This window comes from Bufo gargarizans, unplaced genomic scaffold (genome assembly GCF_014858855.1).
Source record: "Bufo gargarizans isolate SCDJY-AF-19 unplaced genomic scaffold, ASM1485885v1 fragScaff_scaffold_697_pilon:::fragment_2:::debris, whole genome shotgun sequence".
In the NCBI taxonomy this organism is placed as follows: Eukaryota; Metazoa; Chordata; class Amphibia; order Anura; family Bufonidae; genus Bufo; species Bufo gargarizans.
This window is the reverse complement of record NW_025334169.1, coordinates 641,473-713,561: the sequence shown is the minus strand read 5'-3', so window position 1 is coordinate 713,561 and position 72,089 is coordinate 641,473.

Below are 72,089 nucleotides of genomic sequence, written 5' to 3'. Positions count from 1 at the left end.
TGAGCAGTAATTGCGGGTCTAGTTCCTTTGCGTATTTGGCATATACTTTCTTAGGAAACCCATCAGGCCCAGGTGACTTCCCACGTTCCGTGACACTATTTTTAGCTCAGCCATGGATTCCAAGGCAGAAATGTGTTGTCACACGTGGAGCACAGCGCAGTGGGTTTAATAGTGTGTAGCATTACTATATAAGCAACTGCATTTAACCTATAAAACATTATTTTCAAACCAAAGTGAACAATCTAGAACTTTAACCTTTGCTTTCTTTACAAGCAATTATATGTCAGAGTTATATCTAACCCCAAACTATTGGCCAGTAAGTCCGGGATGTCCTCGCCTATGACTATCGGCAGCCACAACAATGTTATAACCATTCTACTAGATGTAGGTGGATATTAATGCCCTATATCCTTGATTAGACCGCCACTAAGTATAACAGTGCAACGCAATTTAACTGTCTGATATTTAGCAGATAAACCAAATGAAGTTGTTGTCATCGATCGGCTGCCGAACCCTAGTTAGAACGAGAGTCTCAGCGTCTTGGGGATCTTCTTCGTAGGGCCAACCATTCCTTCTCTAAGGGAGAAAAAGAAGACTGCCCTGTCGCCCTTCACTACTCTGAGTCTTGCAGGTTATCCCATGGAGTATGGAATACTTGCTTCTCTCAGGATTCTTTTAATATCCATGAAGGTAGCGCGTTGTTTTTGCAGTTCCATGGAAAATTCTGGAAATAAGAAGACCCTGGCGCCATCAAATTTAATTTCTTGCCGTCTTCTGGCTTCTGTCTTTGCAGTTGAGAAACCTGGCAAGCATAGGGCGAGGTGGAGCCCCTGGCGGCGGGGGTTTTGCTGGTACTCTATGTGCCCGTCCACTGCGTAAGCTGATAAGAACTCTGCATCAGGGAAAAGCTCTTTAATCCATTTTTCTATGAACTCATCTGGTGCACGACTGCAAAGGAAAAAGGGGGTCAGTCAGGCTATCATATAATTGAGCAAGTGTAGGTTCCACATGCATGCTGGGCCCGCTTTAATTTTTGTCATTTTTTAGTGCCAAAATGGCCTCCATTATATCCTAGGAAAGCAGGTACCAACATGCATGCTGGGCCCACTCCACACCACTCCCGGCGCCAAATGGCCACCAATGACTGCAATGAAAGTCCACACACTATCTCTCTCCTGGTGCCAGATGGCTTCAGTGAGTGAGGGAGAGCAGGCCAAGCTATATACTCACACTAGTTGAAATCAGCCTATTGGGCAGACAAGCTGATCAGAAGTGCACGGCTGGGGAGGCAGCCAAACCTCCAGTACAAACTGCAAAGGAAAAAGGGGGTCAGTCAGCACATCCCAAAGCGCAGGAGCACGTTGCTATGGCTGAGAACAAGACTGTTAAACAAGACATACAATGCAACAGCTCACTGCAAACCAAATAAAGTACAAAATTGCGTCACAATTGCAAATGCTATATTAATAAGTTAGAGATGCTTGGCAAATCATTTTGTACAAAATTATTTGAGCCCGTCTGCCGCACATCAAGGCGATCTCTAGTTAGACGGGTTCCTAACAATAAATTCTATCTGTTATGTGCCATAACGGCTATCATATAATTCAGCAAGTGTAGGTTCCACATGCATGCTGGGCCCGCTTTAATTTCTGTCATTTTTTGGTGCACGACCTTCCGCTATTTCAGGCAGACCGATAATTCTGATGTTGTTTCTATGAAGTCTGTTTTCCAGGTCGTCTGTTTTTTGTTTTCATAGTTCTGCTTTGGCGTTTAGATCAGAAATGGATCGTAGAACAGTGGCAGTAGCATCTTTGTGAGATATGCGCTCTTCGGTGTGCTGGACTCTTTCTAGCAGGTTGTGCAGGTCTTGACGTAGTAACCCCAAATCAATTTAGACTTTGTCTAGTTTTCCTGTGAGGGTGTCTTGCAAGCTGTTATAACTTCTAGAACATGGGTAGATACTTGTTTCAGTGTGATTTCCTCCCGATCCTCCCCGGGGGATGTCGGAGGCATTAGTGGGTCCAATGCTGTACTTGCTCTTGTATTGACATTCCGTTGCGGTATTGTCGACCGCGATCCCTCTTCTGGGTGTCTAGCGAATTCACACAATTTTTCCGCAGCACTCTGTGCTTTTTGTGGACCCATTGTAGTGTCAGGGTATCTATCCGTTTATTGTATAGGAATCAGGATCTGGACCTCTTTAGGACGTAGTATATTTCTGTATATGGCCCTTCCGCTGTCTTGCTGAGGGGTTGTTGTCTCCTGCGTGTATCTTGTAAGATAATAAGTAGGACAATAGCTAATGTCTGCGCTCTCCTTATCTGTATTTCCTTCTGATCATTTATATAGTGACCTGCTGCTGTTATATGAGGCCCAGCAGATCGCTATGCACTTTTGCTGCGCAGGAGCTAGTGTTCTTTCTCCCCCCTCCGTTACTGGGTAGTGGGGTGCGGGTAAAATGGCCGACTGGCGGGAAACCAAGGGAGGGACTGACACAGCTCCCCCACAGGTAATGTGCCTGCCGCCTCCCACTCTTTCTCCCTTCTCCTCACCATGTCTGGTGTGTCCGGGCATGCTGCTGGTTTCTGTGCAGGCTTTCCGCGTGGCGTGCTTCTCCGGCTCCTGGCACGACTTCACTGGTTCCAGACCCGGCTCCTCTGCGCACTGCCTCTGGTGCCTCTACACAGCTCAGGCTTCCGAGTATTGCAGGGTTTCGTTAGGGGTCTTTGTTTTAATGAATGGCTGTGGTGTTGGTCAGGATTTATCCTTTTGTGAAGCTCCAGCCACGGAGCTCCTCTCACCAGCGTCCGTTCATCTTGGCTGCTGGTCACGCTCCCTTTTTCTTTCTTTTAGTCTTTCCCCCAGCTTGGGTGGAACAGTTTGACAGAAAGATGGCTGAATTTGTGAAAGGCATGAAAGATTGTGTCGCAAGTAAGTGACTAAAGATCCTCATAAAAAGACAGTAGACATATTCTTGAGATAATGGAGTTGCTCAACCGAGGGTAGTGTGGTAGAGGTGCAGCTGCTAGTGGTACACCCAGTCCAGTAGATAAAATGTATATAAATGTTAGCAGGCACACTTTCAATTGGAGTATCACAGTATTTATTATATTATTATTGGTTAAAATAACTCACATAAGGAATGAAGATAAATTAGAAAGTAGATAAAAATCGAATGTATAAAAATCTAAGTATGCACAATGTAGGTAGCAATGTTAGCAGCATATAAATTTCAAATAGCAGCATATATTTTTCAGGTTCCTATATCAGAATATTCAGGTTAGCAGCGTATTATGTATAAATCTCAAGATCCAGATGGGTCAGTAATTCAATCAGCAACCAATTGGTTAAATCCTTGTAGTTTAGGATTCAGCAACAATTCTTTAGCAGCATATGGAATTCAAATAGCAGCATATATTCTTTATATTTCTTATATCAGAATATTCAGGTTAGCAGCATAATAGATAAAAGTCTTAAAGGGACTCTGTCACCACTTTCTAACCCCCACTTTTAAAACTATAGTTCTGTCCATGGAGCCCCTGTGATTTCAATGGTGTTGTTATATGCGAAATCCGCAGGCTCGTTTTGATAAAAAAACCTTTTATCTAACCTGTCAGTCATGAGGATAAGGTGCCCAGGGCGTTTCTCCTGGTCTGAACATGCCGCCAGCCGCCGTTGGTGCCCAGCTCCTCCTCTGCCTTGAATTTGCGCCGCCTGAATGTCAAGAAATACGCCTCCGGCTCTCCCTCAGTCCCCCCTCCTTTTCTAAAATTTCGCGCGGGCGCACAGGCCTGTGCCTTATGCGCCCGTGCGGACTTTTCGATTCAGCCTCATTGAGCGAAGTGCGCATGCGCACTTCGCTCAACCTCCCGCTAACGCGAACACTGCTGCACGCGCGGGATCTTAGAAAAGAAGGAGGGGGGACTGAGGGAGAGCCGGAGGCGTATTTCTTGACATTCAGGCGGCGCAAATTCAAGGCAGAGGAGGAGCTGGGCACCAACGGCGGCTGGCGGCATGTTCAGACCAGGAGAAACGCCCTGGGCACCTTATCCTCATGACTGACAGGTTAGATAAAAGGTTTTTTTATCAAAACGAGCCTGCGGATTTCGCATATAACAACACCATTGAAATCACAGGGGCTCCATGGACAGAACTATAGTTTTAAAAGTGGGGGTTAGAAAGTGGTGACAGAGTCCCTTTAAGACGCAAATAATTCAGTAATTCAATCCGCAGCTTAATAGTTTAATCTATAGTAGGGACTAATATAAATGTTGTTGTCTAGATCAGCAGTGTCTATAAACATCCATTTGATAGTAAGTAGTGTCCAAATTTTTATTATCTAATCCTATGGTAGTAATCCAACTCTTTAGCTCACTTAATATCGCAGATTATGATAATATGTAAGACTTACGTTCAGGGGGAAAAAAAACAAGGTTTGTTAGCCGATGTACCTATACGCGGAATCCCACTTGTTTTTCGGTACTTGACGGCTCTTACCTCTGGGTTAATTCACTTGCCCCCTTCGTAATCCCGTGTGCTTTGTCTGCGTCCGAGTCTTTGGTGTCCCACGTGAAATGTGCAGGAGCGCGTCGCTTCTAGTTTTTCAGTGAAAACGTCGGCGGTTGCCTCCTCACATGTGATGCGCACTGTAGCAGTTTGTATTGGAGCGATCCCGAGACACTTTGTTCGAATAGTTCTGCGATTATATTTGTGAGCTTGTATTTCGGGTTTTCTTCAATAATGTTAAATAAAGTCCATTAAAAGTTCATTAAAAGTTGTATCCTGCTTGCAAGCCGATAACATAGTCCCCCAATACTCTCATACGCGTTTTGGGGCGTATAGCCCCTTCATCAGTGATTGATATGGTGTACTGTGTAGTATTATGCTGTTATTCTTGTCTCTTAAATATATATATAGTTCTATAATCCATATTCTATATTCATAGTTGTATGTTCATAGTTATATATACTTCTTGGGTCTAGTGGTTGTGGTGTGGGGGCCCTTCACCAAGGGAGAACCCGACCGATACTAATAACGGCCGGGTTGTCTATCGGCGAGTGCCACCCACCCGACTAGTATCACAGAAAACCAAAAAGTTTGAATTCAGCATTGAGGCCCTTTGGTATAATTGAGTCAAATTCGAATATTCGTCTCGACTCCAGTCGGGACATTTTGTTCAAGTGATTGCCACCTCACCAATTTCTATTCACTTTCTCTATTGCTGCTAATTTTAGACCTCTTTGGTCTTGATTGTGAATTAATTTAAAATGATTTGATACTGTATGATTGATGAATCCCTTTCTAATATTTGCTATGTGTTCTGAGACAAGTTTTTCAATGTTCTCTTTGTCCTACTTATATTTTCTGACATGGGCATTCCAATACATATATTACATCAGTTGAGCTACAGGTTAATAATTCTTTAATTTTATGTTTGTGGGAGTTTGTTTTAGATAAAATTTCTAAAGTTTTCTTTTGGAAGGATGTAATCATGCAATTTTGGCATTTTCCACATCTAAAAAAGCCCTTTAGGTCGACCCATTTCTGAATAGTTGAATTTTTTGTCCTGGGCTCTTTTACTGTGGGTGCAATTTTTAGGCCCAAATTTTGGGCTTTCTTAAAAGTGATTTTTGGTTCTTTGGAAATGAATGGTCCTATTATTTTATCGTTTTGTACATGGTGCCAATGTTTGTTGATAATCTGTTGAATCTATCTATACTCTACATTATATGGTAGGATGATCCGTATTTGGTCTCCTTGTGTATTTTTATCTTCATTCCCTAGTTTCGTTGTGAAGAATGTTTTCCTATCCATCGCTCGTACTCTGTACATTTAAGAATTGTTGTTTCATACATGTAGCTTCTTGTTCGAATTGATTTTCTTCTGTGCAATTTCTCTTAATTCTGCGAAATTGTCCCTGTGGTATATTGGATAGCCATTTCAGGAGGTGACAGCTGGTATGTAATATATAACTGTTCTTAGCTGTAGGTTTTTGAAATGTGTTACATATAGGTTTCTCTCCTACGATTTTAAATTGTAGGTCTAGGAATTCAACTAGATGAATGTTAACATTAATTGTAAAATGTATATCGTATGGATTACTATTTCTTTCTTTCAGAAATAAATCCAATTGTTCTTGTTCTCCTTTCTATATAAACAATATATCGTCTATATAGCGTTGCCAGAGTACCAGGCTCGTCCCCAGTAATGGCGTGATGGTTTGGTCCTCCCATAGTAGACATACTCTATATATTTTTTCTCGTCTTCTTTCCCTCCACAACATCATCCATCCTCAACCATATTTGATTCCTTCCATTAGGTCATCCACCGATGGAATGCAGACATCCATGTGATGAGTAATGTCATTAAATAGGACAATTTGATGAGTGGCCTCCATTACATACATGGTGGGGTCATCATTTAACTCAGACATTAGACCCCCTCTCTTTTTTTCTACCTTGTGCTTCAAAATTTGTTGAGTGGCCTCCATTACATACATGGTGGGGGTCATCATTTACCTCAGACATTAGACCCCCTCTCTATTTCTCTACCTAGTGCTTCAAAAAGCTTCCCATACCTTTTTATGCAGCCGATGTGCTGAGGTGGACTGTCCCCGTCAGATCATTTCTACCATTAGTTTGTGAACCTCTTATTAATCTGTTAGTTCATTGCTGCATGTCATTGACCATGGTTTCACGTTCCAGTGTCACTTTACCAGACGTATTACAGACGGAGGCCTGTGAAGAAAGAATTTACTACACAGGTATCCTTCCATTGATTGTGGAAGAAGACATGAAGAGGACATCGAGGACATTGTAACTAAGTCATGGAATTTCTTGATTCTTATTCAGACAAAAGTAAATTGGAGTTTAAAGTCGTGAGTAGTCATACTAATGCACAATTATGGGCAAGTTTATATAGTCAATGTGAAGAGGAGAATGAAAGAAATTAATAAAAAGTTGTTTTGTATAGATAAATTACAGAAGAAACTCAGAAATGTATTACATATGGTTAAAATATTCAATACATGGGGGCGTGGCTAGCGGAGCATGGCGGCGACGGCTGTATGAGTGCATAGCCCCGGAGCATCTCAGCCCTAAACTCAGCACAAAGCGGCACTAGACTGCCTTATTTTCGGCTCAATTTACCCAGCCCAGCGCCTGTCGTCCTTCATGATGCCGAAGAAGAAGGGAAAGAAAAGTCCTGTGAAACTTACACAGTTTTTCCCGGCAGTGGATCATTCTCAAAATGGTGCCGCGGCATCTCCAACAGCAGCGCATGGTGAGCAGAAATCCCCTAATAGCTCCCCGATGTCATCAGCAGCTAGGAGCAGCAAATCAGGGGGGTTACTCCTGTCCCTTCACCAGGAGGAATTAACCCTGAAACTCCAGATAGGGTTTCCACAAACATCAAGGTTGCTAGGAGCCATAGTGATATAGCATGTAAGTCAGCAGGGAGACAGCAAATTACCCCTGCTGCCAGCCCATATTCCTCCACGCTCGGTCCTGCTGTTCCTGTTTCCGACGCACAAATGAAACATTTACTAGATGATTTAAAACTGGCCATACAACAAGATTTCAGATCAGCAATCTCTGAATTACAACATGAAATTACCTCCTTGGGTAGTCGCACTGCGCATATAGAGTCTAACATGGTGGAGTTCACAGTGGCTCACAATGAAATTGTAGATGTTGCCAATAACTTGGAGGAAGAAGTATCTGTACTTAAAAAAAAACATCGCAGACATGGAAGACAGGAATCGGCGCAATAATGTTCACTTCAGGGGAGTGTCAGAAGAGATAAAGCAAGAAAGCCTGAAAGATTTCCTCACAGATTTATTTGCTGCCCAGCACCCCTGATTTCCTGATAAATAGGGTTCACCGTTTGCCCAAGCCTAAAATGCCTTCAGCGGACGTTCCTAGGGATGTTATAGCCCGCATACACTTCTTTCATGTCAAAGAACAACTGCTGGAAGCTATGTCCAGAGGACCGAGTCTCCCAGAAAGATTCAAGAATATATCCCTTTATGCAGATCTCTCAGCTGCCATTCTTGCTAAAAGGCGGGAATACAATGGAGTCACAAAGTTACTCAGGGAGCACAAAATTCCATACAAGTGGGGCTTCCCTGTTAAACTAATCATCACCAAAGATGGAGGAAAGCATATTCTGTCTACACCAGGAACTGCTCTTCAAATGTGTACAGGATGGAAACTAGTGCCAGAAGATGACGCTGCGAACCTCGGTAAAAGACAAGCACTAGAACATATCCCTGAAGAATGGACCACAGTGACCTACAGGAAAAGCTGCACGGTCTAACCATAATACAAGCAGGACCTTGTTATGCATTTACTGTATCCTTTCCAATAGGCATGTCTATAAGTTACCTCATTTTTAAGATGACGGTGGGCTGTCCCTCGCTTACGATGTGAGCTAGGCGTTTACAGTTTATGTTTTGGACCTTTTTTTTTATTTCTATTTTTCTACTCGCAAGTTTTTATGTTTACTACATCTTATGCTCTATGCCTAGTGAGCACAGACGAATGCATATATCCATGTCACTTGTTTCCGAGAATGTTTTATGGTTACCCATAGCAAAAGCTGCATCAATAATATCGCTGAACGTTAATGGCTTTAACTCACCATTTAAAAGAGTGATGCTCTGTAAAGAGGTTAAAGCTCTAAATGGGGATGTGGTATGCATCCAAGAAACGCATCTGCAATCAGCAGATACCAAACGCCTTCAAAATAAAAATTTTCCTTATATATATTCGGCAGCGGCTCCTAATAAAAAAGGAGGGGTTACAATTGCTATAAAAAATTCTGTGGCCATTTGGATCATTGATAGTGATGGGGGACTTTAACAAAACCATATGGTCATCGATGGATAGCACATCTAAAATTCCCCATAAAGAACCAACTCCTTTATATTCTATAATACACAAAAATGGTGTATTTGATATGTGGCGCATACAACATCCCTCACTGGCCTACAAAATATCCAAGGTGCAAAGTGAATTACATGCTCTAAACTCTTATCAATATGACCTGGCACTAAGACGCTTTTGCTTGAAACATTATTGGCATAACAAATCAGGTGCCTTATTGGCTCGTCGCCTCAAGTCCCTAACGCTTAAGTCCAAAATACCATATCTACAAGGCCCAAATGGAACTAAAATTATGGATCCTGAGGTAATTACCAACTCATTTGCTAATTATTATAACACCCTTTATAACTTGAAAGAAGATAATGCTACACACCAACCGTCTCACTATGAAATAGTGTCATTTCTGAACCAAATTTCCCTTCCCAGGATCTCCACATCCCACGTACAACAACTGTCTACAGAAATTACTGAACAGGAAGTAGCGAAATCTATTGAGTCACTAGCCTCACACAAATCCCCTGGCCCAGATGGACTGACTAACTAAGTTTACAGAACGCACAAAGCCATTATTGCTCCTTATTTCACTTTGGCAGTGATGTCAAACCTTTTAGAGACCGAGTGCCCAAACTGCAACCCAAAACCCACTTGCAAAGTGCCAACATGGCAATTTAACCAGAATACTACAGTCCAATAGTATATCTTCCATGTACTTTATCACTAATCTATAATAGCCTGCCTACATTCAGTGCCCTGCCTGTGCTGTTCATAGTGCGCCCTGCGCTGATGAATGCCAGGAAAAGTCTAAGGCATATTGGTACACATAGATTTTTTCCAGGGTCGGGTGCCCTCAGAGTGCCGCCTCTGGCAATCGTGCCCTAGGTTCGCCACCACTGAACTAGGGTATACAATGTCATATTTCGAACAGGTATGTTCCCACCAGAAATGTTAGAAGCACTAATTGTTACCCTACCTAAACCAGGGAATCCGCCAGATTTACCAGCCAATTTTAGATCTCGCTCCTAAATGTCGACTTAAAAATATACACGAAGATCTGGGCTCATAGGTTGAATGACATCCTCCCCTTAATAATAAGCAACAATCAGGTGGGCTTTGTGAAGGGTCGTCAGGCATCAGATGGGACCCGTCTATTCCTGAAATCCTATAGGTGGTGGCTAAACGTCGGACACCTTCTCTGCTACTCTCTTTAGACGCGGATAAGGCATTTTATAGGATCCACTGGGGATATATTAGGGAGGTACTGGGGAAGTTTGGATTTCCCGCTAGTGTCATCACTCCTATTATGGCTCTATTTCTGACCAATTCTCCATAACCAATGGAGTTAGACAGGGGTGCCCGTTGTCGCCTCTGATTTTTGATATGGCTATGGAACAATTGGCCCAGCACATTAGAACTTCTCCAGATATCAAGGGCACAATAATAGGCCCAGAAGAACATAAAATTGCCCTTTTTGTGGATAATGTTCTTACTTGCCATCCCATTTTGCTAAAATTAGCTACTAAATCTTTAGCCATGGGGATGGGCATAAATTAGAAAACCCAAGCCAATCTTCAACAACGGTATCCCTTCCAATGGAAGACTGAGGGAGTTCTGTACTTAGGGATAACTTTAACATTTCCACCCACCTTAATTACCTGCTCTGTACTGATATCAAATCCCTCTCGACATACCCTATCTCGTGGCTAGGACGTATTGCAGCTGCTAGGATGTTCCTACTTCCCATTGGTCCCTTGACAAGTCATTAAAAAAATCCAAAATATTATACTTAATTTCATTTGGGCAAATGGCAGACCGAGAGTACCTGCTTCTACTTTATATATCCTGTATCCAGTGGAGGCCTGGGATGCCTTTCTATCCTGATGTATTATAGAGCAAATATCCTAGACCAACTCAAATATTTATGGAGAATCAATTCTAGTAAACAGTGGGTAACAATGAAAGAGTATTTAGTGGAGACATCCAATTTAAAGTTCTTCTTGTGGCGCTCTTCTTTGAGCAAAAAAACCCACTTATCCCCTTCACTTCCCTTTCAAGCAGGGATCAACTTGTGGACTAGGTCAAGACATTCATTCCCCTACGGCCTCCTGCACACGACCGTATGGCTTTTTCAATGTTTTGCGGTCCGTTTTTTACGGATCCGTTGTTCCGTTTTTTTTATTTCCGTTTCTGTTCCGTTTTTCCGTTCTGTTTTTCCGTATGGCATATACAGTATACAGTAATTACATAGCTAAAATTGGGCTGGGCAAAACATTTTCAATAGATGGTTCCGCAAAGAACGGAAGACATACGGATGCATTTCCCTATGTGTTCCGTTTTTTTGCCGACCCATTGACTTGAATGGAGCCACGGAACGTGATTTGCGGGCAATAATAGGACATGTTCTATCTTTAAACGGAACGGAAGTACGGAAACGGAATGCATACGGAGTACATTCCGTTTTTTTTTGCGGAACCATTGAAATGAATGGTTCCGTATACGGACCGTATATGGGACGCAAAAAACGGCCAGTAAACGGGGGAAAAAAATGTTAGTGTGCAGGAGGCCTAAGGCGGCCTGCTACACCATTACAGGTCTTACAAGCTCTAATTCTAGGCTTATCTATCAGGGTGGATTAATAAAGGCGTTGACACCATAGGAGTGATCCTTAAACCCTTAAGGACCCATGACGTACATGTACTTTATCAGGTCTGCGGGGCTCTGGGGGAAGATCGGGGTGGAATCGCAGCACCATGGCAGCTCTTACAGGCAGGCAGATCCACCCCCTGCAGCTCCAAGCGCTGTGCTTGGCCGATCAATGTGGACTCTGTCAGCAGCTGCGTGGAGGAGGTCAGGGGACGGTGGCCGGTGCTGAATTGGTCAGCATCGGTCACATAAGAGGTAAGGCAGGGGACACCAGTGTTTTGGGTCCACTGCCAGCGCTGAGATTGGCTGGAACAACGCTCCAGCCAATGGCAGCACTATAGCTGCACAGGAAGAGGCTGAACTTCCTTGCATGCAGCCATTCTAGCTGGTGACTGCTTGCAGAGAGATTCTGTGCTGCTGGGACTTGTGGTGTACCACCACTACGAATTGAACCCCTTTGCTGCTGAAAAGAACAACATCTGTAATAGCTGCAGAGATTTTTTTTTTATTTGCAGCTGTTCCAGATCCCTCTGTCCCTGTCCCTTTCCACCCCCTCCCCCCCGCCCCCATCCTTTATTTACAGACATAATTTAGTCTGTGCACTGTTTTTGGTATTATATTATTTCTTTTTTTACCATTTTCCAGCTCTGCATCACTTTTTCTGCATGGAATGCTGTGACCGCCAAGTGCTTTTCAGTGCGTACCTGCCTGATCAGCACCTGCGGATTATTTGTGCAGATTTTTTGGCCAATCTTAAATTTTTTTGGGGGGGGGGGGGGGGGTTAAAAAAGAACTGGTAGTTAGGGCTTTATATAAATATATATATAGAGTTCTATATATGGTCCCTTAACAAGTGGGAGGCACATATGCAAACTGTTGTAATTCCTACACCGTTCACCGGATTTGGATGTAAATACCCTCAAATTAAAGCTGACAGTCTGCAGGTAAGGCTCATCTTGTTTGTTTTATTTCAAATCCATTGTGGTGGTGTATAGAGCCAAAAATGTTAGAATTGTGTCGATGTGCCAATATTTATGGACCTGACTGTATATTTGCCTTTGTTTCCCACTAAAGATATAAGGGGAGATTTATGAACACTGGTGTAAAGGAAACGTTGCTTAGTTACCCCTAGCAACCAATCATCTTCCACCTTTCATTTTTCAGAGCTCCTTTGGAAAATAAAAGACAGAATTGTATTATTTGCTATGAGCAACTAAGCCAGGTTTCCTTTACAACAGATTTGATAAATCTCCTTCATAAACTTTATGTGATAAAACGCATCTGACTACACGCCATATAGTTAGATACATTTGTGCCATCAATTTCCTTCAAATAATCTGCTGGGTTGATTTCAGTCTCGGCTTGATTGACTTTGGACTCTCCCTTATTCCCTAAGATAGTTTTTCTAGCAGAGACTGTCACACACCACCACCCTCATTCACAGCCCAGCAGAGACTATTGTTACTCAATAAAATATTTTTAATATATTTTTTTTATTTTATTTTTGTAACAATCCTACAAGATGGTATAGCACAAGTAAGAGGTGATTTGATCGTATCCCCTTCATCGTGAACATCTTGACCAGTGATAAGGTACTTGTCCAGGCTTGAGGGCTTCTCACTGCTCACTGTGCCTCTGCAGGATTGTTTTTGTTTTGTTTTGTTTTTTTGGGAGGGAGTTAGGGGTGAAACAATACAGGTGAGGGGTATTTTTTTTTTTAAAGGGTAGTTTTGGGGTAATAGATTGGTGTTGGGTAAGGGATAGTATTTTTTTGGGGGGGATAAGTGAAAGGTTTGGGGTAAGGAAAGAGATGGTTTGCTGCAGGTGAGGGGTAGTTGGTTGATGATACCCCTTGGGAGTCTGTTGTTGTTGACTCCAGATGGCTGATTTGCTCTATGGCAGGTAATATTCTGGTGGGAAGCCGGTTCTTGGCCCTGTAGTTTTTTTGACCAGTCCAAGCTCAGGGCATAACGCCACTTTAACCCGAACAATAAGATAAAGATAAGAAAGCAGGTGGCAGCGTATATGGAATAGCTGATATGGCTCTGGAGAAATGTGAGGATAATGTCACACATCAAAATGTCCTATCTAATGACTTTACTCAATGCATGTACAGTCGTGGCCAAAAGTTTTGAGAATGAAACAAATATTAGTTTTCACAAAGTTTGCTGCTAAACTGCTTTTAGATCTTTGTTTCAGTTGTTTCTGTGATGTAGTGAAATATAATTACACGCACTTCATACGTTTCAAAGGCTTTTATCGACAATTACATGACATTTATGCAAAGAGTCAGTATTTGCATTGTTGGCCCTTCTTTTTCAGGACCTCTGCAATTCGACTGGGCATGCTCTCAATCAACTTCTGGGCCAATTCCTGACTGATAGCAACCCATTCTTTCATAATCACTTCTTGGAGTTTGTCAGAATTAGTGGGTTTTTGTTTGTCCACCCGCCTCTTGAGGATTGACCACAAGTTCTCAATGGGATCTGGGGAGATCTGGGGAGTTTCCAGGCCATGGACCCAAAATGTTAACGTTTTGGTCCCCGAGCCACTTAGTTATCACTTTTGCCTTTTGGCACGGTGCTCCATCGTGCTGGAAAATGCATTGTTGTTCACCAAACTGTTGGATTGTTGGAAGAAGTTGCTGTTGGAGGGTGTTTTGGTACCATTCTTTATTCATGGCTGTATTTTTGGGCAAAATTGTGAGTGAGCCCACTCCCTTGGATGAGAAGCAACCCCACACATGAATGGTCTCAGGATGCTTTACTGTTGTCATGACACAGGACTGATGGTAGCGCTCACCTTTTCTTTTCCAGACAAGGCTTTTTCCTGATGCCCCAAACAATCGGAAAGAGGCTTCATTGGAGAATATGACTTTGCCCCAGTCCTCAGCAGTCCATTCACCATATTTTCTGCAGAAGATCAATCTGTCCCTGATGTTTTTTTTGGAGAGAAGTGGCTTCTTTGCTGCCCTTCTTTACACCAGGCCATCTTCCTAAAGTCTTCGCCTCACTGTGCGTGCAGATGCGCTCACACCTGCCTGCTGCCATTCCTGAGCAAGCTCTGCACTGGTGGCACTCCGATCCCGCAGCCGAATCCTCTTTAGGAGACGATCCTGGCGCTTGCTTGACTTTCTTGGATGCCCTGAAGCCTTCTTAACAAGAATTGAACCTCTTTCCTTGAAGTTCTTGATGATCCTATAAATTGTTGATTGAGGTGCAATCTTAGTAGCCACAATATCCTTGCCTGTGAAGCCATTTTTTTTGCAACGCAATGATGGCTGCACGTTTTTCTTTGCAGGTCACCATGGTTAACAATGGAAGAACAATGATTTAAAGCATCACCCTCCGTTTAACAGGTCAAGTCTGCCATTTTAACCCAATCAGCCTGACATAATGATCTCCAGCCTTGTGCTCGTCAACATTCTCACCTGAGTTAACAAGATGATTACTGAAATGATCTCAGCAGGTTCTTTAATGACAGCAATTAAATGCAGTGGAAATGTTTTTTTGGGATTAAGTTAATTTTCATGGCAAAGAAGGACTATGCAATTCATCTGATTACTCTTCATACATTCTGGAGTATATGCAGATTGCTATTATAAAAACTTAAGCAGCAACTTTTCCAATTTCCAATATTTATGTAATTTTCAATACTTTTGGCCACGACTGTAGGTGTATGCTCAGCTGGCACAGAGCGGTTACATCCTCTGCACAGACAACAGACTAACCAGTTGGTACAAAAGCAGTAGGAGAGATGAAGGGCTGTGACGCATGTATTCCCGCCTCAGTGTTTATATATAAGGAGGATGACTGATGGGAAACCTGATCCATTACTGGAAGGGCAGCTTGCTAGAATCATGTGTAATAAGAAGAGAATCATCTCCTGATACAAATCAACAAATAGCAATTCCCTTCTCTGCAGTTCCCAGCTGAGGGGAGGACAAATATCTCATTATCTGCAGTTTTAGCGGTGAGGAGCAGAACTCCAAATAACAGGCAGCAATGCCAGCTGCAGAAGATGCTGAGCCGGGAGGAAGCCTCAGTACTGATCCAGACTAGGACGGAATTTAAGTTTTGCGCACAAAATGGTTGTTTTTCAAATAACTGAATAGAACCATAGTATTTAAAGGGTGTATCTCACACGTCCTGATCCCGACTAGGCCGCAATTAATGTTTTTTTTACCCAAAATAGCTGTTTTTCAAATATCTGAATATAACCACAGTATCTAAAGTGTGTATCTCACACGTCCTGGTCCAGACTAGGCCGCAATAAAAAAATTTGGCCCAAAATGTCTGTTTTTTAAATAACTGAATAGAACCACAGTATCTAAAGGGTGTATCTCACAATGACATATGCAGCAAAGGCTGCAAAATTAAGTTTTTAGCCCAAAATCGGTGTTTGTTTAATAACAGAATATGACAGCAGTATATAAACCTTGAATTTCACATATCCGGATGCAGCAAGGACTGTAAAATTGTGTATTTTGCCCAAAAAGGGTGTTTTATTAATAGAAGAATATAACCACAGTATCTAAAGGGTGTATCTCACACGTACTGATCCAGACTAGGCCGCAATTTAAGTTTTGTGCACAAAATGGCTGTTTTTCAAATTATTGAATAGAACCACAGTATCTAAAGGGTGTATCTCACACGTACTGATCCAGACTAAGCTGGAATTTAAGTTTTGTGCACAAAATGGCTTTTTTAAAAAAACTGAATATAACCACAGTATCTAAAGTGTGTATCTCACAATGACATATGCATCAAAGGCTGCAAACTTTTTTTGCCCAAAACGGGTGTTTGTTTAGTAACTGAATATGACAGCAGTATTATAACCCTTGAATTTCACACGTGCTGATGGTGCAAGGGCTGTAAAATTGTGTATTTTGCCAAAAAAGGGTGTTTTTACAAACTCAGAAAATTATGGCTGTATTTGTAGCTTAAATTGTACACTGAATAATCATGCAAGGGCACTAGATGTTGGATATTGCCAAAAATTTGTGTTTTTTCAAAGCCAGAAAATTATAGAATTTTTTTAAAACTTGTTTTTAACAATCACAGATGCAGCAAAGGCTGCAATATTAAGTATTTTGCAAAAAAAAGGTTGTTTTTTTTATAACAGAATATGAAAGCTGTATATAACAATTGAATTTCACACGTGCAGATGCAGCTAGAGCTGTAAAATAGTGTATTGTGCACAAAAAGGGTGTTTTTAAAAACCCTGAAAATTATGGCTGTATTTCTAGCTTAAATTGCACACTGACTACCGTATTTTTTTGGGGTAATCCTGATTTTGGATATTGCCAAAAAGTGTGTTTTTTTACTAAAAGAATATGAAAGCTGTATATAACGCTTGAATTTCACACGTGCAGATGCATCAAGGGCCGTAAAATAGTGTATTTTGCCAAAAAAGGGTGTTTGTAAAAACCCAGAAAATGATGGCTCTATTTCTAGCTTAAATTGCACACTGACTAATCCTGCAAAGGCACCAGATGTTGTATATTGCCAAAAAAGGGTGTGTTTTTAAAACCAGATTATTAGTGCAGTATTTCAAGCTTGGATTTCAATGTCACAAAAGCTCAGATGCAGTGCTGGTGTACTGAGCTTGCATAAAATGGCCGCCGCCGCCCACCTAACTGACAGACGGATAATAGTTATTTTTTTTCTGTTACTGGGCTCAGGGCAGGGTAAAAAGATTGTGCACTGTACCCACACAACTAAATGTATGTACATCGCTGAGTTAAATTCGAGTTCTGATCACAAATTCTGTCCTATTCTCTCCCTGAAAGCACCAGCAGCATCCTCTCCCTACACTAGTAACAGCTTATATAGAGGCTGGGTCACATGCTGCACTGGCCAATCACAGCCATGCCATTATTAGGCATGGCTGTGATGGCTTCTAAGGTTACACAGTTAAACGCTTGTTAATTGGCTGCTCTGCAGCCTTTCAAAAAGCGCCGAGAAAGCACCAAACCCCAACTTTTACTGAAATGTTCGGGTCCGGGGTCCAAAAATCCAAAAGTTTGGTACGAACCCGAACTTTACAGTTTCAGTTCGCTCAACCCTATATATGACAGGTCCCACAGACATAGTATCAGTGTTCTATGGTGGAAAAGGGGTCAAAATTGTAGTGAATTTATTAATTTACTTCTAGGAGAAATAACAAAGGGGTGGGGACAGTTTCAAAGGACGGGACAGTACATCATAATCCAAGGAAAATAAATAACATACTATTAGAAAATGTAAACAACTATACTTTGCCAAAACAAAGTCTACAGAGGGCAGAAAGATTTCAGGAACTTAACATAGTTTAGTCAATTTTTTGACATCCTTTTCAAAGCTCTTCAGATGCTTATTGATGTTGTGTATCTGAGAAAAAGCTGCAACGAGAAGACACATGAGAGTTATGACAGGTCCCACAGACATTGTATCAGTGCTCTATGGTGGAAAAGGGGTCAAAATTGTGGTGAATGTATTCATTTACTTCTAGGAGGAATCACAAAGGGGTGGGGGACAGTATCAAAGGATGGGACAGTACATCATGATCCAAGGAAAATAAATAACATACTATTAGAATATTATATATTAACAACTATACTCTGCCAAAACAGAGGGCGCCAAGATTTCAGGAACTTTAACATAGGTTGTCAACCTTTTTGATGTCGTTCTCAAAGCTTTTCAGATGCTTTTTGATGATGCGTATCTGGGAAAAATCTGCAATGAGAAGACACATGAGAGTTATGACACTTCCCACAGACATTGTATCAGTGCTCTATGGTGAAAAAGGGGTCAATATTGTGGTGAATAACAAAAGGGCGGGGGTATAACACAGAACTTTAATAAAAGATACAATCATTTAGACCTGTCAGGAGAGGTCTTAGGGTCTTTAGCAGGAAAATATCTTAATCCTAAAAATGACAAACGTAGGAGATGGAGGAGCAATAAGAAATAGAAGTAAATAATAGTTACCCTTCGAGGTATTAGCCAGGGGGTCAAAACCCCTATGGAGCCTCTGGAGATAGTCTTCAGCCTCCATCTTGTCCAGCGAGAAGGCATGATGGCACATGCTGGCTCTGTGCGCTGGGGTGTATCAGTGCTCTATGGTGGAAAAGGGGTCAAAATTGTGGTGAATGTATTAATTTACTTCTAGGAGGAATAACAAAGGGGTGGGGGACAGTATCAAAGGATGGGACAGTACATCATAATCCAAGGAAAATAAATAACATACTATTAGAAAATATAAACAACTATACTTTGCAGAAACAGATTCTACAGAGTGCGCAAAGATTTCAGGAACGTAACATAGTTTGTCAATTTTTATGACGTCCTTCTCAAAGCTCTTCAGATGCTTTTTGACGTTGCGTATCTGGGAAAAAGTTGCAACGAGAAGACATATGAGAGTTATGACACTTCCCACAGACATTGTATCAGTGCTCTATGGTGAAAAAGGGGTCAATATTGTGGTGAATAACAAAAGGGCGGGGGTATAACACAGAACTTTAATAAAAGATACAATCATTTAGACCTGTCAGGAGAGGTCGTAGGGTCTTTAGCAGGAAAATATCTTAATCCTAAAAATCACAAATGTAGGAGATGGAGGAGCAATAAGAAATAGAAGTAAATAATAGTTACCCTTCGAGGTATTAGCCAGGGGGTCAAAACCACTATGGAGCCTCTGGAGATAGTCTTTAGTCTCCATCTTGTCCAGCGAGAAGGCATGATGGCACATGCTGGTTCTGTGCGCTGGGGTGGTGAAGCACTTGAGGCAAGATGTTGCTACCTCTGCTCCACATAGAAGTAAGAAGATCTGCAGCAGCAGATAGTAGGATTTATAGAAGCGCATGACTTTACATCACCAAATTCCTTCAGCTTGCGAACCTGGGAAAAGAGAGAAATGGGAGTAGAAGAACATTGCTGGAGTCAAATAGGATCCATTGTCCCTGCCGGGTCCTTCTGTCTATTCATGACATATAGAAATGACGGGTCCTGGGAGCCCCCAGGGAGAGATTACACTCTGTTATATACCAGGGAAGAAATAGTCCTGCAGGTTATTACAGGATCATTTCTACCATTAGTTTGTGAACCTCTTATCAATCTGTTAGTTCATTGCTGCATGTCATTGAGCATTTTTTTCCCCTTTTCTTTAATTTCAGTTGAGGACATCAAGGTGGAAGATGTGGAAGAAACCATCATCCCCTGCATGGAGTCCTTTATCCTTCCATATTACCTAAAGGTTGTCTGGAAGTACACCAAAAACGTAATTCGCTTATACCATTCTATTACAGTGCAAAATAAAATTATACACCAAATGAGTAACCACGCATCAAAAGATAATGAAAAATATACACTCTTTATTACTTTCACAAGATATATAATAATGTTGATGCAATTAAAAAATTGATCCTAGCAGCAGCATATGGTAGTTCACCAAACAGCACAGCAGTACATCCAATATATTGGGAATGTTGTTCCACACATCCAACCAAACATACAAAAGTACAAGCAATGGAACTGAAATCTATGTGCAAGATAGAAAAAACAACAAGTAGGAATATAATAAAGACCGCAAGCTGATGTGACCTCCAATGACTCCCCGATGCGCGTTTCACCTGGTGGCTTCTTCCAGGGGGCGTACTGATGTAGTCCTGGGGGCACTTTATATAGGTCTATCTCATACAAATAAACCTATCGCACGTCATACTCCCGAGCCACCTCGCTCCGCCGCGCATGCCCGGTAGTCGCAATCAGAGCGTGAGATAACACACGCAAGATCGCGGCAAACCGCGCATGCGCAATTCAAACGGAAAGAGGGGAGGAGCCATTTTGGAAAAGGTAAACTAGCGTCTCGAGGTTCGTAACCACGATAGTTACCTAGCGGTGCGTGCCTTCAAATGCGATACACAGCTCCCTCATCCATAAACAACATGAGGAAGATATGGAGAAACATTAAGATGAAAGTCGTACATAATGAATAAGACTCATCCGTAAAGGCTACAATTAAAAAGAAAGAGAGCAATAGTAATGAGGATAAGAAGAACCACCAATAAGAACATATAGAATGTCTATGATATAAAATGATAAAATGCAAACAACGGTGAAGTGCTATATTCTGGAGAAAAATTACATATCAGGGACATCATGGGTGAATGAAATAAATTACATTATTTGAGTGCAATTAATAAATAAATAAATACCCTAAGTGCCCTAAATATGTGTTTAACAAAATTATTAGACATAAAAGTGCATAGTGCGCGATGAGAAAATGTATCCGAAATAAGTAAAGTGAAAAAATACATAGTGCTTAGTGAAGAAGTAAATAACTACGTAAATTCATTAAAAAGTGCATAGTGGATAATACAAAATTAATGTACATATAGACTGAGTGAAAAGCCACCATTCTTCCATAAACTTGATTCTCCACTTCATCAAACATAAAATGCCATATCTCCCAGTTGTCATTCTTCATAGTTTCGCATTATGGACACGCATCGCCTCCACCGTAATAAGGACCTCAGAAAAAACAAGAAAAAAGAGACAGAGATAAGGAATACAGTCAACTCATAGATTCACTAAGAGTGCCCCCAAGATACTAAAATAAAATTTTAAATACTGATAAGTTAAAATTAAAATCAATAAATGTACGGTGTCAAATATGGGGAAGAAATGAGAACAGACATACATGGTGCTCCATGCGTTTCTAACAGTATATAATGCCCTGTATCTAGCCAGAGGGATCATAGGAAGGGAACAAACAAATTGGTCTCGTTCAATCCTTTTGGTACCATCGTATCCAAGAGGTAGATCCATTTTTTCTCCCGTTGGGCAAGCAATCTTTTCCAATTGCCTCCCCGTGATGAGATCAAAATTCAATTAATACCTCTGAACTTTAGGAGTGACCCATCCGAGTTTTGTAGATCATGGAAATGTTTAGGAATAGGCATATCAGTATCACTCGCATCCTTGGCCGCTTCTATGCCCAAGATATGCTCCCGTATTCTCCTTTTAAAGGGCCTTGAGGTCATACCCACATAGATTTTCTGACATGGGCAGATTGCCCAATAGACCATCCCCACAGTAGTGCAGGTAATCGTGTGTGTAATACTGAATTGACGTGTCTCTGACTTATCCGAGCTCTGTCAACATTCCTGCATGCAATACAGCTGCCACATGGTTTACAACCCCATCTGGGGCCTCTGGAATCAATAATTCGACCCCTGACTGGTCCCCTATAGTGGCTTTTTACCAATATCTCACGCAAGTTTTTTCCCCTTTGGAATGCCACCAAAGGAGTTGGACCAATTGTTGCAGCTTGTTGGGCATCAAGGCCCAAAATGTCCCAATGTTTCATTAGGGCCTCTCTCACCTCCTTGGATCCCTCATTAAATTCAGTTATAAACCTCACCTTTTCATCCCTTTTCCATTTATCTAGTCTCCCTCGGGAATGTAAGAGTGCAGTACGTTCCATAGATCTCGCTCTTTCATACGCCCTCCGGATATCTCTTTCTTTATATCTCCGCTGTTGGAATCATCTCTAAAGTGCCTCTGCTTGTCTTTCAAAGGCCTCATCTGTTGAGCATATTCTCCTGATTCTCAAGAATTGACCCACTGGTTTATTTTTTATTAAATTCCTCGGATGTGCAGATGTTTCATGTAGGACAGAGTTCACTGAGGTCTCCTTTCTATATAGATCAGAGGATATCCTTCCATCCTCTTCAACTTTCAATTGGATATCCAGGAAATCAATTTCACTCCTGCTTGTCCTAGACGTAAATTTGATATTAAACTCATTGTTGTTCAAAACAGTGACAACATGTCTCATCCTCAGACCCCTGTCATATGATAAGGACATCGTCTATATATCTCCCCCAATAGAGGACTTGCTCAATCATAGGCAGGAGGTCCGTAAGGAAGAGGCGCCTCTCCCACAGCCCCAGGAACAAATTAGCGTAGGACGACGCGCAGGCTGTTCCCGCTGTCCCATCACCGTTCCCTGGAGCTGTAGGAAAAATGCCCCCTTAAACAAAAATAAATTGTGAGTGAGAACATATTCAAGGAGTGTCAGCAAGAACTCACATTGTTTCTCTTGAATGTCAGAAGATCTCAAAAAGAATTCCACAGCGGCCAGTCCCTCTGCATGGCGAATGGATGTGTATAACGCCTCCACATCACATGCGGCCAAAAGCATCCCTTCCATCTTTTTTATTACATGCATAAAATCCTTTAAATAGGATGGTAAAGTTTCCACCAAAGGGTGTAGAAATGATTCTATATATTTGCACACTGGGTCACATATTCTATTAATCCCCGACACAATCGGTCGACCAGGAGGACGAGAGGCATCCTTGTGGACTTTGGGGAGGAGATAGAGAGTAGGTATAGTTGGATCTTTTTTCATCAGATAATCAGCTTGTTTATCTGTGATACACCCCCTCAATACCCCCATTGTAGAATAGATCTCTCTCCCCACTAAATTTTATCAGGGAGTTAAAGGTTAATTTCTTGTAACATTCCTGCATCTTCATTTGCCTATATGCTTCCCTTTCGTACATCGTTATAGGCCAGATGACAACATTGCCCCCTTTATCAGCCGGCTTAAAGACCACAAAATAAAATTAGTAACAACCCCCTCCCCCGCCTGTTTCGTCTGCTAGTTATACTCCACATAGGACAAATGTCTCTTACGATGTCCTCAATGTTTTCACTTTCTGATCAGAAAAACGGATTTGAGTTACAAAGACCTCTACAGTGGGGATGACCATCTTAAGAATTTCTTGCAAAATTAAGAAATGCCGAACGATATTTAATAAGTGGCGAGCCAGTCTACAGATTTTTTGGATTAGTTTTGCATGCAAAGGGGGTAATTATTTTTACAAGCTTCCGGAAATCAACAAAGAAGAATCTAGTGAGCCACACATGTGTTGCACACTTTCCTGTGTCACTTCCCAGACGTATTACAGACAGAGGCCTGTGAACAAAGGATTTACTTTTATTTTAAAAGATATTTTATTAATGCAGCAAAAGTTGCAACACATTAGGCGTTATCAATACACCAGATATATGAGTATATTAGTACAATCAACATGTCAAGATGTACATTACAGTGGATTGATATGTCTAAAGTTAGACAGGTGAGCTAACAGAGTGTTGCATTTACTAATAAACGCTATAGTTTTATACAATTTTATGACTGGAAAACCTTCATCTGAACACAAAACCGAACGTTACATAAGCGTAGCCTGATTCAGTCTGGAGAAAAGAGAGAGGGGTCATGTAAGCACCTCCATTAAACAGGAAGTTACGTAAGTTTTTTCCAGGCACCCCATATACATTCAAACTGAGGTGTCGAATTTTGACTCCCAATGAGCAGTTTGCTCCATATGGTAAACCTGATCACATCTGGAAACAAATAACGATATAGTGAGGCTCCAATTGTACGTAACCAGTACTGGAGTTACTAGTTGGTGTCTCAACGTTAATTTTAAGTTCTCCTTTGGCGCTCTACCTTTCCTTTCTCCTCATTCCCTGCCCCATCTCCCTTTGCCATATATCAACTCCAATTTTTTCTTTTATCTTTTACACACATCTGGAAAGCCAGTGTGAAATGGCTGGGGAAGCTGTGTCTTTTTAGTGTGTTGCAATTGTTGTTCGCGCTGTCGCTTACAAATGTTGGCAAATGAGGTTAATGGGATAATCCCCAGAAGGCAGAACTGTGGTGATAGGGCCACCCTATTCCTGCAGAGTTTGGTCAGAGTCTCACAAGCACGTGTCCAATAGGGGACTATCAGAGAGCACTCCCACCAAATGTGCAGGAACGTACCCGTGGCTTGAAGGCATCTCCAACATGTCGGTGGAGTTGTTGGGAACAATTTATGTATTCTCTCTGGGGTATAATACCACCTAATCAGCATTTTATAAAAATTTTCTTTTAAGCGCACACATCTCGATATTCTAGGGGTTCTCGCTAATAAAGACCTACTATCCTCTGAGAAAGGCTGTTTCAAATCCTTTCCCGAGTAAGTAATAAAGGTGGGTTTCCCACACTTACTCTTGGAAAGAAGAGTCAAATATAGTTTAGAAATTTTCTTTGAAGGTTCTTTAGCGCTCATGACCATCTGTTCAAAACATGTAGGTTCAGAGTCAGTGGGTATCTGGAGCTTTCTAAGAGCGAGTAGGAGATGTGACTTGTGGATAGCAGTGAGATTTTCAGGTGGAAAGTCTGCTATGGCTGGGTCTGCGGTGCCAGGGTCTTGTTTTAGTATATCCCATACTATCCCAGCGTTCTACTTACAGGTCTTTGTCAGTGTGGTCCTAAACTCCGTAGAAGAGTCCCAAAATATGTCTCTAACTTGGAGTAAGGGAGATAGGGGGCTCGAAAGGAGATAGGGGGCTCGTTAACAGACACTTTCCCAAGCCCGTGTGCCACATCTTGGTTGTGTTGTGTGTTAGTGGGTTGTCAATAGTTTTGAGAATATCCTGTGTGTGTGTCTTGGCAAGAATTAGGGAGCGCAAGGGAATTTTTGACATGGCTTGTTCAAGGGATATATCTATTCTCCCTGGATCACTTTGCATCCACTCCAAAACCCCAAGGCCTTGATTAGCTCTGTAATACTGAAAAACGTTTTCTGGAGGATGATTGTTTTAAGTAGTGATCTACGTCCAAACCAGGAGGTGAATGGGACATCCCAAGATTTAATGATTGTTTCTACCTTCTGGGGAAGATTCTTATAGTTTTCCTGGTATAAGTCTTGGGGATTTGGGGTAAGGTTAATGCCAAGAAAGGGCATACTACGTGACGCCCACTTGAATGGGGAACTTCTTTCTAGTGTTTCTTGAGTTAACTGATCTAAAATTATATTTAGGACTTGCGATTTTGATAAGTTTACCTTAAAGTTGGAGTACGCTCCGTAATGTTCGATCATTGCATGGATTGCAGGGAACGCCTTTTTAGGGTTTGATACTATCAACAGAAGATCATCTGCGAACGCTGCTAGTTTGTGTACCTCCCCCTATATTCTTATCCCCTGAATCCTATTATCTAGTCTAAAGGCCTGAAGCTAGGTCACGAGGACGACATTCTGGAGGTTCGATAAGCAAAAAAATCATCTAAGTAGTGTATTATGTGATGCGCATCGAATCTGTTTTCCAAAATCCAGTGCAGAGATTTGGTGAATTGCTCGAACAGCCATGGGCTGGTTTTGGAGCCGAATGGTAATTTATTAGCAAAATAGTATGACCCGTCCTATTTAATGCCGTGCCATTGCCACAGTTGGGGATGTATGGGAAGCAATTTAAAGGCATCTGTTATATCTGCTTTTGAAAGCCAAGTATTCTTCCCTAATAACAGAATGACTTGTATTGCTTCGTCAATTGATGAATATTTCATGGAATATCCTTCCGAAGGGATCAGAGACTTAAGGCTAGGTGTATGCGAAGAATGTGGTGCAGACAAGTCGTATATCAAGCATTTTTTATTTGAAAATTTCCCAGACACAACACCAATTGGGTTAATCCTCCATTTTTCGAATGGGGTGGGTTTACTGGTCCGATCAAAAAGCCTTTCTCCAATTCTATGTCTATGGGCCTGGAAACTGATTCTGGGTCCCTCAAAGCTGACTGTAGGTTCCTGCATTCATGGGATATTTGGGGTAACATAATTAAACCAGTGTGGAAAGCCTCGGTAAATCCATTGATAATGAATTTGACCCATATTTTGGTCGGGGTGACCAACCAATAAGTGGCAAGGGTTTTGACATTTACCACGCCTAGTCACGCTGAGCTGTGACCTTTCTGGGGGCATGTTACCTTGGGGTGGGCTCTAAAACAGATTGCACAGAGATCCAACAGTCTGCATTGGCTCTAAAAACATCCTGCACCGTTTAAATTATTGCATATTTGCGTCTTGCCTAAATATTTTATCGGCCTGCCTAACTTATCCACCCCTGCCGTTTGTTTTGGAGAGGGACTCTCGGGAGGATTTTTAGAGGGAGTACAATGCGCTGATGGATTATTCGTAGAACACCAATCTGCGGAATGGGAGTATGAACCGCAGCTCGTAAATGCGGGTGCTTTTAAACTGGCAAAATGCCTACAGAACAATTCCGTATCAATCACAGACCAAACGACAGTGTGTTGAAATTGTGACAGTAACGCTGCAGCTTTTGCCGAAAATGAACGATGATAATCGTAAAATGCTGTTCCTCCGTACTAGAGTTGAGCGAACACCTGGATGTTCGGGTTCGAGAAGTTCGGCCGAACTTCCCGAAAATGTTCGGGTTCGGGATCCGAACCCGATCCGAACTTCGTCCCGAACCCGAACCCCATTGAAGTCAATGGGGACCCGAACTTTTCGGCACTAAAAAGGCTGTAAAACAGCCCAGGAAAGGGCTAGAGGGCTGCAAAAGGCAGCAACATGTAGGTAAATCCCCTGCAAATAAATGTGGATAGGGAAATGAATTAAAATAAAAATTAAATAAATAAAAATTAACCAAAATCAATTGGAGAGAGGTCCCATAGCAGAGAATCTGGCTTCCCGTCACCCACCACTGGAACAGTCCATTCTCAGATATTTAGGCCCCGGCACCCAGGCAGAGGAGAGAGGTCCCGTAACAGAGAATCTGGCTTCATGTCAGCAGAGAATCAGTCTTCATATCATAGCAGAGAATCAGGCTTCACGTCACCCACCACTGCAACAGTCCATTTTCATAAATTTAGGCCCAGCACCCAGGCAGAGGAGAGAGGTCCCGTAACAGAGGATCTGGCTTCATGTCAGCAGAGAATCAGTCTGCATGTCATAGCAGAGAATCAGGCTTCACGTCAGCCACCACTGCAACAGTCCATTGTCATAAATTTAGGCCCAGCACCCAGGCAGAGGAGAGAGGTCCCGTAACAGACAATCTGGCTTCATGTCAGCAGAGAATTAGTCTGCATGTCATAGCAGAGAATCAGGCTTCACGTCAGCCACCAATGCAACAGTCCATTGTCAGATATTTAGGCCCAGCACCCAGGCAGAGGAGAGAGGTCCCGTAACAGAGGATCTGGCTTCATGTCAGCAGAGAATCAGTCTTCATGTCATAGCAGAGAATCAGGCTTCACGTCACCCACCACTGTAAGAGTCCATTTTCATAAATTTAGGCCCAGCACCCAGGCAGAGGAGAGAGGTCCCGTAACAGACAATCTGGCTTCATGTCAGCAGAGAATCAGTCTTCATGTCATAGCAGAGAATCAGGCTTCACGTCACCCACCACTGTAAGAGTCCATTTTCATAAATTGAGGCCCAGCACCCAGGCAGAGGAGAGAGGTCCCGTAACAGACAATCTGGCTTCATGTCAGCAGAGAATCAGTCTTCATGTCATAGCAGAGAATCAGGCTTCACGTCACCCACCACTGCAACAGTCCATTTTCATAAATTTAGGCCCAGCACCCAGGCAGAGGAGAGAGGTCCCGTAACAAACAATCTGGCTTCATGTCAGCAGAGAATTAGTCTGCATGTCATAGCAGAGAATCAGGCTTCACGTCAGCCACCACTGCAACAGTCCATTGTCAGATATTTAGGCCCAGCACACAGGCAGAGGAGAGAGGTCCCGTAACAGAGGATCTGGCTTCATGTCAGCAGAGAATCAGTCTGCATGTCATAGCAGAGAATCAGGCTTCACGTCACCCACCACTGTAAGAGTCCATTTTCATAAATTTAGTCCCAGCACCCAGGCAGAGGAGAGAGGTCCCGTAACAGACAATCTGGCTTCATGTCAGCAGAGAATCGGTCTTCATATCATAGCAGAGAATCAGGCTTCACGTCACCCACCACTGTAAGAGTCCATTTTCATAAATTTAGGCCCAGCACCCAGGCAGAGGAGAGAGGTCCCGTAACAGACAATCTGGCTTCATGTCAGCAGAGAATCAGTCTTCATGTCATAGCAGAGAATCAGGCTTCACGTCACCCACCACTGTAAGAGTCCATTTTCTCAAATTTAGGCCCAGCACCCAGGCAGAGGAGAGAGGTCCCGTAACAGACAATCTGGCTTCATGTCAGCAGAGAATTAGTCTGCATGTCATAGCAGAGAATGAGGCTTCACGTCAGCCACCACTGCAACAGTCCATTGGCATATATTTAGGCCCAGCACACAGGCAGAGGAGAGAGGTCCCGTAACAGAGGATCTGGCTTCATGTCAGCAAAGAATCAGTCTGCATGTCATAGCAGAAAATCAGGCTTCACGTCAGCCACCACTGCAACAGTCCATTGTCAGATATTTAGGCCCAGCACCCAGGCAGAGGAGAGAGGTCCCGTAACAGAGGATCTGGCTTCATGTCAGCAGAGAATTAGTCTGCATGTCATAGCAGAGAATCAGGCTTCACGTCACCCAACATTGGAACAGTCCATTGGCATATATTTAGGCCCCGGCACCCAGACAGAGGAGAGGTTCATTCAACTTTGGGTAGCCTCGCAATATAATGGTAAAATGAAAATAAAAATAGGATTGAATGAGGAAGTGCCCTGGAGTCCAATAATATATGGTTAAGGGGAGGTAGTTAATGTCTAATCTGCACAAGGGATGGACAGGTCCTGTGGGATCCATGCCTGGTTCATTTTTATGAACGTCAGCTTGTCCACATTGGCTGTAGACATAGTCTGCATGTCATAGCAGAGAATCAGGCTTCACGTCACCCAACATTGGAACAGTCCATTGGCATATATTTAGGCCCCGGCACCCAGACAGAGGAGAGGTTCATTCAACTTTGGGTAGCCTCGCAATATAATGGTAAAATGAAAATAAAAATAGGATTGAATGAGGAAGTGCCCTGGAGTCCAATAATATATGGTTAAGGGGAGGTAGTTAATGTCTAATCTGCACAAGGGATGGACAGGTCCTGTGGGATCCATGCCTGGTTCATTTTTATGAACGTCAGCTTGTCCACATTGGCTGTAGACAGGCGGCTGCGTTTGTCTGTAATGACGCCCCCTGCCGTGCTGAATACACGTTCAGACAAAACGCTGGCCGCCGGGCAGGCCAGCACCTCCAAGGCATAAAAGGCTAGCTCTGGCCACGTGGACAATTTAGAGACCCAGAAGTTGAATGGGGCCGAACCATCAGTCAGTACGTGGAGGGGTGTGCACACGTACTGTTCCACCATGTTAGTGAAATGTTGCCTCCTGCTAACACGTTGCGTATCAGGTGGTGGTGCAGTTAGCTGTGGAGTGTTGACAAAAGTTTTCCACATCTCTGCCATGCTAACCCTGCCCTCAGAGTAGCTGGCCGTGACACAGCTGCCTTGGCGACCTCTTGCTCCTCCTCTGCCTTGGCCTTGGGCTTCCACTTGTTCCCCTGTGACATTTGGGAATGCTCTCAGTAGCGCGTCTACCAACGTGCGCTTGTACTCGCGCATCTTCCTATCACGCTCCAGTGCAGGAAGTAAGGTGGGCACATTGTCTTTGTAGCGTGGATCCAGCAGGGTGGCAACCCAGTAGTCTGCACAGGTTAAAATGTGGGCAACTCTGATGTCGTTGCGCAGGCACTGCAGCATGTAGTCGCTCATGTGTGCCAGGCTGCCCAGGGGTAAGGACAAGCTGTCCTCTGTGGGAGGCGTATCGTCATCGTCCTGCCTTTCCCCCCAGCCACGCACCAGTGATGGACCCGAGCTGCGTTGGGTGCCACCCCGCTGTGACCATGCTTCATCCTCATCCTCCTCCTCCTCATCCTCGTCCTCCTCGTCCTCCAGTAGTGGGCCCTGGCTGGCCACATTTGTACCTGGCCTCTGCTGTTGCCAAAAACCTCCCTCTGAGTCACTTCGAAGAGACTGGCCTGAAAGTGCTAAAAATGTTTTCTCAAGGAGACATAGAAGTGGTATTGTAACGCTGATAACGGCGTCATCGCCACTGGCCATGTTGGTGGAGTACTCGAAACAGCGCAACAGGGCACACAGGTCTCGCATGGAGGCCCAGTCATTGGTGGTGAAGTGGTGCTGTTTTGTAGTGCGACTGACCCGTGCGTGCTGTAGCTGAAACTCCACTATGGCCTGCTGCTGCTCGCACACTCTGTCCAGCATGTGCAAGGTGGAGTTCCACCTGGTGGGCACGTCGCATATGAGGCGGTGAGCGGGAAGGCCGAAGTTACGCTGTAGCGCAGACAGGCGAGCAGCAGCAGGATGTGAACGCCGGAAGCGCGAACAGACGGCCCGCACTTTATGCAGCAGCTCTGACATGTCGGGGTAGTTGTGAATGAACTTCTGCACCACCAAATTCAGCACATGCGCCAAGCAAGGGATGTGCGTCAAATTGGCTAGTCCCAGAGCTGCAACGAGATTTCGCCCATTATCACACACCACCAGGCCGGGCTTGAGGCTCACCGGCAGCAACCACTCGTCGGTCTGTTGTTCTATACCCCGCCACAACTCCTGTGCGGTGTGGGGCCTGTCCCCCAAACATATGAGTTTCAGAATGGCCTGCTGACGTTTACCCCGGGCTGTGCTGAAGTTGGTGGTGAAGGTGTGTGGCTGACTGGATGAGCAGGTGGAAGAAGAGGAGGAGGAAGCCGAGAAGGAGGAGGTGGCAACAGGAGGCAAAGAATGTTTCCCTGCGATCCTTGGCGGCGGAAGGACGTGCGCCAAACAACTCTCCGCCTGGGGCCCAGCTGCCACTACATTTACCCAGTGTGCAGTTAGGGAGATATAGCGTCCCTGGCCGTGCTTACTGGTCCACGTATCTGTGGTTAGGTGGACCTTGCTACAGATGGCGTTGCGCAGTGCACACTTGATTTTATCGGATACTTGGTTGTGCAGGGAAGGCACGGCTCTCTTGGAGAAGTAGTGGCGGCTGGGAACAACATACTGTGGGACAGCAAGCGACATGAGCTGTTTGAAGCTGTCTGTGTCCACCAGCCTAAATGACAGCATTTCATAGGCCAGTAGTTTAGAAATGCTGGCATTCAGGGCCAGGGATCGAGGGTGGCTAGGTGGGAATTTACGCTTTCTCTCAAACGTTTGTGAGATGGAGAGCTGAACGCTGCCGTGTGACATGGTTGAGACGCTTGGTGACGGAGGTGGTGGTGGTGTTGGTGGTACATCCCCTGTTTGCTGGGCGGCAGGTGCCAACGTTCCTCCAGAGGCGGAGGAAGAGGCCGAGGCGGCAGCAGCAGAAGAGGCCGAGGCGGCAGCAGCATAAGAGGTAGCAGGGGGAGCCTGAGTGACTTCCTTGGTTTTAAGGTGTTTACTCCACTGCAGTTCATGCTTTGCATGCAGGTGCCTGGTCATGCAGGTTGTGCTCAGGTTCAGAACGTTAATGCCTCGCTTCAGGCTCTGATGGCACAGCGTGCAAACCACTCGGGTCTTGTCGTCAGCACATTGTTTGAAGAAGTGCCATGCCAGGGAACTCCTTGAAGCTGCCTTTGGGGTGCTCAGTCCCAGATGGCGGCGGTCAGTAGCAGGCGGAGTCTCTTGGCGGCGGGTGTTCTGCTTTTGCCCACTGCTCCCTCTTTTGCTACGCTGTTGGCTCGGTCTCACCACTGCCTCTTCCTCCGAACTGTGAAAGTCAGTGGCACGACCTTCATTCCATGTGGGGTCTAGGACCTCATCGTCCCCTGCATCGTCTTCCACCCAGTCTTGATCCCTGACCTCCTGTTCAGTCTGCACACTGCAGAAAGACGCAGCAGTTGGCACCTGTGTTTCGTCATCATCAGAGACATGCTGAGGTGGTATTCCCATGTCCTCATCATCAGGAAACATAAGTGCTTGTGCGTCAGTGCATTCTATGTCTTCCACCGCTGGGGAAGGGCTGGGTGGATGCCCTTGGGAAACCCTGCCAGCGGAGTCTTCAAACAGCATAAGAGACTGCTGCATAACTTGAGGCTGAGACAGTTTCCCTGATATGCATGGGGGTGATGTGACAGACTGATGGGGTTGGTTTTCAGGCGCCATCTGTGCGCTTTCTGCAGAAGACTGGGTGGGAGATAATGTGAACGTGCTGGATCCACTGTCGGCCACCCAATTGACTAATGCCTGTACCTGCTCAGGCCTTACCATCCTTAGAACGGCATTGGGCCCCACCATATATCGCTGTAAATTCTGGCGGCTACTGGGACCTGAGGTAGTTGGTACACTAGGACGTGTGGATGTGGCAGAACGGCCACGTCCTCTCCCAGCACCAGAGGGTCCACTAACACCACCACGACTATGTCCACGTCTGCGTCCCTTACTAGATGTTTTCCTCATTGTTATCGTTCACCACAACAACAAAAATATTATTTGGCCCAATGTATTGTATTCAAATTCAGCTGAATATAAATTTGAGGCCTAGTATTTAGGCACTGGGTGACCGGTATGGATTTAGTGACAGAATTAGACTTGGAAATGCACAGTAGCGTGTGTGTGAAGTTATTCTGAATGACCCTATGTGCACCTTGAATATTATATACCCTTTTAGGGATAGATTTCAAATAGCTCTGATATAGCAGAAACCACTAAATTAGGAAATTGCTAAATTGGGAATTGTATTTCAACCCTGAACAAAAAATGTGCTTTGACGGACACTAAATAACTTTCCCAGCCACAACAGTACAGCGGTAACGACAGATTTAGCGGGATATAAATTTGAGGCCTAGTATTTAGGCGCTGGGTGACCGGTATGGATTTAGTGACAGAATTAGACTTGGAAATGCACAGTAGCGTGTGTGTGAAGTTATTCTGAATGACCCTATGTGCACCTTGAATATTATATACCCTTTTAGGGATAGATTTCAAATAGCTCTGATATAGCAGAAACCACAAAATTATGAAATTGCTAAATTGGGAATTGTATTTCAACCCAGAACAAAAAATGTGCTTTGACGGACACTAAATAACTTGCCCAGCCACAACAGTACAGCGGTAACGACAGATTTAGCGGGATATAAATTTGAGGCCTAGTATTTAGGCGCTGGGTGACTGGTATGGATTTAGTGACAGAATTAGACTGGGATATGGCCAAAAAATAACCACACTATTGCTGGTTAAATGCACTTGGTGTGACAGCTTGACCAACCACACTACTGAGGGTTAAATGCACTTGGTGACGGGCGCAGCTTGCCCCTGATGTAGTATATGGCCAAAAAATGAACAGACTATTGCTGGTTAAATGCACTTGGTGTGACAGCTTGACCAACCACACTACTGAGGGTTAAATGCACTTGGTGACGGGCGCAGCTTGCCCCTGATGTAGTATATGGCCAAAAAATTAACAGACTATTGCTGGTTAAATGCACTTGGTGTGACAGCTTCACCCTGATGTAGGCTTTAGCCAAAAAACAACCACACCATTGAGGGTTAAATGCACTTGGTGACAGGCGCATCTTGCCCCTGATGTAGTATATGGCCAAAAAATAAACAGACTATTGCTGGTTAAATGCACTTGGTGTGACAGCTTCACCCTGATGTAGGCTTTAGCCAAAAAACAACCACACCATTGAGGGTTAAATGCACTTGGTCGCAGCTTGTGCTGGCGCACCACAAGACACAAAATGGCCGCCGATCACCCCAGAAAAAAGTGACTGACAAACGGTCTGGGCAGCCTAAAAACAGTGAGCAATTGAATTTCAGCAGCTCAATGATGCACAGCTGCAGATCGATCAATTAATCAAGTCCTTTGGAGGAGTTAATCAGCCTAATCTCGCCCTACTGTCGCAGCCGCAACCTCTCCCTACGCTAATCAGAGGAGAGTGACGGGCGGCGCTATGTGACTCCAGCTTAAATAGAGGCTGGGTCACATGGTGCTCTGGCCAATCACAGCCATGCCAATAGTAGGCATGGCTGTGACGGCCTCTTGGGGCAAGTAGTATGACGCTTGTTGATTGGCTGCTTTGTAGCCTTTCAAAAAGCGCCAAGAAAGCATCACAAAAGCGCCAAGAAAGCGACGAACACCGAACCCGGACTTTTACGAAAATGTCCGGGTTCGGGTCCGTGTCACGGACACCCCAAAATTCGGTACGAACCCGAACTATACAGTTCGAGTTCGCTCATCCCTACTCCGTACTTATGCCCTATGAGTAGGTCAACCACTTTGTACAGATAGAGATCCAATTCTTCTCGGCGGCTAGGGGAAGCGGAACAAAAGACGTCTCTATATAAACTAAAGGCTTATACGAATTCTGTGATGTTAAGCTTACGATTTAACCTGACATCCCTGGACTTTAGTATTACTAAAACCTCGCCACAGGCAATAGTTTTATTATCTGGGACCTCATGAGAAGCTATAAGTAAAGACGCCAGATTCACATCCTTACCGTCTAAGATGTCTTGCCTAATGTTGGCAGGAATAAAATGTGATGGAGCAATGTCAGGGAAACTGGCCGGTAATGCTTTGGATGTGGATTCAGAAACCGATGGAGGATTCAGAAACCGATGGAATTACTGGTCTCTGCATAATAGCACTAGAAGTGGAAGTCCTATTTTCGATGGCCTCTAGTCGGTTCTGAAAGCCGGACATGGATGAGGCCATGTTATTAATAGTGGCATGCAGCTGTGACAGTGAGGTTTGGATTGTGGACATGGACACAACTTCTTGACTGGGACCAGGTTCTGACTGCAGAAGGCAGAATAATTCGGCCTTCCTGGCTGACGCAGAGAAAGGAATTCCTCTCCGAAGGAGTTCAGCAGTAATTTTTGGCACAGTCCAAGATCTCATGGATGGGGTACCATCCCTCTCTGATCGTAGATCCGTGCTCACGATAGATGATGCAGATCCCTGGTCATCCATATCCTGTGACATGTCCATCTGCAATGATACAATATGTTATGACTGCCACTGGTGACCTGCTCCTGGGTGACTGCACCGTGCACATGCCCTGGAATAGACCTTAACTGACTACATGTGACACACCAACCACCAATGACAGATTAGTGAGTCTACCTGAGTGACTTACCCCCCTGTGCCAACCGATGCTCACCTGTTGCCCGTAGGAACGATGTGTCCCGCCCCAGAATCTAAAGTTAAAAATACCAATTTATATATATTTTTTTATTATCAGGAGATGAAAAGACGTGACGAACTTAGAAACGGAGCCTGAGGTCGTGACAGGGCTTAGTAAGGTGCCTGAGGAACGTGACAGGACTTATAGTGAGTCTGAGGATGTGACAGACTTAGTAAGGTGCCTGAGGTCGTGACAGGACTTATAGCGAGTCTGAGGTCGTGACAGGACTTATAGCGAGTCTGAGGACGTGACAGAATTCGTATAGTGCCTGAGGTCGTGACAGGACTTGTAGCGAGTCTGAAAACGTGACAGACTTAGTAATGTGCCTGCGGTCGTGAGTGGACTTGTAACGAGTCTGAAGATGTGACAACTGTTAAGGCGCCTAAGATGATGGTAAAAACTTGTAACGAGTCTGAGACTTATGGCGTGCCTGGAAAAGACTGACCGTGAAGGAACTTAACTAGCCCACTAGCCTGTGGGTCGTAGCAGGACTAGGACAAGACTGAGGGGTTTTATTATTATTATTATTATTATTTTTTATTTAAAGCTTAGTCAAGGCGGCCACATGGTTCCTACTGCAAACAAATTAACTCCCTCTCTCTCTCTCTCTCTCTCTCTATATATATATATATATATATATTTTTTTTTAACACCTACCTAGTCTATTGTTGAAATAACAGTCACTGCTGAAAAATAAATGATAGCATTCAGATGTGTAACCGCTTAGAGAGTTTACGTATTGTAACCTAGGAATACCCATTACCTTGATGAGGTGAAGGTAAAACGTAGCCTATGAAATTAGTCCGACTTAACCGGAGACCGTACACTGAACCTGATTGTGACATAATGAAACTTGATTCAGAAGGTGCTGTATACCGAACTATGCAGGTAATATGTGGTATCACGTGACAAAACCTCTGTAGACCCTTAGCTTAGGGTCAGTTTCAAATAACTCTATTAAATAGTAGAGCCCCTATGTGTTCTGCTGCCTTGAAAAATGCAGCTCACAGAGACCATCGCGCAACAGTCACTGAACCACTTACTTCTCTGAGTGTAGAAGCTCCTGCAGTCTACCCATGAGAGGACTTAAGCTGTGCCGTGCACCGGACTTACCCCTGAACGAACCTACGTGCCGGCCGAATGTGGCTCAGCTGACCGTTGCTGAGGATGGAGAAGAGACGCCGAAGCTGCCGTGCAGTGCGCCGCCGGGATACCAGAAGTCAAAAATGCGCATGCGCAGGGTACAACACCGAACTAGCCGTCGTGGAGAGGGAGCGTTCCCCCCCTCAGGACTATAAGTAGGTTGATAGGGAGCCTAGCCTTATACAAATACTGCAACTGCGTTGCCTACACTTAAAAGAGCAAAGCTCTGTAAAGAGGTTAAAGCTCTAAATGGGGATGTGGTATTCATCCAAGAAACGCATCTGCAATCAGCAGATACCAAACACCTTCAAAATAAACATTTCCCTTATATATATTCGGCAGCGGTTCCTAATAAAAAAGGAGGGGTTACCATTGCTATAAAAAAAATATGTGGCCATTTGGATATTTGATGGTGATGGGGGACTTTAACAAAATTATATGGCCAGCTTAACCTGCAACTACAATTAACAAACCTACACAGACAGAATAAAGAGGTGTACTCAGCTGAACTTGCCTACAAAATATCCAAGGTGCAAATGGAATTACATGTTCTAAACTCTTATCATTATGACCTGGCACTAAGACGCCTTCGCTTGAAACATTATTGGCATGTTAACAAATCAGGTGCCCTATTGGCTCGTTGCATCAAGTCCCTAATGCATAAGACCAAAATACCATATCTACAAGGCCCAAATGGAACTAAAATTATGGATCCTGAGGTAATTGCCAACTCATTTGCTAATTATTAGAACACCCTTTATAACTTGAAAGAAGATAATACCACACACCAACCATCTCACTATGAAATAGTGTCATTCCTGAACCAAATTTCCCTTCCCAGGATCTCCACATCCCACGTACAACAACTGTCTACAGAAATTACTGAACAGGAAGTAGCACACAAATCCCCTGGCCCAGATGGACTGACTAATTTTACAGAACGAACAAAGCCATCATCGCTCCTTATTTAACTAGGGTATACAATGACTTATTTCGAACAGGTATGTTCCCACCAGAAATGTTAGAAGCACTAATTGTTACCCTACCTAAACCAGGGAAACCTCCAGATTTACCAGCCAATTTTAGACCTATCTCGCTCCTAAATGTCGACTTAAAAATATATGCGACGATCTGGGCTCATAGGTTGAATGACATCCTCCCCTTAATAATAAGCAATGATCAGGTGGGCTTTGTGAACGGTCGTCAGGCATCAGATGGGACCCGTCGATTCCTGAACATCCTATCAGTGGTGGCTAAACGTCAGACTCCTTCTCTGCTACTCTGTTTAGACGTGGAGAAGGCGTTTGCTAGGATCCACTGGGGATATATTAGGGAGGTACTGGAGAAGTTTGGATTTCCCGCTATATTTCTGACCCATTCTCCATAACCAATGGAGTTAGATAGGGGTGCCCATTGACACCTCTCATTTTTTATATGGCTTTGGAACCATTAGCCCAGCACACTAGAACTTCTCCAGATATCAAGGGCATAAAATAGTCCCAGAAGAACATAAAATTGCCCTTTTTGTGAATGATGTTCTCATTTGCCTTCCCATTTTGCTAAAATTAGCTATTATAAAATATACACCACTAAATACTTAGCCATGGGGATGGGCATAAATTAGAAAACCCAGGCCAATCTTAAACAACGGTACCCCTTCCAATGGAAGACTTAGGCCTCTTTCACACGGGCGTCATGTTTTTTGCCCGGATAAGAGGCGGGTGCGTTGCGGGAAAATGTGCGATTTTTCCGCGCGAGTGCAAAACATTGTCATGCGTTTTGCACTCGCGTTAGAAAAATCCCGCATGTTTGGTACCCAAACCCGAACTTTTCACAGAAGTTCGGGCTTGGGATTGATGTTCTGAAGATTGTATTATTTTCCCTTATAACATGGTTATAAGGGAAAATAATAGCATTCTGACTACAGAATGCATAGTATAATAGTGCTGGAAGGGTTAAAAAAAATAAAAAAGTTAACTCACCTTATCCTCTTGTTCGCGTAGTTCGTTCCCGGTCTGTTCTTTGCTAGCTGTGGGCTTGGGCTGAATGACCTGTGGTGACATCAGATCACATGCTCCAATCACATGGTCCATCACCATGGTGATGGAGCATGTGATCTGACATCACCACAGGTCATTCAGCCCAAGCCCACAGCTAGCAAAGAACAGACCGGGAACGAACTACGCAAACAAGAGGATAAGGTGAGTTAACTTTTTTTTATTTTTTTAACCCTTCCAGCACTATTATACTAAGCATTCTGTAGTCAGAATGCTATTATTTTTCCTTATAACCATGTTATAAGGGAAAATAATACAGTGAATAGACTGTCACCTAGAACCCATGCGTGAAAATCGCACCGCATCCGCACTTGCTTGCGGATGCTTGCGATTTTCACGCAACCCCATTCACTTCTATGGGGCCTGCGTTGCGTGGATTATCGCACCGCAACGCACAAAGAGGAGCATGCTGCAATTTTCACGCAACGCATAAGTGATGCGTGAAAATCACCGCTCATGTGAACAGCCCCATAGAAATGAATGGGTCAGGATTCAGTGCGGGTGCAATGCGTTCAACTCACGCATCGCACCCGCGCGGAATACTCGCTCGTGTGAAAGGGGCCTTAGGGATAACTAACATTTCCACCTACTAAACTGCAGACCACAAACTACCAGTCCTTAATTAACCTGCTCCATACTGATATCAAATCCCTCTCGACATACCTCATCTTATGACTAGGACGTATTGCAGCTGCTAAGATGCTCCTACTTCCCAAGATACTATACTATTTCCGATGCCTACCCATATTGGTCCCTCGATAAGTCATTAAAAAAATCAAAAACATTATACTTAATTTCATTTGGTAATTATACACAACCAAATCAAGCTGGTCAAACTATTGTTATCAATTGTGAGCTAGACCCTTTAATCCAATAATATTTCACACATAGTGCATAGCTTAATAAAACTTAGCCTTTAATAATTTCAAATAAAATAATAGGCCTATAAATTTAAAAAATATTGCATTGAATACAACTATAGAACTGCATGAGTATGTTGAACTGCAGTATGATCACAAATGAGGAAGGGACCCAATAAAGGGATAGTGGTAATGATAGAGTGAGAGGAAAAAATCTGACAGAAGGACACAATGCTGGGTCACAAGCCCTAGGTGTCCCTAAGTCTGTCTCTATCCCCACTCTCACTTTCAAACCCTAGAGTCTCCCTTCCTAAATTTAGACTGCCCAGCTTCGTCCAGCAGATGTGAACAGGTCCGATCACTCCTGACGCCACTAATAGTCAAAAAACAAACAACTGGCAGAAAACAGAGTTGGCAATACAGTGTTCCTGCCTGATATGATCAGGCCTTGGTAATTCAACACTAATGTCACTCAGTAAACTAGGGACCTAATGATGTCCCTTGTAATAATAAACAAACATGTATCCAACGCGTTTCATTAGTAGTTACCAATTCCTCAGGGGACTAAACTATATACTTATGACCACAAGATACCAGGTCACAAATCAGGTGTATCAGATAAACACAAATCAGTTACAATCCAAGCTGATATAATATAATCAGCCCAAATCCACTTTTATTCAATGCTCAAAACTCATATGGTGTTCACTCCCAGATATTGAATCAGTCATTATGGTCAGATGTTGCCAATAAATATTACTAACTATTCAATGAAATGTGCCCAAAGCGCTTGGCAGCAACAATTCAAAGGTACAGAGTCACCATTAACTTTACTTTTCTGCTTAATGTTAGATGGGCATTCTATGCAGACAGGTGATGCGGATGTCCTCCTCGGCGTCCTGCGTATGGCAGCAGCGGTGTGAGTACACTGGCAGCTTGTTTAAAACGCAGCGCTTCTCCGCCCATCTACGCCTCTTCTCCGTCACGTGACCGGATCACATATCGAATCATGTGCTCCTCTCACGGTCATGTGATCAAGCGGCTCCAGGAAGTATTCAGGATGCAGATACCCATTCATTACCTGGCAACCGCTCTAACATACCAACGTCACCGGTGGGCGGGATGGTCGCAATACACTAGGTTAGACTACTGGGCAACGATAGTCGACAACATGCAATGCTCTAATAATATACATACCCTGGGGATTTGCCAAGTCCGCAGACCCCAGGGAGGTATTACAGAGTTTATAAGGCCGAATATTTATCATTTCTGACGTAGCAACAATTATCTATATAACATCCTTATCTCAGCAGCTATGGTCGGGAACCTAAATAATAGGTAATCCTCTAATCTGAAAATGGCACAACAGTGGATCACATCCATATCAAAAGGACGCGAAACACTGGTTGCCTAATGGAGTGTTTGGACAGGAGGGGAGGTGGTTAACAGTGATTGTTCAAGGATCAATATAGCAACTGAAGGACAATTGCTCATTGAGCCCCATAGGGTACACCGTGTTGAGCTGAAAAATCCACCATGTTTCTCTCTGAAGGACCCTCCTGTCCCAATCTCCTCCTCGTCCTGGTCGTGGGACCACCTTAATCCCTATGAATTTAAGATTGGAAAAGTCACCATTATGTACACTGTTGATGTGTTTCGCCAACGGTGTCTATCTTTTATTTCTTATGTCGCCGAGCTGTTCCCCCACCCGTCGCCGCAGCTCACGGGTAGTTTTGCCTACGTACTCCAGGCCACAGTCACAATTTGCCTTGTAGACCACCCCTTTGGTACGGCAGTTTACAAAGTGTCTAATTTGATTATCCTTGTTTGTGACATTGCTACTGAAGGAACGTCCCTGGGTGATATGTGGACAAGCCACACAGCCACTACAGTGATAACATCCCATGGGGCGCCGGAGCCACATTTCCTTTTTGTCTTGTGTTTCACTGAAGTGGCTGTGGACCAGGCGGTGTTTTAGGCTGAGGCCCCTGCGATATGTTACTTGCACAGTTTCAGATCATTTGTGATCATACTGCAGTTCAACATACTCATGCAGTTCTATAGTTGTATTCAATGCAACATTTTTTAATTTCATTTGGGCAAATGGCTGACCGAGAGTACCTGCTTCTACTCTATATCTCCTGTATCCAGTGGAGGCCTGGGATGCCCTTCTATCCTGATGTATTATAGAGTAAATATGCTAGACCAACTCAAATAGTTATGGAGAATCTATTCTAGTAAACAGTGGGTAACAATGGAACAGTATTTAGTGGAGACATCCAATTTGAAGTTCTTCTTGTGGAGCTATTCTTAGAGCAAAAAACCCCACTCATCTCCTTCACTCTCCTTTCAAGCAGGGATCAACATGTGAACTAGGTACCCTGCGATCAAGACATTAATTCCCCTAAGACGGCTTGCTACACCATTACAGGTCTACAAGCTCTAATTCCAGGCTTAGATCTGTCAGGGTGGATTAATAAAGGTGTTGACACCCTAGGGATGATCCTTAAAGATCAGATTCTCTTTCCTGTCTCACAAATTATGGAAGACTTTGGTATTGATAAAGCGATTTCTATAAATATCTCCAATTAAGACATTTATTAAACAAGTTACCACACTCCTCTACCTCCCCCCCACCGCCAAACTAACAGCTTTGAAAGTTTCTTCTACAATATAGCTTTGAGAAGGAAAGGTCTGTCCAAATGCTACCATGCTAGGCAATATTAGCCTACCATACATCAGGACCACCGCCATTTCTAACTAAATGGGAATTGGATCTGCGTCGCTACTTTACTGCAGAGCAATGGGACCACATATTTAAGCTTAGTGTCAACACATCCAAATGTATTAATCACTTGGAGGCAACAAGAAAACCTTTACATAGATAGTACTTTACACCATATCGTTTATTTAGGATTTTTCCTCAGTCCTCTTCCTTATGTTGGTGCTGTAATACAGAGGTTGGAACGTTGATGTATGTATGGTGGCATTGCTCTGGGGTAATAAACTTTAGGTGTGATGTGTCCAGACTTCTGAAACAAATATTTGGATCTCCACTCCCATGGGAGCCAGAAGTAGCTCTACTGAATACTCCTATCTACAACCCTTCTTACCTAAACAGAAATAATTAATAAAGTACTAACTACATAATGGAAGAAGCCATTGCTAACCAAACTGGTAAAGCTTTACAGAACACACTTAGCTGGGAAAAATGGAGGGTATTCATGAGTACAGACAAGACGATGTCCTGTATATTCAATGCTTTCTCTTTTTAGGCAATTGTATTGGCTGTTCATGCTCTACATAGGCTATGCGTGGGCTATATTAGGATTAACAAGGTCACCTCCAGTAAATAAACTTGAAAGACAAGAAACTGCCAAAAATATATGGATGCTATTATTGTTATTAGGCTAGTATTGTATTGTGTTTCTTCACTTTTCTGAAAGTATGTTTTTACTTGTAATGCTTTCTTTTGTAAATCAAAAACCAATAAACCATTATGGAACAGAAAATATTTAATACATTAGTTTTTGAAGACAGGCCGCCACAGATTCAGACACATAGTGTATGTGTGAATAGTAAAGATACACATAATACTGACACACAAGAACATTTAGAAGAGGATGATTTTAATGATTGTCCTAATTGTCAAACACATAGAAGATCTGGAAGATCAGATGGAAACTAGGACACAACTAATAACAAAATTACGCCACAGTATGAAAAAAGTTTCTGTCAGAGATAAGGGTGCGTCCTACGTTCCAGACACTAGTCCAGCTGATGTAGATGAAGGAATAGAGGTGGAGGAAATTACACGATAGGGCAGGCAAATTAAATTTAAAAATACATGATCAGTTAATAAATATTACTTAAGATATCCCAGCTTATAATGATAAGATGGATGCATTTCACAATGCTGATATCTTTGAATTTAATACTGATAAGATTAACCTTAATAATGAACAGAAAAACTAAGTATTTAAAGTATGGCTTCCAGTAATCTGGGCCTAAATATAGTGTCTACAACCTGTGGTGTTCTGTATGCAATGCTGCACTACATCAGAAAACATTGTATTGCAGATTCCAATGCTCTGGGCCTTAGTGTCTATAATCTGTGGGGTTCTGTAGCCAAATAGTGTACTACATTATAAAACAGTGTGTGTATTGCAGATTCCAATAAACTAGGCCTAATCTGTGGCGTTCTGTTACCAATACTGTACTGCAACGAAAAACTGTGCCTATATGACAGATTCAAAGCTCTGGGCCTTGTATAGTGTTTATAATATGTGGTGTTCTGTAGTGGAGAGTGTAATGCATCAGAAAACAATGTCTGTATGGCAGATTCCAGTAATCTGGGCCTAAATATAGTGTCTACAACCTGTGGTGTTCTGTATACAATGCTGCACTACATCAGAAAACATTGTATTGCAGATTCCAATGGGCTGGGCCTTAGATAGTGTCTATAATCTGTGGCGTTCTGTAGCCATTGTTGTACTACATTATAAAACAGTGTGTGTATTGCAGATTCCAATAAACTAGGCCTATTCTGTGGCGTTCTGTTACCAATACTGTACTGCAACAGAAAACTGTGCCTATATGACAGATTCCAAAGCTCTGGGCCTTGTATAGTGTCTATAATCTGTGGTGTTCTGTAGTAGAGAGTGTAATGCATCAGAAAACAATGTCTGTATGGCAGGTTTCAGTAATCAGGGCCTAAATATAGTGTCTACAACCTGTGGTGTTCTGTATACAATGCTGCACTACATCAGAAAACATTGTATTGCAGATTCCAATGGGCTGGGCCTTAGATAGTGTCTATAATCTGTGGCGTTCTGTAGCCAATATTGTACTACATTATAAAACAGTGTGTGTATTGCAGATTCCAATAAACTAGGCCTAATCTGTGGCGTTCTGTTACCAATACTGTACTGCAACAGAAAACTGTGCCTATATGACAGATTCCAAAGCTCTGGGCCTTGTATAGTGTCTATAATCTGTGGTGTTCTGTAGTGGAGAGTGTAATGCATCAGAAAACAATGTCTGCATGGCATATTCCAGTAATCTGTGGCTAAATATAGTGTCTACAACCTGTGGTGTTCTGTATACAATGCTGCACTACATCAGAAAACATTGTATTGCAGATTCCAATGCTCTGGGCCTTAGATAGTGTCTATAATCTGTGGCGTTCTGTAGCCAATAGTGTACTACATTATAAAGTTATCTACCAGGATGCCTTGTCACAACAGTTTTAGAGGAACACATGTGAAGAAAATGTGACTTTTAAAAATACCTTTATTTATAATCAGGCGGGTATAGGTATGTAAATACCGACAGTATTGTTCTACAGTTATCACAATTGTTTTTTTTTTATCATAGGGGAGTAGTGGCCCCCAAAAGGAAGAACATTCATAGTGACGGGATAGACACTCAAAGTTTAGGTAGATGGATATCAGTGTAGTCCACAAGGGCAGGGCAGAGGAACTTACCATACAGGCCCTGAAGACTGCTAAGCCCAGGGCGACCCCCTGATGGTGGAGGTTCCCTGTCCCCGAACCTAGTGCTATCCGGTCCCTAATAAACCCTAATCAGGGAGAAAGATAATAACAATAAGGTAGAGGGTGGTTGGTTGTCCTATGGAGTGGACATCACCACCACTCTCTAAACCAAAAACAAAAGCCCCGACGCGTTTCGCCTAACACTTGTCAGGCTCATCAGGGGGGAAATAAATCAGGATAAGTAAACAGAAATAGTAAAATTACAATACTTAGCTCTACGGCCACATGTCAACACAGCGTTTTTTTTTAGGTCACCAGGGAAAAAGCAAGAGAGCTCTCTATCCCACTACAGATGCCTAGAAAAAAGTATATAAACAAAGCCATATCAATATGAGACCCACATGTTATAGACTTCAAATAATCAGACAATACCAGAGCCAGAAGCATACGTATCCACACACACTGCCCTGTTCCTACTTACAAGTGGGAAGATGGTGGATATCCCAAAGAAAAATACCAAGTTGTGTGGGCCAAGAGCTGACTCTGGCCGTGGTGGCGCCAACTATTTAAAACCCACGCTCACCAGAACCAGCTTCCGGATGCAAATCCTCCTGTCCTTGTGACTTCCGGTAGCGTGGAACGCATCGTGAGCCGCATAGGGCTGGATGCAGATACCGGAAGTGCTAGGACGTCAGTTCACGGCTCCCTTGTGGAACGCATCGTCAGGCAGAATATCACTGTTGTAGAACCGGATGAGAGGATTAATCAACAAGACAATAAAAAAGCATCGGAGCCTCGGTATAATATAAGGATCATCCGACACAATGTTTATTAAATGTAATTTTTATTTTATAGAGGCCCACCACCATCGGCCAGACGTAAAAGGGGGAACCTCATACGCACATAGAAGTTTTTCCAATAATGAAGGGTATAGAGAAATGATACAAAAGAGGATAGTCATCACTTATGTCAGCTCCCTTATATAATGATAAGCAAAAAAAGCGAGAAGAACAAAAAGGTATAACATAGATAAGGTGACCTGATAAAATATCACCATGGAAACAAGATGCTTCTCGCGTCGATTAGTCCAGTTAAAGGGCAACATACCAACAATAAGAGACTTATTCACGAAGGGAAGTATATATTTAGACGAACAGGAAATTTTAGATGAAACATGTAAAGTTGAGTCTTTCATTCAACCCAAGTGGGGACAGGGACTGGGACTGAAAGCGGTATATCCAAGAGGCCTCCTTTTCAAGGATCCTTGAGCAGAGCCCACATCACCCGCATGGCACTTGATAAAATGATGGGCCACGTGTGTATCTTTTAGTTTTTTAATATCATTTAGGTGCTCGCAGACCCTTCTTCGAAGTTCTCTTTTGGTTTTGCCAATGTAGTCCATAGGACAGTTACAGTACATTGGAAAATGTATACAACGCCTTTAGTTCTGCAATTTGCAAAATCCCGGATGGCAAAAGAGCGTTGTGTAACAGAGCAGGTCACTGTCTTCAAGGTATTAATAAAATTGCAGGCCTTACACGATCCGCATCTGAAGACACCCAGAGGCTTGCGGTCTAACCCTCTTTTTTTGGGCCCTCATAGTGGCTGTGAACTAAACGGTCCCGCAAGCTTCTTCCTTTCCGGTAGGTCACTTGGGGATATTCCCTGATCACCTGCATTAAATCGGGGTCCATTGTTAGAACTGGCCAGTGTTTTCTCAAAATGGAGGTCACTTCCTTATTGCTAGAGTCGAAGGTGGCAATTAGACGGATCAGATCCTCGTCTGAACCGTCTCTGAGCCTTGGCATCAACAGGTCTTCCCTTTTCTTCGACTCTGCATGTTGGAAAGACTCCTTTAGAAGGGGTAAGGGATAACCTCTTTGTAGTAGTCTGATTTTTAGTTTCCGTGATTCCAAGTAGAAATTGCTTCCCGAGGAACAGTTCCTGCGAACCCGCAGGTACTGTCCCCTGGGGATCCCTCTCTTCACAGCCGTGGGGTGGGTAACTATCCCAGTGAAGGATGCTATTGGTCGCCGTCGGTTTACGATACACTGAAGTACTAAGGGTCCCCTCGTTTTTTTTTACCACTATGTCAAGGAACATAATCTGCTCCATCTGGATCTCAAAGGTGAAGCTCAGGCCAATATCGTTTTGATTTAAGGTGTTAATAAACTTATGGAATGTGGACGTGCTACCCTTCCAGATCAGAAACATATCGTCGATGTAACGAGTCTAGAAGGTAATATTCTCGCTCCACCAATGGTGCCGATCTGGGAAGACAAATTTGTCCTCCCACCAACCCAGGAGGAGATTGGCATACGTCGGGGCACAGGAATTCCCCATTGCCGTCCCCGTGAGTTGGTGGTAATAGGAACCATTGAACAAGAAAAAATTATGAGTTAGAGTGTATTCTAGAAGCCGTAGGATAAAATCATTATGTTGGGAAAACTGAGTACCTCTGGTATTGAGAAAGTAGGTAACAGCCCCAATCCCTTGGTCATGTGGAACGTGTAAAGCGATTCCACGTCTATGCTAGCCAGAATACTATTGGGATTAACGGTTAACGTTTCAATTTTACGGAGAAAGTCCATTGAATCCCTAGTAAAAGATGGTAAAGTCGACACAAAGTCACGGAGTACCTTGTCCAGGTAGATTCCACTATGATGTGTTAAGGAATCAATACCTGACAAGATGGGATTTTTTTTATAGCTTTTTTTATCGTTTAATAAAGTAAGGCACATTTGTTGGTACTTATGATGATCGAGGAGTACCAGGTTGCCACCCTTATTGGATTGTTTGATAATCAAGTTTTTATTATTCTCCAAATGTCTTAGTGCCTTGGACTCTGGCACAGATAAATTCAAATGATAGAAGTCATTTGTTTGTAATTGTTCGATTTCTGAAGTCACCAGGTGCAAAAAAATATCGATATGCTCGGTATTAACCAATGGTGGCAATCTGGTACTCCGAGATCATAGTTTCGTAAAGGGTCCTTTACCCGGTGTTCTTGAACCCTATTCCCAAAGTTCCATGAGATTTTGAAAATCAGGGAAATCCTCGGGGTTGATTCCCAGATCTAAACACGTTTTTTTATTATAGTTTTAAAAAAAATTGGGCCACTTCAGCTTTCTCCCAAACAGATTAAGATCCTTAACCCACGGTGTCATGTCCTGTCGTGGGCACAAATGATAATCCCTTCTGTAGGAGGCTCATCTCGGCAGGAGTCAAGCTATAGTCAGAAAGATTAATTACCTGTAATTGATCTGTCAAATGTTCTTGTTGCGGTCCCTTAACTGGTAAGAGGCCGGGCCTTTGGCTAAAAAAGGGGAGGAGGAAGAAGAAGACGGTATAGCGTTTAAGGCAGGTAACGAGACAGCGTTGGCTAAACTTTGATACAGAATTTGCTGGGGTGTACTATCTGTTTGGGTAAGATTCTGGGGCCCTGATGGCATACATCAGGGCCCCAGAAAGGAGAAAGGAAAGGTGTTGTTACTTGTTATTATTGTGGGAAAATAGGACACTTAAAATGGCAATGTAGGAGACACAAAATTCAGGGAAAGAAAATGGTTTTGTGCCAATATCTCCTCCTCCAGAGCAGGATCAGTCACAATCACCGTATGCACCTTTATAAAAAAAAATAGAGAATTACCATTGAATAACGCAAAGCACAAAGGGAAATATTATGGTGTTAAGACTGAAGGACAACTGGTTTGTTACCTTCCCCGTGACTAGAACAAACTATGACCCCTCGTCCTTTGGAATTAGTAGCTCCAGTTTGATTGGATAAATGTGGGAGACCATTTGTAAGGGGATCCTTACAGGGCAAAGAGGTTACATTTCTCATTGACACAGGAGCTCAATTAAGCGTGACTAATCAGGAATTACCTCTTATTCCAAATACACCTGTTTGTACAATTGTTGGTTTTAGTGGAAAAAGCGGCACTAAAGCGACTTTAGCTCAGAATGTTGTTTTGGAATTTCCTGTCTATCTGAAAACTAAAATTGACATTTGGCATAGTACTAACTCTGAAAACATCATAGAAACTGACATAATGAAAAAAATGGGGTTGTGTCATTGACTTAGGAAATAAGGTGATCTGGAAAGATGTTGATGGATCTAAACCTGTAGTCATTGATCCCACTGAATACAGTCATGTTGGTACAGTTTGTTTACCAGAAGTTGTTTCTTCAGAACATTTGTGGCCAGATACTGGTACTAATGAAATAACAGTACATGGCTCGGCGGCACCTCAAAGTGTAACTAATGCTCCTACCACTCCAGTAGATACGATCCTTGTCCACCAATGGCCTCACGATAGTAGATGTTGTCGGAGGCTGAAAATGATGGTAAGGAAGGGTTAGGGAGGCTGGCTACCTTGCCCTGTAATTCCCTGCAAGGTCCTACACTAAGCCCTGATCACCTAGTCACGGACCCCCGCGACCAGGTGCTACAGGAACCTAACCCTGGAATTGATCTCCCTATTGAGCCCTCTCATGCATAATCCCTTCATGCATGTTTCGCTTTATGATGAGTAAAAAGCTCATCAGGGGAAACGCAAGGGAGCTGCGGGCTGTTTGGTAACTGAGACGTACGGAAATAGATGCCATCCGTACCGACCTGATACCAAATGATTGTCCAGAGCCAAGATGGAGCTTCAATTGGACATGATGGCAATGTAGCAGGGGGAGGTCAGTTGATAATAATGTCATTCTTCCTGCACGACCTGATGTAGTCCGCAGTGGCGGTGGATCCCGCCACCATTTAAACACTAGCCCCAGAATGAGGCTTCGTTAGCGCCCCACCCTTACTACATCACGTTGCGTGTCATGTCTGCGCATGCGCGGTTAGATATATGCACATGACTATGGAGCGCTGAGCGGGCGATGGTGAATACAGTGATGTCACCACGTCTAGTCTCATTGAATCACACAACAGTAGAATGACTTAGTTGCCGGGCGACCGAGGCGCTCTCCCCGGCCACTGATATGTGGTCGCGCTACTGTATATATGTATGGCATTTTAGCAAATTAGATATTTTAGAGTTTGGATGAATATGTTGGTCCAAAACAAATCATTAGAGGAGGGTGCGGGGCAGGAACAAGCACCACCAACATTTGTGGCCAGATACTGGTGATGATCAAGTTTTAAAAGGAATTGTACAGTCGTGGCCAAAAGTCTTGCGAATTACATAAATATTGAAAATTGGAAAAGTTGCTGCTTAATTTTTTATAATAGCAATTTGCATATACTCCAGAATGTTATGAAGAGTGATCAGATGAATTGCATAGTCCTTCTTTGCCATGAAAATTAACTTAATCCAAAAAAAAAAACATTCCACTGCATTTCATTGCTGTCATTAAAGGACCTGCTGAGATCATTTCAGTAATCGTCTTGTTAACTCAGGTGAGAATGTTGACGAGCACAAGGCTGTAGATCATTATGTCAGGCTGATTAGGTTAAAATGGCAGACTTGACCTGTTAAAAGGAGGGTGATGCTTGAAATCATTGTCCTTCCATTGTTAATCATGGTGACCTGCAAAGAAATGCGTGCAACCATCATTGCGTTGCATAAAAATGGCTTTACAGGCAAGGATATTGTGGCTACTAAGATTGCACCTCAATCAACAATTTATAGGATCATCAAGAACTTCAAGGAAAGAGGTTCAATTCTTGTTAAGAAGGCTTCAGGGCATCCAAGAAAGTCCAGCAAGCGCCAGGATCGTCTCCTAAAGAGGATTCAGCTGCGGGATCGGAGTGCCACCAGTGCAGAGCTTGCTCAGGAATGGCAGCAGGCAGGTGTGAGCGCATCTGCACGCACAGTGAGGCGAAGACTTTTGGAAGATGGCCTGGTGTAAAGAAGGGCAGCAAAGAAGCCACTTCTCTCCAAAAAAAACATAAGGGACAGATTGATCTTCTGCAGAAAATATGGTGAATGGACTGCTGAGGACTGGGGCAAAGTCATATTCTCCGATGAAGCCTCTTTCCGATTGTTTGGGGCATCAGGAAAAAGGCTTGTCCGGAGAAGAAAAGGTGAGCGCTACCATCAGTCCTGTGTCACGCCAACAGTAAAGCATCCTGAGACCATTCATGTGTGGGGTTGCTTCTCATCCAAGGGAGTGGGCTCACTCACAATTTTGCCCCAAAACACAGCCATGAATAAAGAATGGTACCAAAACACCCTCCAACAACAACTTCTTCCAACAATCCAACAACAGTTTGGTGAAGAACAATGCATTTTCCAGCACGATGGAGCACCATGCCTTAAGGCAAAAGTGATAACTAAGTGGCTCGGGGACCAAAACGTTGACATTTTGGGTCCATGGCCTGGAAACTCCCCAGATCTTAATCCCATTGAGAACTTGTGGTCAATCCTCAAGAGGTGGGTGGACAAACAAAAACCCACTAATTCTGACAAACTCCAAGAAGTGATTATGAAAGAATGGGTTGCTATCAGTCAGGAATTGGCCCAGAAGTTGATTGAGAGCATGCCCAGTCGAATTGCAGAGGTCCTGAAAAAGAAGGGCCAACACTGCAAATACTGACTCTTTGCATAAATGTCATGTAATTGTCGATAAAACCCTTTGAAACGTATGAAGTGCGTGTAATTATATTTCACTACATCACAGAAACAACTGAAACAAAGATCTAAAAGCAGTTTAGCAGCAAACTTTGTGAAAACTAATATTTGTGTCATTCTCAAAACTTTTGGCCACGACTGTACAATGTACTCCTTCTTTGATAACCCGAACCTTGTATGCCAAACTTGAACACAAGTACGTTCATCCCTAGTCCTGTGGGCTATACGTTGACGTCATGTCACCCCCATATCATGAACATATAGAAGAAGCAGGCGGGGACAATGGATCCTATTTCCCTCCAGTGGAAATCTCATGCTAACTTCTCTCCATTTTCTCAGGTTCGCAGGCTGAAGGGATATTGTGACAAAACGTCATGTGATTCTTTAATTCCTATTTTCTGCTGCTGCAGATTGTAGTATTTCTATGTGAAGCACAGGTAGCAACATCTTTCCTGAAATGCTTCACCACCCCAGCGGACAAAGCCAGCATTTGTCACCATGCGGTCTCTCTGGACAAAATGGGGGCCAAAGAATGTCTCCAGAGGCTATCTCAATCATTCTATTAGTGACTGGGAGTCCCTATGTCCCATAGACACCGATTACCTGTCCTGAATGAGTTATCTCAATTGCATATCAAACTCTAAGATTTAAAGAGGACCTTTCACCGATTTTTACACTGTGAACTAAGTATACAGACATGTAGAGCGGCGCCCGGGGATCTCACTGCACTTACTATTATCCCCGGACGCCGCTCTGTTCTCCTGCTATGCCCTCCGGTATCTTCGCTCACTAAGTTATAGTAGGCGGAGATTTCAGTCACTAAGTTATGGTAGGCGGAGTCTGCCCTTGTTCTGCTCTAGCGCTGGCCAATCGCAGCGCAGAGCTCACAGCCTGGGAGGTTATTTTCTCCCAGGCTGTGAGCTCTGCAATGCGATTGGCCAGCGCTACAGCAGAACAAGGGCAGACTCCACCTACCATAACTTTGTGACCGGAGATACCGGAGGGCATAGCAGGAGAATGGAGCGGCGCCCGGGGATAATAGTAAGTGCAGTGAGATCCCCGGGCGCCGCTCTACATGTCTGTATACTTAGTTCACAGTGTAATAATTGGTGAAAGGTCCTCTTTAAGATATATAACTTAGGGAGTGGCGCTTTTTACCTTTTCTTTTTTGTGGACATTTACCCTCTGTCTTGTGAAATTGTATCACCACACGTTGGTTCTTTGCCACACCTTCTATAATACCATTGATTAGGTGTTTGGTCCTTTCAAACACTTTCCTATGAGCAGCCTTCCCTTCCTCTCACTACAGAATTTTTTTTTTCTTCCATCTCCCTTCACCTGAACCATCCCCACCACTGTCGGCGCCCCTTTATTCCATTCCCTCTGGGGGTTTTATGATCCCGTAGGATTTAAAAAACGTCCTTCTATTTTTTCTTAGTTTTTACTGTTTCTATGTGAAGCACATGTAGCAACATCTTTCCTGAAATGCTTCACCACCCCAGCGGACAGAGCCAGCATTTGTCACCATGCAGTCTCGCTGGACAAAATGGGGGCCGAAGAATGTCTCCAGAGGCTACACTGGGGCTTTGACCCCCTTAATAACATCTTGATATGTCACTATTATCTGCTTCTATTTCCCTTTGCTTCTTCATGTTATATATAGTATTCAACTGGATTGACACAGCCTTATATAATCACAAGGGTGTACCTCCTTAATCTATAAATCAACAAAAGAGAACTGGTACCATGGAATACCTAATAAAATGTATCTTTATTTGACATAAAAACATATAAAAAAGATAAATATATCCTTTTATAGACAAAAATACATATACATAGAGACCATACAGGGTGCCAACAGAGAATGGTCCACAATAGCTGTTATCTTATTATTAACTAGTCATGTAGTATTATATATTTGAAGTGTGAGACATCGCTGGTAATTCGTATCAAAATCAGCATACCATATCTAAGCTGTCTCTAAACATCAATGCCGCTGTCTCTCACTTCAAATACACATAGCATCACTGGGATCGGGGTGTGGATGAAACTATATTAGCAGGGTTGGCGCCATATGTTATTCGCAGCCTATTGCATATTCTATGATACAAGTGCCAACACCGATAAGCGTTTGTCTCTTACCCCAAAATCCTGTGGTTCAAATGTGGTCAGTCTCTGCTAGGCATTCCTCATCCTCGACGCACTGTTTCGCTTATTGCTTCCTCAGGAGGATCGGTTTCTAAATGGCTTTGGAGGTCTTTTTATTTTGGAAATGGCCAATGGCTGGTTGTACTCAGGTCATGTGATGTCGCTACCTATCAGCTGTGATACTACTTCCTATCAGCTGTATCCTTGTTGGCGCATCGCACGATCGTCTGGCATAGGATGTTAAAGGGACTTCCGCCCTTCCGTCTGCGCGATTCACGTGAGGGCAGAATACGTCTGACGTCACATGGATCACGCCTAACGGGACTGGCGAAAGTTTTTCCTGCCCGCGAGCCGCGATGCGCTCTGGATACCCTGATCTATTAATCTACAAGTGAACATGGAAGTTTTCCCCTACTCATAATCCATTCATTCCTATGGTATGTATACTGTGTATATATACCATTCTCCCCTCATATATTCATACTATTATTGGATGAGTATAGGCGGCATATCAGATCTCACATTTGAATACAGAATCTTGGGGCATGAGGAGAACCTATATTATTTCGATCTTGTCATATATTTCCACCTAGTTATAGTACATTAACATATATTCTTTAGTTAAGCTCCTACCTCTAAAGGTCACCAGTATCTCCTTTTAACATTATACTTGTTACACATATTGCGATATGATGTACAGCATCCCATCCAGCGGTCGCGCAAGAGATTTTGCATATTCATATATACATGGCATATTTATTTATTATCAAATATGGGTATTTTAAAGAGTAAGACCGCTCTCAGCAGTATGCTTAAAATAGATGAATATCGTGTGTGTTTATTTATTTATCAATTGCACAGTCGCTGGACTATGCAATACATCACATCGCACATACTTGTACTTCATATCGTATATGTCCCACAACCAATATTAAACTCTTTCCCTCTATTACATAATAAAGTGCCAAGTGCAAAGAATTGACCATATATCAGAGTTGCGGGTGTCCGTCCATATATTTCTCCACATACATGGTATGTGAGAGATATTTTATTCAATTAACTTGTCTATTCGACAGTATATCTCTATTTTATTCAATTGACATACCTATTGGACAGTATATGTCTTTATATATCCGGTCATATTGATCCATCATGCATTTCTCTTTACATATGTGTCTTACATCCGCAAGTCCGTATATACCCCATTCTTACTTAATCAATCTACAAAAGTGTAAATGTGCAGAATAAAGTGCATATTTGTTACCACATCTTAATACCATTGCGTCCATAAATATACTCACTCATAAGTCACGAGTGAGTGGACGTTAATCCTTTCCCATATCCAAAAAGTTGTCAAATTCATAATATACATTAAAGTGTACTGTGCTGATTATTCATCATGACTACATTTAATTTTCTATGTGATAAATAGTCTGATTTTGTCCTATCTTCACTAAAAATACCATCTAAAATTACTTCACCAATTATCTCCTTTGATGTGATCTTGCAATCTTATTTAACAGTGCAGAACATAAATATCATATCCAATTGCTGTGAATACATTAAATATTTTTTATATACATCCATATAGATGTGGGCACATAGTATATGGATTTACAATACTTTCATCTAACATTAAACCTGAGCTGCTACATATATATATATATATATATATATATATATATATATATATGTACTGGATTGTCATTCTATACTGGTCCCTAACATGCTTATCACTCAATATTTATTTCCTATACAGCTCATTCATTAACTTATTGATATGTCTTGTATATACCATTCGTAGCTAGTTCGTACATCTGTATGATTCTGAGGTCTCTTGTTTTTCTTCTTTTTTCTTTTCCTTTTTCTCTTTTTTCTTTTCTTTCCATATTCATCTTTGCATTTCTTTATCAGTGGCGGGTTTTAGAGTCAGCCGTCAACCATTCCAGAACTAACCTTGTGAATTCTACATAAATCAACAAAAGACAGTGTTAAAATATTGTACTTATAACTCTATATTAAAAAGCTGTCTAAAGCCTCCTACCACTACAAGAAGGAACTAAATCCCAGGGTTTCATTCAATCCCTTGGGTGCCATCGTACCTAATCTAAAGATCCACTTGCTCTCGACTTGGGCCAGTTTTTTACTCAGATCTCCCCCTCGTATTCCCATGTGGATCTGGTCTATGCCTGTAAATTTTAAACGTTTTTCATTACTTTGGTGGTATAATTTGAAATGTCTTGGAATTGTTTTAAGGTTGTTTATATCTTCTTCTTCTTTACTTTTCTCTATATCACGTACGTGTTCCCTGATCCGTATCCTCAATTCTCTGGTTGTGAGGCCTATATAGATTTTATTACAGGGACACCTAGCGTGATATATCACTCCTTTTGATGAGCAAGAGATGTACTCTCTGATTTTATACCTTTTGTCATGGTTTAGGCCAGTAAATTCTGTAGTTTTTATCATATTTTTGCATGCCTTGCATGCCCCACATGGGTAGGATACTTTTAGTTTGTTTATGCCCTCATTATCTGTTTCCCTCACATAGTGGCTATGCACCAGTAGATCTTTAAAATTCCTTGCCCTCTTAGCTGTTATTAGGGGTTCTTCCGTAATGCACTTTTTTAAAACCATATCTGTTTGTAGTATGTTCCAATGTTTTTTTAAGATGTCTTTTATTTGCCACCACTGGCTGTTATACTCAGTTAGAAATCTGGTTTTGTATGACATATTTTCGTCTTTTATTATATTAGGGCACAGTAGTTGTTCTCGGGTCTTTTTCTTTATTTTGCCTATTCCTTTCTTAATTTGTCTGTTGCTATAGCCCCTAGCTTGGAATCTCTCAATCATTTCCTTACTCCGTTCTTTGTGTTTACCTTCGTTGGAGCAGATTCTTTTTATTCTTGCAAATTGTCCAGTGGGTATTCTATTGATAGTGGTTTTTAAGTGCGATGATTCTGCATGCAATAACTCATTGACCGCAGTTTCCTTCCTGTACACATCGGTTTCTAGTGTGCCATCATCTTTTATTTGTATCTTCAAATCCAGGAAGGTAACCTCTTTCCCCATCTGGAAGGTTAAAAATATATTACGGTCATTGTTATTAAGGATGTTGATAAACTTTTTTAGATCTTTCTGAGTGCCTTCCCATAGAAAAAAGATGTCCTCAATAAAGCGCATCCAATTATGCACTTTATTGATGTCAGGTATCATTTCATTCATGAATATCTCTCTTTCCCAGGCTCCTAAGAAGAGATTGGCGTAGGATGGGGCGCATGTAGCCCCCATCGCCACGCCTTGTATTTGTAAGAAGAACTCATCATTGAAAAGAAAGAAATTGTGATCTAGAATAAATCTCAGCAAGGTAAGGATTAGCTCATTGAATTCTCCTTCCATGTTATTACCTTTTAGGTATTCGGCCACTGCTTGTAGACCATCTTCATGTTTGATATTTGAATACAGTGCTTCCACATCCGCTGTGACAAGGATCATATTTTCTTCCACTTGCATGTTGTTTAATCTATTTAATGCTGCCGTCGTGTCCTGTATATATGATGGTAAAGTATTAACAAGCATTTTTAAATGATGATCTACAAATTGACCTATTTTCTCACTGAGTCCACCGTTACCTGATATAATAGGTCGCCCAGGGGGGTCTATCACGTTTTTATGCACTTTAGGTGTCATGTAGAATGTGGGTATTCTGGGAGATGGATTTACCAGTAGGGGTTTTGTTTTTGATGGAATGACGAGATCTTCCTCTGCTTTATCAAGTATATCATTTAATTTTTTCTGAAAGACAGGAAGGGGGTTAGAGTCCAATTTGCGATAGCATTTTTTGTCCCTCAGTATTTTATACGCCTGTTTAAGATACATCTCTTCTGGCCAGATGACTATATTGCCTCCTTTGTCGGCTTGTTTAAATAGTATCCCCTTCAAATCTTTCAGTGTCTCTAAAGCTCTCTTTTCCTTCAGACTGAGATTTTCATTTCTTGTTGTCCTTTGGCTACTTAATCGAATCAAATCCTCACTCACAAGTTTTACATAAATGTCAATCGCTGGGCATAATTGCAGTGGGGGAAAGCTGGTAGATTTTTTATTTAATATTTTAGGGATAACACTTACCTTGCTGGGCTCCTCATTTTCATCTAATAAGTCTTGTAGAATTTCTATTGCTTGTAGCTCTTCATCTGAATCCAGGCCTTCATGGTTATTTTTCTTGTTATTATGTAATTTTTTGAATAGTAATTTTATTGCAAAGAGATGTAAGTCTTTAGTTACTGAAAAGAGATTGAAATTATCTGCTGGTGAGAAACCCAACCCTCTACTTAACAAATTAATCTCATCTTCTGTCAAGTCAATAGATGAGAGGTTAATTACCTGGGGAGTGTCGTCTTTCCCCTTCTTACTTTTGTTTTCTATTTTTTCATCCGTTTTCCGTTTACCTCCTTAGTTAGCCAACCAATTTTTCTGTGCCCTAGTGGATCTCTGTCCATATTTTTGGCTATTTCCTCCATTGGGTTCTGATGTCTCTGAACTAGTAGAAGCAAAGGAGGATGTTCTTGTTCTGGAGGTGTCGCTAGGATTTCTTTGCCATTTGTATACTTTTTTATTGTTGTAATCTCCCACATCTCTTTGAAATTTCTTTGTTTTCTGATCTATAATTTCTTTTTCCCATGTTGCAAATGCTTTTCCAATTTCTTCCTCAAAAACTACTTTGCGTGTACTTTCTAAGTTTTCGTCTATCTGTATTTGCAGTGTTTCTAGTTCTTTCTCAATTTTCCGCTATTTTCTATTATTTGCTTCCATGATTAGGTCTATCATTTCCATTGAGCATCTATTTATTGCATTTTCCCATTTCTCGCTCAGTTCCTCATCATCTAAACCGAAGCCTGGAAACTTTTGAATTCTTAAACCTCTTGGTATGATGTTTTTATCTTTATATTTTTCTAATGTGGTACGATTCCACCAGGTTTTGATTTTGATATGACAGGTTTTTATATATTTTCATCTGTTCCTTTACTTGTATTGTAGCCTCATTAAAAACTCTGTTGGTCTCTACTTTAAAAATGTCATTGACTTGCGTGAGCCAGACTGTTTCTCTGGCTCCCAAATTCATGGCTGTAGTCAATCACTGATCTGTGAAATAGGCACAGAATAATTATAATATTCAACTGGATTGACACAGCCTTATTTAATCACAAGGGTGTACCTCCTTAATCTATAAATCAACAAAAGAGAACTGGTACCATTGAATACCTAATAAAATGTATCTTTATTTGACATAAAAACATATAAAAAAGATAAATATATCCTTTTATAGACAAAAATACATATACATAGAGACCATACAGGGTGCCAACAGAGAATGGTCCACAATAGCTGTTATCTTATTATTAACTAGTCATGTAGTATTATATATTTGAAGTGTGAGACATCGCTGGTAATTCGTATCAAAATCAGCATACCATATCTAAGCTGTCTCTAAACATCAATGCCGCTGTCTCTCACTTCAAATACACATAGCATCACTGGGATCGGGGTGTGGATGAAACTATATTTGCAGGGTTGGCGCCATATGTTATTCGCAGCCTATTGCATATTCTATGATACAAGTGCCAACACCGATAAGCGTTTGTCTCTTACCCCAAAATCCTGTGGTTCAAATGTGGTCAGTCTCTGCTAGGCATTCCTCATCCTCGACGCACGTTTCGCTTATTGCTTCCTCAGGAGGATCGGTTTCTAAATGGCTTTGGAGGTCTTTTTATTTTGGAAATGGCCAATGGCTGGTTGTACTCAGGTCATGTGATGTCGCTACCTATCAGCTGTGATACTACTTCCTATCAGCTGTATCCTTGTTGGCGCATCGCACGATCGTCTGGCATGGATGTTAAAGGGACTTCCGCCCTTCCGTCTGCGCGATTCACGTGAGGGCAGAATACGTCTGACGTCACATGGATCACGCCTGACGGGACGGCGAAAGTTTTTCCTGCCCGCGAGCCGCGATGCGCTCTGGATACCCTGATCTATTAATCTACAAGTGAACATGGAGTTTTCCCCTACTCATAATCCATTCATTCCTATGGTATGTATACTGTGTATATATACCATTCTCCCCTCATATATTCATACTATTATTGGATGAGTATAGGCGGCATATCAGATCTCACATTTGAATACAGAATCTTGGGGCATGAGAGAACCTATATTATTTCGATCTTGTCATATATTTCCACCTAGTTATAGTACATTAACATATATTCTTTAGTTAAGCTCCTACCTCTAAAGGTCACCAGTATCTCCTTTTAACATTATACTTGTTACACATATTGCGATATGATGTACAGCATCCCATGTATATATGAATATGCAAAATCTGGATGGGATGCTGTACATCATATCGCAATATTTTCATCCTTAGCCTACTCAATGTCCCTGACATGCTCACACATTCTTTTTTCGAAATTCTCTTGTGGTGAGACCTAAATAGATTTTATCGCAGGGACTGAGAGCATAATAAATGATTCCCGTTGATGTACATGAAATGTAATCTCTTTTTTCAAAGGTCCGTGTTTTATCCGAATCAGTAAAATTTGTGGATTTCTCCATATTAGAATATGCTTTGCAGGATCGACAAGGGTAAGACCCTTTAATTGAGTTCCGTTTCCACTGTGGACATGTAATGGCTATGAACCAATAGATCCGTCATTAATGGTCTCTCCGGGATACAATCCTTTAATCTAACGTCTGTTTTTAAGATACTCCAATGTTTGTTCAAGATTGTAAGATTTCAGATCAGCAATCTCTGAATTACAACATGAAATTACCTCCTTGGGTAGTCGCACTGCACATATAGAGTCTAAAATGGGGGCGTTCACAGTGGCTCACAATGAAATCGTAGATGTGGCCATTAATTTGGAGGAAGAAGTCTCTGCACTTAAAAATAAAATTGCAGACATGGAAGACAGAAATCGGCGCAATAATGTTCACTTCAGGGGTGTCAGAAGAGATAAAGCAAGAAGCCTGAAAGATTTCCTCACAGATTTATTTGCGGCCTTACTACCTCAAGCCAGCACCCCTGATTTCCTCATAGATAGGGCTCACCGTTTGCCCAAGCCTAAAACGCTTTCAGCAGATGTTTCTAGGGATGTTATGGCCCGCATACATTTCTTTCATGTCAAAGAACTACTGCTGGAAGCTATGTGCAGAGGACCGAGTCTCCCAGAAAGATTCAAGAATTTATCCCTTTATGCAGATCTCTCAGCTGCCACTCTTGCTAAAAGGCGGGAATACAATGGAGTCACAAAGTTACTCAAGGAGCACAAAATTCCTTCCAAGTGGGGCTTCCCTGTTAAACTAATCATCACCAAAGATTGAGGAAAGCATATTCTATCTACACCAGGAACTATCTGTAAAGAATAAATCAAGGCAACTGGACTTACAGTAGATTTCTTGAAAACGTTTCACTCGTTCTTCCAACGAGCTTTCTCAATTCTGAGTGACTGTACAAGTCTTCATCCAGACTCTACACCACCGGGCAGAGAAAATCCCCACCAGCACAGAGGCCAAGGGAATTCAAACACCTCAAGGGGGCACTTAAAACTTGTGGTTATCCAGTTTGGGCCTTTGTCAAAACAGAAGGAAGGAGAAGAAAGAGCACCAAGACTACCAGTGAGGGCGAGAAGCATGACAGACGCAAGAATATGGTTATCCCATATGTAGCTGGGGTGTCTGAGAAACTCAAAAGGATTTTTAATAAACATCATATCCCTGTCTGCTTTAAACCCAGCAACACACTGAGGCAACAACTGGTTCACCCCAAAGACCCAACGCCTAAACACAAGATGGACAACATTGTGTACGCAGTCCAGTGCAATGAGGAATGCTCAGAACTGTATATTGGCAAAACAAACAGCAACTACATCAGCGTATGGCTCAGCATAGAAGAGCCAAAACCTCTGGTAAATATTCAGCCGTGTACTTACATCTAACAGAAACAAGTCACACCTTTGAAGACAGTCAAGTACGTGTTTTGGACAAGGAGGCCAATTGGTACAAACGAGGTGTGAAGGAGGCCATCTACGTAAAAATGTAGCCTTGTCTGCCACATACAATGCTGTCTTGACACCTTTTTCTGGGAGGTCATTATCACCTACTGACTCCAATTAGGATAATGGAATCAACACCTCTGACCCCATGCTGGGTATAATTACCAGATGTTGATTCAGTTACATATTTATTCCCAGAGAATTCTTGTACAGTCACTCAGAATTGAGAAAGCTTGTTGGAAGAATGAGTGAAACGTTTTCAAGAAATCTACAGTAAGTCCAGTTGCCTTGATTTATTCTTTACAGATATATACCATGACCTGGATAAATGAGAACCTTCACAGACATACACCAGGAACTGCTCTTTAAATGTGTACAGAATGGAAACTAGTGCCAGAAGATGACGCTGCGAACCTCGGTAAAAGACAAACACCACAACATATCCCTGAAGATTTGACCACAGTGACCTACAGGAAACGCCACACGGTCTAACCATAATACAAGCAGGACCTTGTTATGCCTTTACTGTATCATTTCCAATAGGCATGTCTATAAGGTGCCTAATTTTTAAGATGATGGTGGGCTGTCCCTTTCTCACGATGTGTTCTCATCAGATTCCATTAATCCGACCCCTAACAGATACACATTTTGTATCTTTCAGCGTTTACAGTTCACATTTTGGACCTTTTTTTTATTTCTATTTTTCTACTCTCAAGTTTTTATGTATACTACATCTTATGCTCTATGCCTAGTGATCACAGACAAATGCATATATCCATGTCACTTGTTCCCGAGAATGTTTTATGGTTACCCATAGCAAAAGCTGCATCACATCGTCCACCGCTCTATTGTAATGTGTTTTAAAATAATATCGCTGAATGTTAAAGGCCTTAACTCACCATTTAAAAGAGCGAAGCTCTGTAAAGAGGTTAAAGCTCTAAATGGGCATGTGGTATTCATCCAAGAAACGCATCTGCAATCAGCAGATACCAAACGCCTTCAAAATAAACATTTCCCTTATATATATTCGGAAGCGGCTCCTAATAAAAAAGGAGGGGTTACAATTGCTATAAAAAATTCTGTGGCCATTTGGATCATTGATAGTGATGGGGGACTTTAACAAAACCATATGGCCATCGATGGATAGCACATCTAAAATTCCCCATAAAGAACCAACTCCTTTATATTCTATAATACACACAAATGGTTTATTTGATATCTGGCGCATACAACATCACTCAGATAAGGATTACACTGTCTTCTCCAGTCCTCACCAGATATACTCCTGAATAGATTTTTTCCTTATAGACAAATCTCTCCTACACAGGGTCAACCAATCTACCATCCACACTATATCATGGACTGATCATACCCCTAACACTATAGATGTAACCGAGCAGTAAAGCTTGAATCCCTTTGTACCATGGAGATTGAATAACTATATTCTTACTCACAATACTTATAAACCACAGATGCACTGTATTATTGAGGAATACTTTTCCTTTAACAACAATGGCATGACTTCTAGTAAAACACTCTGGTGTGCCATGAAAGCCACGGTGCGAGGACGCTTTATTCAACAATCATTATTTCATAAGAGAAGTAGACAAGCTAAACAGCTTAACCTGCAACTACATTTAACAAACCTACACAGACAGAATAAAGAGGTGTACTCAGCTGAACTGGCCCACACAATATCCAAGGTGCAAAGTGAATTACATGCTCTAAACTCTTATCAATATGACCTGGCAATAAGACGCCTTTGCTTGAAACATTATTGGCATGATAGCAAATCAGGTGCCTTATTGGATCGTCGCCTCAAGTCCAAAATCTACAAGGCCCAAATGGAACTAAAATTATGGATCCTGAGGGAATTGCCAACTCACTTGCTAATTATTATAACACCCTTTATAACTTGAAAGAAGATAATACCACACACCAACCATCTCACTATGAAATAGTGTCATTCCTGAACCAAATTTCCCTTCCCAGGATCTCCACATCCCACGTACAACTGTCTACAGAAATTACTGAACAGGAAGTAGAGAAATCTATTGAGTCACTAGCCTCACACAAATTCCCTGGCCCAGATGGACTGACTAACTAATTTTACAGAACGAACAAAGCCATCATCGCTCCTTATTTAACTAGGGTATACAATGATGTATTTTGAACAGTTATGTTCCCACCAGAAATGTTAGAAGCACTAATTGTTACCTTACCTAAACCAGGGAAACCTCCAGATTTACCAGCCAGTTTTAGACCTATCTCGCTCCTAAATGTTGACGTAAAAATATACACGAAGATCTGGGCTCATAGGTTGAATGACATCCTCCCCTTAATAATAAGCAATGATCAGGTGGGCTTTGCGAAGGGTCGTCAGGCATCAGATGGGACCCGTCTATTCCTGAACATCGGTGGTGGCTAAACGTCAGACGCCTTCTCTGCTACTCTCTTCAGATGTGGAGAAGGCGTTTGATAGGATTCACTGGGGATATATTAGGGAGGTACTGGGGAAGTTTGGATTTCCCGCTAGTGTAGTCACTCCTATTATGGCTCTAATTCTGACCCATTCTCATAACCAATGGAATTAGACAGGGATGCCCGTTGTCGCCTCTCATTTTTTACATGGCTATGGAACCATTAGCCCAGCACACTAGAACTTCTCCAGATATAAAGGGCATAATAATAGGCCCAGAAGAACATAAAATTGCCCTTTTTGTGAATGATGTTCTTATTTGCCTTCACATTTTGCTAAAATTAGCTATTATAAACTCAACACCACTATATCCTTAGCCATGGGGATGGGCATAAATTAGAAAACCCAAGCCAATCTTCAACAACGGTATCCCTTAAAATGGAAGACTGAGGGAGTTCCATACTTATGTATAACTTTAACATTTCCACCCACCAAACTGCAGATCACAAACTACCAGTCCTTAATTAACCTGCTCCATACTGATATCAAATCCCTCTCGACATACCCTATCTCGTGGCTAGGACGTAATGCAGCTGCTAATATGCTCCTTACTTCCCAAGATACTATATTATTTCCGATGCATACCCATATTGGTCCCTCGACAAGTCATTAAAATAATCCAAAACATTAATTTCATTTGGGCAAGTTGCAGACCGAGAGTACCTGCTTCTACCTCTATATCTCCTGTATCCAGTGGAGGTCTGGGATGCCCTTCTATCCTGATGTATTATAGAACAAATATCCTAGACCAACTCATATTTATGGAGAATCGATTCTAGTAAACAGTGGGTAACAATTGGACAGTATTTAGTGGAAACATCCAATTTGAAGTTCATCTTGTGGCGCTCTTCTTTGAGCAAAAAAAAACACTTATCCCCTTCACTCCCCTTTCAAGCAGGGATCAACTTGTGGACTAGGTACCCTGCGATCAAGACATTAATTCCCCTAAGACAGCCTGCTACACCATTACAAGTCTTACAAGCTCTAATTCCAGGCTTAGCTCTATCAGGGTGGATTAATAAAGGTGTTGACACCCTAGGGATGATCCTTAAAGATCAGATTCCCTTTCCTTTCTCACAAATTATGGAAGACTTTGATATTGATAAAAGAGATTTCTATAAATATCTCCAATTAAGACATTTGTTAAATACGTTACCACACTCCTCTACCTCCCCCCCTCCCCCCAAACTAACAGCTTTGAAAGTTTCTTCTCCAACATAGCTTTGAGAAAGGTCTGTCCAAATGCTACCAGGCGATATTAGCCTCCCATACATCAGGGCCACCACCATCATTTCAAACTAAAAGGGAATTGGATCTGGGTTGTTCCTTTACTGCAGAGCAAAGGGACCACCACGTATTTAAGCTTAGTGTCAACACATCCAAATGCATTAATCACTTGGAGGCAACAAGAAAACATTTATATAGATGGTACTTTACACCATATCGTTTATCTAGGATTTTTCCTCAGTCCTCTTTCTTATGTTGGCGCTGTAATACAGAGGTTGGAACGTTGATGCATGTATGGTGGCATTGTTCTGGGGTGAGAAACTTTTGGGTTGATGTGACCAAACTTCTGAATCAAATAATTGGATCTCCATTCCCATGGGGGCTAGAAGTAGGTCTACTTTCTCTAGGTTTAGAGAATACTCCTATCGAAGATATCACCATAGCATCTCATGTCCTTACAGTTACTAGGACGTTAATAGCACAAAATGGGAATCTACAAACCTTCCTACCTTAACAGAAATAATTAATAAAGTACAATATAACTACCTAATGGAAGAAGCCATTGCTAACCAAACTGGTAAAGCTATACAGAACACACTTAGATGGGAAAAATGGAGGGTTGCTGTCTTATTTCTTCACTTTTCTAAAAGTATGTTTTTACTTGTAATGCTTTCTTTTGTAAATCAAAAACCAATAAACATTATGGAAAAAAAATATTTAATACATTAGTTCTTGAAGACAGGCAGCCATAGATTCTGACACATAGTATATGTGTGAATAGTAAAGATACACATAATACTGACACACAAGAACATTTAGAAGAGGATGAGTTTAATGATTGTCTTAATGGTCAAATGTTGGCACAACACATAGAAGATCTGGAGGATCAGATGGAAACTAGGACACAACTGATATCAAAATTACGCCACAATATGAAAAAAGTTTCTGTTCTTACAAAAAGTCGCAGAGATACGGGTGCGTCCTACCTTCCAGACACTAGTCCAGCTTATAGAATGGTCATGGAAATTGAGGATGATTCTGAACCCACCTCAATGATAGTCATTTGTGAAACGATTTAAATACCTTGATCCAGTCTCCAGGGAGTTAGCATTAGGAAAGCCTACTTTACAGGAGGCAGCAACATTTACTGATCAGATAAGGAGATCAATGAAACTAAGTAGTGTTAAGGTCAAAGTTGTTGCTGTTCAAAAAAGGATGAAAATCAGGTAACCAATTCAAATATTTTTAAATTAGGCCCTCCTATGAAAGGATAATATTCCAAACAGAAAGGGAAGGGGTTGTTTCAATGAAGACAAGTTACTTGTTATTGTTGTGTGAAAATAGGACATTTAAAATGGCAATGTAGGAAATTCTTTAGTGAGACACAAAATTCAGGGAAAGAAAATGGTTTTGTGCCAATATCTCCTCCTCCAGAGCAGGATCAGTCTCAATCACCATATTCACCTTTAATAAGACAAATTAGAGAATTAACATTGAATAATGCAAAGCACAAGGGGAAATCTTATGGTGTTAAGACTGAAGGGACAACTGGTTTGTTACCTTCCCCGTGACTAGAACGAACTATGACCCCTCGTCCTTTTTTTTTTTTTTTTTAACATTCAAGGCAACATTTTTATTGTGTATCTGGTTATAAAATTATACCTTCTAGGTAATCATGATTAAATAAAAAATTATTTTTACACAGATCAGTCTTGTTCTTGTTATTTGAGGTCCAGATGTTTATAAATGTATACATTTCTTTTTTTTTTTTTTTTTTTTTTCTTTACAAAGCACTTTATTATTATTATTATTTTTATTTTTTTACACTTTGTGTCCCCATAAGGTCATACAAGACCTCTGGGGGACTTTTTTTTTTTTTCTCCAAAAGTTTTATTGTTTTTCTTACAATGTAACAATACAAAAATAACAGAATAATCAAAATAAATAAACAATGCATGAATCAAACCAGTGCAATAAAATCACCTTATTTTTTTTTTTTTTTTTTTTTTTTTAATATTTATAAAGAAAAAAAAAAAAGAAAAGAACAAAACCCTCCCCTCCCTCCCTCCCAATTTGTGGTGCGTCAAAGTAGGACCCCTATATATGAAACAACCTGATCTCAGCTAACCAAACCTCCAACCACCCCATATCCTACTCCATTGGTATTCATTTTCCCTCTGTCTATATAGAATTTTTTCATAGTTCTTTACTTTATCAATTAAATTTATCCATGTGTTTATGTCTGGAGTGGATCGGGCAAACCAAGTCCGGCTGATCAAAACTCTAGCCAGCATCAATATTCTGCTCAGAAAAATCTTTTGATGGTTATGGTTTTTTAGTTTGGAGAGATCATTAAGAACAAATACTTGTGGTTCAAAAGGAATTCAAATTTTTAGTTTACAGATAATACAGTTATTGATACCATTCCAGTAGTTTATAAGTTCTGGACAGGTCCATATCATATGGAGGAAATCTGCTCCAACAGTATCACATTTGGGACAGTTGGACGTGTCTCTTAACCCACATTTATTCATCCATAATGGAGTAATATATAATCTGTGGCAGATATAAAATTGTATTAGAACATGGTTAAAGTTCTGGGATAGTGAAGTTAAATTCCCAAAAATATTCTCCCACCCTTCTATTTGTAAATTCGGACAATCCACCTCCCACAATTTTTGTCCTGGTGAGTGTATATCACTAAACCGTACCTTAAGTAATAACTTATATATATTTGAAATTTTTATTCTAGAAAGTGTACCCCCTACCCAATCATTCACAAAGGATAAATTATCTATATGCAACATCCGCTTATCATCCAAACTTGATAATACAGAACGCAATTGGAAATACCTAAACCATGAAAAATTTTTTATATTTTGTGTCATTTCTGTATAAGGTTTGATTTCTCTATCTTTAACTACCTGTGAAATATACAACCAAGAGATGTTAGGCTAGGGTGTAAAACGATATGTGTGTACATAGATAAAGAACCTAAAAAGTCACACACATATATATATTTGATAATGCTTTATTAGTAGAAAAACACATAAATTATTACATATATGGCGGTTTCAATTAATGGTAAAAAGTGCAGGAGTGTAAAGTGACAAGTGCATGGAGCCAAACAGCCGATCCAGATAGTTGGTATATCGGATAGGTAAGATGGTACAACAAGTAAAGAGACGATTGTGAGCAATGCAAGAAGTGGTATGAGTCCCAGTAATACTTGCAAAAAAGCACAACGTCCTAATTACACTACCACGGGTCACTGCTATATAAGTGGGAGGACAATAAGTCCACACTAGTGGTGTGCAGGGCGGTAAGCAATAATTATAAACATCAATGAATCAATGCTAATCCGCCTGCAAACAACAATTTGATAAAACCGACCGTGGTGACCTATACAGACCGGAGAGGATGAGGTAGTGGCTCCTTACCCGACGCGCGTTTCGCCTTGCTTCTTCAGGGGACGTATGGTTTCTCCTGGTAATACACTGGTATAAATACCTGTGTGAATCTAGGCAGTTCCACTCACATCCGGGAACCTCCCATCAAAATAGCCAATGGGAGCTGATGCCGACCGAAAGTCAATCATACAGGTGTTCGCATTAAGCACCCAACCCGGAAGTATCGCCCGATCCATCCACTGCGGGGAGAGCATGCGCAGAGCGCTACTACCGGGGAGAAAAAGGAAAGACAGACCTCTGCGCATGCGCGTGATCGTCCGAGCCGAGATGCGTCGACAAGACGTCACACCCCACATCTCGGGGATCTCGCGAGAACACAAGCGCAGTATCAGGTTTCCCCGTAGTGCGCTATCTATCTAAAAACCCAGCGCATGCGCTGCAGAGACCATCAAGAGTCCATAGTGAAACTATTGTGTAGCGGCAGTCACATGACTCGGAAAGTCACGGCCGCACATAAGTGGGTCGGGATGTTAGTCATTCGCGAATCATGTGATATACCCGCATGGAAGCCATGTCATAATACATCAATCATAATGCCACATCGACTGGTTAGATGATGCTATATATACACATCCAATTGGACCAATAGAAACTAAGCATATAATGATGTGGCTAAAAAAAAGGAGAGAAGGGGAGGGGGGGAAAAAGAGGGGGAGGTCCCTAATACAAGGCAGGAGTCATCGTATATTACCATAGTGAGGTGTTGATAAACATAAAGGGTGTAAGGCGTAGTGGATATACAATCCAATAACACCACACCTGTTGACACGATGTAGTGACATATAAAAATGCAGATTAATAGCAGCATATAAGGTTAAATAAACTGACACAGTTTAACGTGCACAGTGCAAGGATTAGTGCGGGAGTGAAGCGTGAGGGAAGTGACATGCAAGGAGTGAGGCATAAATATTAAATATATACATGACATGTGAATGGACAGTACTGGCCCATATCCACAACCTGTAACCCAACAAGAACAGTTCTAGAAAATTTAATAAGCAATATTGGGAGTGGGCTGCGAGACCCACAGCCTTGTATGTAATCCTCCAATTAAAGAGTCACCCTCCATACTGGCAGCCCCATGGATTGAGAGTATGACATAAGTCCAACAAGATCAGTTACACCGAAGATGGTAAGAGGAAGAGTGAGAATCCAACGTGGACAGGTTTCAGCTGACAATCTGTCCGAATCCAACGATGCAGAACTTTACTAGCATGGCCAGAAGACATCAACTGATCCACGTAAATCTAAAGTGACAGGTGCTCACATACCTACAGTGAAACCAGGAGAACCAAGCACAATTAATACAGACAGCAGTTAAAACAACATGAAAAACAATAAGTGATAATGATCAAGTTAAAAAATTATAACTGCTAAAAACAGTCGGTACCGAGGGGTACCAGGTCAGAGGAAGAGGCTGCACAGAAATGGATGAAGGAATAGTCACCAAAAAGGTGTCAAGGGGGGGGGGGGGGGGGGGGGAGGGAAGGGAGGAAAGGGGGGGGGGGAAAGGGGAACAAGGAGGAGAGGGAAAGAGGAATGCTGCCAAGGAGGAACAGAACGAGGCAAGGCATTCAGAGCGGAGACCAAGTGATCCCAGGGTGCCTCACAGAAAAGGGGCGAAGCTGTTGCCCTCATTGAGGCCCAGTGGGACATTAGTGTTCAGGGTATAGATCCACCTGGTTTCTTTTTGACCCAGTAACTTCTTCCAGTCGCCACCCCTGGGGGACACAATGACTCTATCAATCCCCCTAACTCTGAGAAGAGTGCCATCACAGTCATGGCATTCTTTGAAGTGCCTGGCCAATGTTTTAAGTTGAAAAGTATCCTGTTCCTCCTTGGCGGCCTCAATGGAAAGAACATGTTCCCTGACTCTACGTCTGAGCTCTCTGGATGTTAAACCCACATATATACGGTCACAAGGGCAGGTTGCCCAATAAACGACCCCTACTGTAGTGCATGTTATCGGGTGTGTAATCACGTATTCCCTTTTGTGTCCTGAGTCCCAAAAATGTGTGGCCCTGTCCATATTTGCACAGCCCACACATTTGCCGCATGCTCGGCTCCCCCAGGGTGCCCCTTTTGTGCCAAAAAGGCCCGGAGCCTTCTGTAGGTAATGGCTCCGAACCAGATGGTCCCTGATGTTTCTAGATCTACGGTAAGTAATGCGCGGATATGGGGGAACCCAGGTTTGCAACTGAGGGTCCAAACGTAACACACCCCAATATTTGGTTAGTACTTCTCGTACCTCTCTCCATTGTTTGTGGTAGTTGGTGATCAAACGGATCTCGTCCGCAGAGTCCTGTCTTGTTTTTTTCTTGAACAGGAGATCAGACCTCTTTTCAGATCTGGCTCTCACATATGCCCTATTAATACATTTCTTACCATAGCCACGTTGCTGGAATCTATGTCGGAGATCCTCTGCTTGTACTTCAAAGGCGGAGTCAGACGAGCATACCCTCCTCGCCCGAAGAAATTGACCCACTGGTATACTCCTAATGAGGCTGTTGGGATGTGCTGATTGTGCATTGAGAAGAGAGTTGACCGATGTCTCCTTTCTGTAGAGGTCCGTCTCCAGAAGGCCCTGTGAATCCACCCGGAAGACCACATCCAGGAATTCCATGTTGGTCCGACCCACCTTGAATGTGAGTTTTATATTTTTATTATTCATATTGAGCTCCTGGATAAGAAGCCCAAATTCTTCCTCCGTCCCCTGCCAAATGATGAGCACATCATCGATGTAGCGTCCCCAAAAGAGGACCTTGCTCATCATTGGCAGGGGATCGGTCTGGAGGATCTCCCTCTCCCACAGCCCCAGGAACAGATTTGCATATGAGGGCGCACAAGAAGCCCCCATTGCTGTTCCCTGGAGCTGTAGGTAGAAGGAGCCCCCAAACGTGAAGAAATTGTGGGTCAGTAAGAATTCCAACAGGGACAGTATGAATTTACACTTCTCCTTACCCCAGTTTGTTGTCTGCAGAAAGAATTGTGTCGCCTCCAGTCCATCTTGGTGTCGGATCGAGGTGTAAAGCGATTCAACATCGCAGGTAGCGATCAGCATGTCCGGTTCCAAGTGGATACTTTCGACTTTCTTCAGCACATCCATCGTATCTTTTAGGTA